We start from the raw sequence: 72089 nt of genomic DNA on the forward strand, positions 1-72089 counted from the left end.
AGAAACTTTTTTATATAGTATAACTGTAACAACCCAAAAATCTATACGCAAAAAAATACCAGCTACAAAATTTTTCTCAAGAATCCCATGTGATGATGAGTGCCATGTATAGAAACTCAACCTAAGAGATGCATTAGGTTTAACCTAACCTCAGTCAACATATAAGCATGGCATGTCATTAGATATCTGTGTTTATTAATTTCCAACAAATATAATGTTGCATACATTGTTAAATTCAAAATGTGATTTGAATTTCCATTTGAGTTATGATTGCTAAACAACTTCAATAAAATAATAAACCATAAAGTTATTATTAAAAACAAAATTCCCTAAACTCCAATGAACAAGTCACCTCAGTTGTGAAATCAAATTTCAAACCAAATTTGAATTCAAACAAATGGAAAAGAAATGAAAAATGGAAAAGGAAGAAGAGAAGAAGGCCTCCCAGCCAGCTGATCGGCCCAACCCGCACGACCAGTGACCGGCCCAGCCAGCCACCGGCCAGCCCCGCCAACGCGCTGCAGCCAGCCCGCCGCTCGGCTCGCGCGGCCCAGCTTGCAGCCCAGTGTCGCCCGCGCGCCCGTCAGCCTCGCTCGCGGTCGCTGCCACCTTGGCCCCACGTGACAGCCGCACGTTGCCCATGCCCGTGCGTCTCCCCGTCTCTGCTTGCAGCCGCTGCCTGCTCGACCCCGCACGCCAGCGCTACTGTGCTTCTTCCCCACGCCGCGCTCGAACCACCGCGCGACAGAGCTCCGACAGAAATGGCAGGGTGGGCCAGGGGTCATGCCCGGGGCATGGTCCTGTCTCCCCCTTGCGCCGCGCCCACGCAACCCCGCGCACACCGTTGGATGCAAGCTCACGCCCCGATCACCCTTGAATTCCCAACCGCCGATCACCGGGCTCGCCGACCCCCGCTCGGCTATAAGAGCCTCGGCCGAGAGCCCTAGCGCTCGTCCCGTCGCCCGCCGCCACCTCGGTGGCCAACCTCAGCACACCCGAACTAAGAGAGAAGAGGGAGAAGGGGAAGAAGGGGGAAGGGAAGCGCCGAAGCCGCTGCCGGGGAAGAACCGGGAGCACGCCGAAGTTCAGAGCACCGCCACGGGTCAGCACTGCACGGCTTCCGGAGCTACACGGCCGCAACTCGTCACGGCGCCGCTATCCTCTCTTCCACAGCACCCACGGTGAGCCCTCCTTCCGAACCCTCAGCAAAGATTTTGTGGTCTATTGCGATGCATCTCGTCAAGGACTCGGTTGTGTATTGATGCAAGATGGAAGAGTGATAGCTTATGCTTCTCGACAGTTGAAAGAACATAAGAATCGTTACTCAACCCATGATCTAGAGTTAGCAGCAGTTGTGCATGCCTTGAAGATATGGAGGCACTACTTGATAGGCAACAAGTGTGACATCTACACCGATCACAAGAGCTTGAAGTACTTTTTCACTCAAGAAGATTTGAATATGAGGCAACACCGATGGCTTGAGTTGATCAAGGACTATGACCTAGAAATTCACTATCATCCGGGAAAAGCTAATGTAGTCGTAGATGCTCTTAGTCGCAAGAGTTACTGTCACACCTTAATCACTGAATCAGTACCACCTGAGCTCAAGGGAGAGATTGATGATTTCCAACTAGAGATACTACCGCATGGCTTGCTGAATGAGCTCCGCATACAGTATGATCTCACAGATCGCATCCGTCAAGCTCAGAAAAGTTGTAAAGAGATTGAGTATCTCCGTGGTCTGATGAAACTAGGGTACAAGACCAACCACCAAGAAGATGAACAAGGAACCATCTAGTTCAAGAACAGAATCTGCGTTCCATCTGACCTAGTACTACGAGGGGAAATTCTGTCGGAAGCTCACAATTCTGAATACTGTATTCACCCTGGAGGGTCAAAGATGTATCAAGACTTGAAGAAACACTTTTGGTGGAAAGGCATGAAGACAAACATTGCAGGACACGTGGCACGTTGTGACACCTGCAATAGAGTCAAGGCTGAACATCAAAGGCCTGCAGGATTGCTAAAGCCTCTTGACATTCCCAAGTGGAAATGGGAAAATATATCCATGGATTTCATAGTTGGATTGCCCCGTTCACAGAAAGGCAATGATTCCATCTGGGTGATTGTTGATCGCTTGACCAAGATTGCTCACTTTGTACCAGTAAAGACCAAGACCAACACCGAGAAATTAGCGGATCTATACATTAAACATATTCTCAGATTGCATGGAGCTCCCTCTAGTATTGTATCTGATCGTGGTCCTCAGTTTGTGTCCCGATTCTAGGAAGCTCTGCACAAGTCTATTGGAACTAAGCTTGATTTCAGTACCGCTTACCACCCGCAGACGGATGGACAGATAAAACGAGTAAATTAGATCTTAGAAGACATGCTTCGTGCTAGTGTACTGAACTATGGCTCTGATTGGGAGAAGTGCTTACCCTATGCAGAGTTCTCTTACAACAATAGCTACCAAGCCAGTATCAAGATATCGTCGTTTGAAGCTCTATATGGCAGACCTTGTAAGACACCTCTGATGTGGTCTCAACCAGGAGAAAGATCGTTCTTTGACTCTGCTAAGATTCAAGATGCCGAAGAAGGAGTTGCTCGAGTAAGAGAGAATTTGAAAATTGCTCGAAGTCGATACAAGACCTATGCTGACCAAAGAAGGAGAGAACTGGAGTTCAATGTGGGGGACTTCATCTATCTCAAGGTATCCCCGCTACGTGGAATGGCCAGATTCCATGTGAAAGGCAAGCTTGCCCCTAGATTTGTTAGCCCATACAAGATTTGCAAGAGAATTGGAAAGCTCACCTACAAACTTGAGTTAACTAAGGAATTAACGGGTGTACATCCCGTATTTCATGTATCCTAGCTACGCAAATGTTTAAGAGTGCCCGATGAAGTGATCCTGACTAATACACTTGACATTCAAGATACGCTTGAGTATAGAGAACATCCTATCAGAATTCTGGGTAGAGATACCAAAGAAACCCGAAGCAAAACTATTCCTATGTGCAAGATCCAATGGAGTAATCACACTGAGAGAGAAGTAACATGGGAGAAAGAGTCTGACCTCTGGCTACGATATCCTTACCTCTTTGAAGAGTACGTTACGCTTTAATCTCGGGGACGAGATTCTGTTAAGGGGGTAGGACTGTAACAACCTAAAAATCTATACACCAAAAAATACCAGCTACAAAATTTTTCTCAAGAATCCCATATGATGATGAGTGCCATGTATAGAAACCCAACCTAAGAGATGCATTAGGTTTAACCTAACCTCAGTCAACATATAAGCATGGCATGCCATTAGATATCTGTGTTTATTAATTTCCAACAAATATAATGTTGCATACATTGTTAAATTCAAAATGTGATTTGAATTTCCATTTGAGTTATGATTGCTAAACAACTCCAATAAAATAATAAACCATAAAGTTATTATTAAAAACAAAATTCCCTAAACTCCAATGAACAAGTCACCTCAGTTGTGAAATCAAATTTCAAACCAAATTTGAATTCAAACAAATGGAAAAGAAATGAAAAATGGAAAAGGAAGAAGAGAAGAAGGCCTCCCAGCCAGCTGATCGGCCCAACCCGCATGACCTAGCGACCGGCCCTAGCCAGCCACCGGCCAGCCCCGCCAACGCGCATGCAGCCAGCCCGCCGCTTGGCTCGCGCGGCCCAGCTTGCGGCCCAGCGTCGCTCGCGCGCCCATCAGCCTCGCTCGCGGTCGCTGCCACCTTGGCCCCACATGACAAGCCGCACGTTGCCCATGCCCGCGCGTCTCCCCGTCTCCGCTTGCAGTCCGCTGCCTGCTGGACCCCGCACGTCAGCGCTACTGTGCTTCTTCCCCACGCCAGCGTTCGAACCACCGCGCGATAGAGCTCCGACAGAAATGGCAGGGTGGGCCAGGGGTCATGCTCGGGGCATGGTCCTGTCTCCCCCTTGCGCCATGCCCACGCAACCCCGCGCACACCATTGGATGCAAGCTCACGCCCCGATCACCCTTGAATTCCCAACCGCCGATCACTGGGCTCGCCGACCCCCGCTCGGCTATAAGAGCCTCGGTCGAGAGCCCTAGCGCTCGTCCCAGTCGCCCGCTGCCACCTCGGTGGCCAACCTCAGCACACTCGAACCAAGAGAGAAGAGGGAGAAGGGGAAGAAGGGGGAAGGGAAGCGCCGAAGCTGCTGCCGGGGAAGAACCGGGAGCATGCCGGAGTTCAGAGCACCGCCACGGGTCGGCACTACACGACTTCTGGAGCTACACGGCCGCAACTCGTCATGGCGCCGCTATCCTCTCTTCCATAGCACCCACAGTGAGCCCTCCTTCCGAACCCTCAGCTTGCCGCCGGACTCTGTCACACCAGCCATGGCGCTCCACACCAGGAGCGTGTAGGCCAAGGCCGTTGTTGGCCGCTGAGAACACCTGCACCCACGCACACATCTGTGACCATGCCATGACCACCCCGCTGGAGCCCCGTTGATCACCCGCGCGCCTCGCCGTCGTCTCCATGGTGCCATGGCCGCTGGGAAATCCCTGCCGGCCACATGGGAACGCCGAAGCCCCGCCTTGAGCCCTGGACACTTCACCATGCCCCATGGACTCATAGTAGCCTCTACCCGCTCAAGCTGAGCCACACGGAAGGCCGCACACGCGACTTCACCGTCGGCAAGCACTGCCGAGCCACCGCTCGCTGTGGCCAAGCACATTAGAAAGCTCTAGCCGCCACCTTGACCCCTCAGACACAGTCGCCATGGCCCGAGGAAGCTTTTCCCCTCCCCAATCGGAAACCAGAGCCACCGTGGGGGCTCACCGCGAGCTCGTCGCCGGTAGGAGCACCGTCGCGGTAAGAAACAAGGGAACACCCCTCACCGGCCACCCGTGCGTAGACTCGGTGCACGTGAGCCGAGCTAAGGAGTAGAGACGGGTGGACTCGGTCCATCGTAGACCAGTCTGTGGTCCATGGACCAGCAGCAATTGGTCCAGCATAGACCGTAGCCATGGACCACCGCCCAATACGAGCCCACGGCCGTGATGTGGCCGCGTCACAGCGTGCCACGTGTTCGGCCCGCCCGGCCCAGACCGGCCCAACCTGAAGCCCAACCATCCCAGTTCGGACCCAACCTGTATTGACCGTTGACTGGTCAACGCTGATCGTTGACCTGGCCCACCTATCAGTGACATGGACACCCTGGACCCACACGTCAGATGCTGACGTCATGATGACGTCACGTGGAACACACATGTCAGAAGCCAGCATAGCCGAGGTGATGTCATGCTGACGTCACGATGACATCAGCTGCTGACGTCAGCAGACCAGGCCCACAAGTCAGTGACCATGACTGTTGACCATTGACTGTTGACCGTTGACTGACGTTGACTGGCGTTGCCTTTGACCTGGGCCACCTGTCAGTGACCCAATAGACTTTGGCCCCACCTGTCGGTGTGGACGACGTTGATGACGTCAGCTAGGACCCACCCATCAGCTCAGAACCGTGATGCTAACGTCAGCAAGCCACGTGGCCCAATCACAGCATGACACGTGTCAGCCCAGGATTAATTCAGCCTTTTCCATTTTCAGAAATAGATTTAAACTTCGGAAATTCATAACTAATTCATATGACCTCACAAAAATACGAAACTAGGACCAAAATTCATTTAAAATCAAGCTCTACGTAATGAACCCATGTTTGAGTGCATTTGGCACTTTTGAATTTTCATTGCTTCTTTGTGCTATTCTATAGACGTCGCTAACGCGACTGTATTACGATCGTTTGCAGACTCGGAGGAGAAACTAGACAGACGAGGATCGTGAGTACCGTGAAGAGTACGGAGACGACTACACTGAAGGTGCCACATCCCACCCAATCTCGTAGCACCTATTACGCATGGCTAATATAGAAATGCTAGCGCTTACTTTATTGTCATGATCACATTATGGTAGGACTTGCATGGTAGTCTGCTTTCTTGATGGCCTTTACCTTGACGCAACCTTACCCCTGCTCACCCTACTGTTAGGATAGTCACACGCTTGCTAATATATTTCAATGTTTACTACTTCTACTACGCTTGCACTATATGGAGGCGCGGTGGAAACTGGTGATATCTGGACCATGGGAAGAGTGCTGCGTGTGTGACTTGGGTGCGTGGAGGGTGAGGGTTGTGTCGATCAAGTTGGAGTATACGACGAGCCTGGGGCAAGTCTTGCCATGGGGTGCTACCTAGGCACCCCTAGAATGGATACCTATGGTGGGTAAATGTTATATAAGGTGGCCCTGGGTGTGAACCTGTGATGGGAGGAGCCTAGGGTGGAGGTGCTGTGGTGGCACGGTAAATGGAAACCCTGATGAAGACATTCTGGCTTAGTCATCCCTAAGGACTTACTAGTACTTAGATTCACCGGGAAGCCTTACGTACCACTCGCCCTATATGGTGTGGGACTGGCCGGACTACTTGGTAGGATATTGCCACTACTGCTAGGTTGTTAGCGGATAGTGTAAGGAGGTACGAGGTGCGGTGGATTTCCCCCACACCCTTCCGAGACTTCATGGAGACCTTGTGGACCCGGCTCATGACTCACAGTTTCAGCCACCCTAGACTGGACTTGGGGTGTACCAGGGCTGAATGGTAGAGTGGCATTATCCTAGGCTAGCAAGCGGCCGGAATCAGCCCAGTTGACGATGGTCAGCGAGGAAGGCGGATCTTGTGGTTATGTAAAACCTCTGCAGAGTGTATGGTTGATCGATCGATACATGTGCCGACTTGTCGGCTATAGACCTTTCCTGGGTTTCGCTTAAACTAGATAGTGAGATGAGTCCTTCTCTTTCTCCCCTGGGAGTGAGTGTTCGGACATAGCCAGGGGCTACGAGCCATGAGACAGTGCCGAGAGGGAGTTGGCCTGTCGACTGAGCGATAGTACGGGTGTGGTATGGTGATGGTGTGGATATGGTGGTATATCGATCCCAGGATCGAAACCCGGCTCAGGAGTGGGAAAGAGGGTGAAATGTGTGTGAATGGTGTTAAAACTTGACCCACTATTATTATGAACTTGATATACTAACTACATAGGAAACCCTAGGCCTATTAGGTTCCTTTGAATATATCCAACTTGCATCCAATTACCATAAAGCAATGCTCATAGGGTTGGGAGTGGCCAGTACAAATCGTACTGATAAATTTTGGCATACAGGTTCTGCTGAGGAGTATAGCTCCGAGGAGTTTGACGATTGAGGGAATTCGTGCCTATGCTCGAGTTTGGTGATCTTATCTTCGAGTTGTTCTGAATGAATGCTACTTTTGATTCCGCCAATGCGGCGATGTAATAATTTATATAATTCCGCACTATTTATACTCTAATATCATCGTTGTATGGATGTGATATTCGACTGGAATTTGGGTAATATGATCTACCACGGATCTTATTACACTTCAACTCTGGGGATTTCCCATTGCGGAAATCAAGGTTGTTTTCAGTTGGTATCAGAGCCATACTTGACCTTAGGACAAAACCCTTAGAAATGGACGATAGAATAGGACGTAAACAACCATTCTTTCGGTTATATACCGACCCTGCATTTACTTTTATGCAAGGCTTATCTATTATTAACCTGCTAACACCTGTCCCCTTGAAACATGTAGATGGCAACGAACATCGACTAGCCGCCACTAGGACCGCTACCTCTGGACCACGCCAAGCTTACCTTTGGCCTACGTGAGCTCGAGGGTTTTGCACAGACCCTCTGCCAAGTTCTCATCATGTTAGGTGTCCTCGATGAGCTTGTCAAGGTCACCTATACTAGGAAGCCAGCTAAGGAAAGAGGAATCGAAGGACCGATTGTCACCTCAGTGGAGTTCCCAGCTAGCACTACCTTACCTTCTGTCCCAGCTTTTACCGAGTTGACTATAGAGGACACAATTGAGGAAGGACTACGAGCTATCTCACACAAGGCACTTCGCAGAGTGATAAGGGGCCACTACGAGCACCTGAAGACGACAGAGTTCTGTCTACTCCCCCAGGCCCTCAACCTTAGCCTTACCCCTAGTGAGCAGAGTTTTGCAGTAGGTAGAGTTATCCTTATCGAGGAGGATAGATGCCTTCGTGTCTCAGCTATCCATCTACTGGAGCAGGACAGGTACGTGACCCAGCTAGAGCAAAGGAGGCGTCAGGACCTAGGCCCTCCAGGTGGGAGTACCTAGGAGCAAGACTCACAAGGGAGCATAGGAGCGAGCTAGTCTACTAGAGATAGTTGCCAAGCTGTAGGACGAGCTCAACCGTTGTGAGGAGGACCATAGAGCCAAGGTCGCTGACTTATAGGACAAAGCAGCCGACCTAGGCAATAGGAACTGCTACCTCGACAGCAAGGTTTTAGAGTTGCAGAGAGAGTTGGACGACAAGAAGGCCGAGTTCAACCAGTAGAGGAGACAGAGAGAGAACCAAGGGAATTGATATGCTGAAAATCTAGTCTCAGAACAAGACCATGACTCAAGAGCTAGAGGAGTTCAGGAAGAAGGCCGTTCGCAACCTAGGGTCACCTGATCGAGGCACTCAGGCAGACCGAGTACCTACAAGACAAGTGTGAGAGGACATGGCAGGCTTGGCAGAAGTCTAGCAGGAAGCGCCTCAGGGAGATGAAGGGTATGTGGGATCAGCTACCCAAGGAGGTTCACAACAAGATGAAGCCTAGGATAGAGGGGTTTGAGTTAGCCCTGACTCGCCTCAACCTAGATGCCTGCCCTACCCTACCTGGAGCCAAGCCTACTGAGGAGCTCACCGAGGCCTTGAAGTACGTATCTCGACTTCACAAGTCCGACGAGGAGATCGAGATCGAGAATAGTCGTATCCTCAGCTGCAGGTGTACGAGTTAGAGTAGATGACCCTGCTGTGGTCATGAGTCATGTCAGTAGCTTCCATGAGTTGTACCCCATGATGTACCCCTTATGAGATGTATTATGAGACACTATGCGTAGTACGATTCTCGCACGTCTTCAAGTGTAGCTACTGGAGATGATGCTATGTAATAAAACCCATGTAATGAATATTTCGGATCTTTATGAATTTTATTGCTTCTTTGTAATGAGTGTTGGATAGTATAAATGTTTTTCTTTAAATCATAAAAATCATGTAATCATATTGAATTATAAGCACATTCGGCACAAGCACTAAACCCTCTATGATCTGTGTTGCAGATGCCGAACCGTCGTTCTAATCAGCCTAATGAATCGAGGATGTGCGCCCACCCCTGAACCAGTTGAACCCAATGGGGGACGAGGTGGCAACAATCGTGGTCGTGGCATGGCCATGGATGTGGAGGGATACCCTTCCACCTGGAGAATACGCCTGCCGCCTGAGGAGAACATTCCACCACCACCACCACCGAACCTAGCAGAAGTGATGGCACAGCAGACCCAGCTTCTTGCAGCTCTTGTTGAAGGATGCAAACTATCGCCAGGGAGGTCAGTAGAATGACTTCCAAAGGAAGCTAGATGGATTCCTGAAGCTAAGGCCACCTACCTATGATGGCACCGATCCTGACCCGCTTGTAGCCGATGACTGGCTCAAGGAGATGGAGAAGAAGCTTGACCTCACCACTTTCACCGACTGATGAGTGTGTTGGAGCTGCCGCACACCAGCTCACAGGAGCAGCACACGCCTGGTGGGATAGTTTCAGTGATTCCCATGAGGACCCTGCCAATATCTCATGGGATGAGTTTGCTGAAGCATTCACTGAGTATCACATTTCCAAGGGTATCATGGAGGCCAAAGCCGAGGAGTTCCACAACATCAAGATGGGAAAGGACAGGGTGACTGAGTACACTACCCGTTTCACTAACCTTCTACGCTATGCACCTTCTTATGTTGTGAACTCTGAGAAGGAGAAGCTGTACTACTACCGCAAGGGACTTAACCCGCACATCAAGCTGAAGTTTGGTGGTATTGAGAGCAACACATTGCATGCTCTGGTGGATCGCTGCATCCAAATTGAGAAGGACCATGCTGAAGCTGGAGAAGAGTATAGGGATAGGAAGCATAAGCCTAAGGAGTCCTTCCGTGGCCGTGATCGCAAGAGGTTCCGTAGAGATGCACCATCCAGGGAACGCTCACGCCACAACAGGGATGACAACCCTAGATCAAGTAAGGGAAGTGGAGGCTACATCGCCAAATACTCTCGCCCTGCTCAGGATCATTACACCAGGGACCGTTATGCTTAGGACCGCAACACTCAGGATCAGTTTCAACCAATCCCACTCAGCGAATGAACAGTCCAGCACAGAACCGCTCCGCACCAGGCACTAGGAAACTAGAAGGCACCCTGCGCCAACCCCTACAGGCGGTGCTGCCTTTCACCCTGCTTCGCTTGTGGCCAACCAGGTCACAAAGCCACTGAATGTCCTCAGAACTCAGCTGCTCAGAAGTCTCAGTTCAAGGGATCTGCTAACCGTGGACGTCTCAACCATCTGGACGCTGAGGAAGCATAGACTGCCCCTGACATTGTGTATAGTATGTTTTTAGTTAATGGCTATGCTGCATCAGTTCTATTTGATTCTGGAGCAACTTGTTCATACATATCATCCAAGTTTGCATGAGAGCATGACCTACCTGTAACCCCATGTGAAAAGCCTATCATCACCAGCTCACCTTTAGGAGACCTAAAATATGCCCACATCTGTAAGGGAGTGAGTCTTACCATTGAGGGTCTTACCTTTAAAGCCGACCTAACCCTATTACCTTCCACAAACCTAGATGTCATCTTAGGCATGGATTAGGTTAACCATTCACCGAGGTATCATATCATGTTCACCTAGATATGTCCAAGCGACCCACCCATCAGGCCAAGTCGTTAGATGTGAACCCCAGTCTGGAAACCCCACCTCTATCCTATGTGCCCTTAAAGTAAGTTCAGAATCACAAAAAGAGGAGAAGACAGTTCATGATGTGCCAGTAGTTCAGAGACTATCCCAATGTATTCCCTGAAGAATTACCGGGTATGCCACCTAGACCATGATGTCGAGTTCATCATTGATCTGTTACCGGGAACAGGACCCATTGCCAAGAGACCCTATCGCATGTTAGTTGATGAACTAACTAAGCTCAAGAAACTAGCTTGATGAGCTCATCTCAAAGGGATATATCAGGCCCAGTGCTTCACCCTAGGGATCCCCCATTCTGTTTGTCAAGAAGAAGAATGGTCTAATAAGAATATGCATTGATTACCAGAACTTGAACACAGTCACTATCAAGAACAAGTACCCCCTACCAAGGATTGATGATCTGCTTGATCAGCTTCGAGGTGCAAAGTATTTCTCTAAGATTGATCTCAGATCAGGCTATCATCAGATGAAGATTCGAAGAAAGTGATATCCCGAAGACAGCTTTTATGACTAGGTATGGGCAGTTTGAGTTCACTGTGGTGTCCTTTGGACTCACGAATGCTCCCGCATACTTTATGAACATGATGAATAAGGTTTTCATGGATGAACTAGGATAAGTTCATGGTGGTATTCATTGATGACATCCTTGTCTATTCATCCACCGCTGAAGAACACGAACATCATCTGAGAATGGTGCTTGAGAAACTAGCCCAACATCAGCTATACGCAAAGTTCAGCAAATGTGAGTTTTGGCTACAGGAAGTTGCTTTCCTAGGCCATGTATTATCAGCTGAAGGTGTCACAGTTGATCTAGCCAAGATTGAAGCTGTGAAAGAATAGGGATCAACCCCATAATGTGACAGAAGTCAGAAGTTTCTTGGGATTGGCTGGATATTATCGCCGATTCATCGAAAACTTCTCCAAGATAGCCCGTCCAATGACCAATCTTCTGAAGAAGACCAAGGAGTTTGAATGGACTGCCCGAGTGCGAACAAAGCTTCCAGGAATTGAAACAGAGGCTTACCACAACTCCTGTGCTAGCATTGCCTGACATCAGCAAAGATTTTGTGGTCTATTGTGATGCATCTCGTCAAGGACTCGGTTGTGTATTGATGCAAGATGGAAGAGTGATAGCTTATGCTTCTCGACAGTTGAAAGAACACGAGAACCATTACTCAACCCATGATCTGGAGTTAGCAGCAGTTGTGCATGCCTTGAAGATCTAGAGGCACTACTTGATAGGCAACAAGTGTGACATCTACACCGATCACAAGAGCTTGAAGTACTTTTTCACTCAAGAAGATTTGAATATGAGGCAACACCGATGGCTTGAGTTGATCAAGGACTATGACCTGGAAATTCACTATCATTCGGGAAAAGCTAATAGTAGTCAGCAGATGCTCTTAGTCGCAAGAGTTACTGTCATACCTTGATCACTGAATTCAGTACCACCTGAGCTCAAGGGAGAGATTGATGATTTCCAACTAGAGATACTACCGCATGGCTTGCTGAATGAGCTCCGCATACAGTATGATCTCACTAGATCGCATCCATCAAGCTCAGAAAAGTTGTGAAGAGATTGAGTATCTTCGTGGTCTGATGAAACTAGGCTACAAGACCAACCACCAAGAAGATGAACAAGGAACCATCTAGTTCAAGAACAGAATCTACGTTCCATCTGACCCTAGTACTACGAGGGGAAATTCTATCGAAAGCTCACAATTCCGAATACTGTATTCACCCTGGAGGGTCAAAGATGTATCAAGACTTGAAGAAACACTTTTGGTGGAAAGGCATGAAGACAGACATTGCAGGACATGTGGCATGTTGTGACACCTGCAACAGAGTCAAGGCTGAACATCAAAGGCCTATAGGATTGCTAAAGCCTCTTGACTGTTCCCAAGTGGAAATGGGAAAACATATCCATGGATTTCATAGTTGGATTGCCCCTATTCACAGAAAGGCAATGATTCCATCTGGGTGATTGTTGATCGCTTGACCAAGATTGCTCACTTTGTACCTAGTAAAGACCAAGACCAACGACGAGAAATTAGCGGATCTATACATTGAACATATTCTCAGATTGCATGGAGCTCCCTCTAGTATTGTATCTGATCGTGGTCCTCAGTTTGTGTCCCGATTCTAGGAAGCTCTGCACAAGTCTATTGGAACTAAGCTTGATTTCAGTACCGCTTACCACCCATAGACGGATGGACAGACAGAACGAGTAAATCAGATCTTAGAAGACATGCTTCGCGCTAGTGTACTGAACTACGGCTCTGATTGGGAGAAGTGCTTACCCTATGCAGAGTTCTCTTACAACAATAGCTACCAAGCTAGTATCAAGATGTCACCATTTGAAGCTCTATATGGCAGACCTTGTAAGACACCTCTGATGTGGTCTCAACCGGGAGAAAGATCGTTCTTTGACTCTGCTAAGATTCAAGATGCCGAAGAAGGAGTTGCTCGAGTAAGAGAGAATTTGAAAATTGCTCGAAGTCGATACAAGAGCTATGCTAACCAAAGAAGGAGAGAACTGGAGTTCAATGTGGGGGACTTCGTCTATCTCAAGGTATCCCCGCTACATGGAACGGCCAGATTCCATGTGAAAGGCAAGCTTGCCCCTAGATTTGTTGGCCCATACAAGATTTGCAAGAGAATTGGAAAGCTTGCCTACAAACTTGAGTTAACTGAGGAATTGACTGGGTGTACATCCTGTATTTCATGTATCCCAGCTACGCAAATGTTTAAGAGTGCCCGATGAAGTGATCCTGAGATACACTTGACATTCAAGATACGCTTGAGTATAGAGAACATCCTATCAGAATTCTGGGCAGAGATACCAAAGAAACCCGAAGCAAGACTATTCCTATGTGCAAGATCCAATGGAGTAATCACACTGAGAGAGAAGCAACATGGGAGAAAGAGTCTGACCTCTGGCTACGATATCCTTACCTCTTTGAAGAGTACGTTACGCTTTAATCTCGGGGACGAGATTCTGTTAAGGGGGTAGGACTGTAACAACCCAAAAATCTATACACCAAAAAATACCAGCTATAAAATTTTTCTCAAGAATCCCATATGATGATGAGTGCCATGTATAGAAACCCAACCTAAGAGATGCATTAGGTTTAACCTAACCTCAGTCAACATATAAGCATGGCATGTCATTAGATATCTGTGTTTATTAATTTTCAACAAATATAATGTTGCATACATTGTTAAATTCAAAATGTGATTCGAATTTCCATTTGAGTTATGATTGCTAAACAACTCCAATAAAATAATAAACCATAAAGTTATTATTAAAAACAAAATTCCCTAAACTCCAATGAACAAGTCACCTCAGTTGTGAAATCAAATTTCAAACCAAATTTGAATTCAAACAAATGGAAAAGAAATGAAAAATGGAAAAGGAAGAAGAGAAGAAGGCCTCCCAGCCAGCTGATCAGCCCAACCCGCACGACCAGCGACCGGCCCAGCCAGCCACCGGCCAGCGCCGCTAATGCGCTGCAGCCAGTCCGCCGCTCGGCTCGTGCGGCCCAGCTTGCGGCCCAGCGTCGCCCGCGCGCCCGTCAGCCTCGCTCGTGGTCGCTGCCACCTTGGCCCCATGTGACAGCCGCACATTGCCCATGCCCGCGCGTCTCCCTGTCTCCGCTTGCAGCCGCTGCCTGCTGGACCCCGCACGTCAGCGCTACTGTGCTTCTTCTCCACGCCGTGCTCGAACCACCGCGCGACAGAGCTCCGATAGAAATGGCAGGGTGGGCCAGGGGTCATGCCCGGGGCATGGTCCTATCTCCCCCTTGCGCCGTGCCCACGCAACCCCACACACACCATTGGATGCAAGCTCATGCCCTGATCACCCTTGAATTCCCAACCGCCGATCACCAGGCTCGCCGACCCCCGCTCGGCTATAAGAGCCTCGGCCGAGAGCCCTAGCGCTCGTCCCGTCGCCCGCCGCCACCTCGGTGGCCAACCTCAGCACACCCGAACCAAGAGAGAAGAGGGAGAAGGGGAAGAAGGGGGAAGGCTAGCGCCGAAGCCACTGTCGAGGAAGAACTAGGAGCACGCCGGAGTTTGGAGCACCGCCACGGGTCGGCATTGCACAACTTCCGGAGCTACATGGCCGCAACTCATCACGGCGCCGCTATCCTCTCTTCCATAGCACCCATGGTGAGCCCTCCTTTCGAACCCTTAGCTTGCTGCCGGACTCTGTCACACCGGCCATGGCGCTCCAGACCAGGAGCATGTAGGCCAAGGCCATCGCCGGCCGCTGGGAACACCCGCACCCACGCACACGTCTATGACCACGCCGTGACCACCCCGCTGGAGCCCCGTTGATCACCCGCGCGCCTCACCGTCGTCTCCATGGCGCCGTGGCCACCGGGAAATCCCTGCCGGCCACATGGGAATGCCGAAGCCCCGCCTTGAGCCCTGGACACTTCACCATGCCCCACGGACTCGTAGTAGCCTCTACCCGCTCAAGCCGAGCCACTCGGAAGGACGCACACGCGACTTCACCATCGGCAAGCACTGCCTAGCCACCGCTCACCGTGGCTAGCACCTTGGAAAGCTCTAGCCGCCACCTTGACCCCTTAGACACAGTCGCCATGGCCCGGGGAAGCTTTTCCCCTCTCCAATCAGGACACTAGAGCCACCGCGAGGGCTCACCGCGAGCTCACCGCTGGTAGAAGCACCACCACGATAAGAAATAGGGGAACACCCCTCACCAGGCCACCCAGTGCATAGACTCGGTGCATGTGAGCCGAGCCAAGGAGTAGAGACGGGTGGACTCGGTCCACCGTAGACCAGTCTATGGTCCATGGACCAGCAGCAATTGGTCCACCATAGACCGTAGCCATGGACCACCGCCCAATATAAGCCCATGGCCGTGACTGTGGCCGCTGTCACAGTGTGCCACATGTTCGGCTCCGGCCCGGCCCAGACTGGCCCAACCCAAAGCCCAACCAGCCCAGTTCGGACCCAGCCTGTATTGACCGTTGACTGGTCAACGCTAATCGTTGACCTAGCCCACCTGTCAGTGACACAGACACCCTGGACCCACACGTCAGATGCTGACATCATGATGACGTCATGTGGGACCCACATGTCAGAAGCCAGCACAGACGAGGTGACGTCATGCTGACGTCACGATGACATCAGCTGCTGACGTCACGATGACATCAGCTACTGATGTCAGCAGACCAAGCCCACAAGTCAGTGACCATAACTGTTGACCATTGACCGTTGACCGTTGATTGATGTTGACTGGCGTTGCCTTTGACCTGGCCCACCTGTTAGTGACCCAATAGACTTTGGCCCCACCTGTCGGTGTGGACGACGTTGATGACATCATGCTGACGTCAGCTAGGACCCACCCATCAGCTCAGAACTGTGATGCTGACGTCAGCAAGCCACGTGGCCCAATCACAGCGTGACACGTGTCAGCCTAGAATTAATTCAGCCTTTTTTATTTTCAGAAATAGATTTAAACTTCGAAAATTCATAACTAATTCATATGACCTCAGAAAAATACAAAACTAGGACCAAAATTCATCTAAAATCAAGCTCTACGTAATGAACCCATGTTTGAGTGCATTTGGCATTTTTGAATTTTCATTGCTTCTTTGTGCTATTCTATAGACGTCGCTAACGCGACTGTATTACGATCGTTTACAGACTTAGAGGAGAAACTGACAAACGAGGATCGTGAGTACCGTGAAGAGTACAGAGATGACTACACTGAAGGTGCCACATCCCACCCAATCTCGTAGCACCTATTACGCATGGCTAATATAGAAATGCTAGCGCTTACTTTATTGTCATGATCACATTATGGTAGGACTTGCATGGTAGTATGCTTTCTTGATGGCCTTTACCTTGACACAACCTTACCCCTGCTCACCCTGCTGTTAGGATAGTCACACGCTTGCTAATATATTTCAATGTTTACTACTTCTACTATGCTTGCACTATATGGAGGCACGGTGGAAACTGGTGATATCTGGACCATGGGAAGAGTGCTGTGTGTGTGACTTGGGTGCATAGAGGGTGAGGGTTGTGTCGACCAAGTTGGAGTATATGACGAGCCTAGGGCAAGTCTTGCCGTGGGGTGCTACCTAGGCACCCCTGGAATGGATACCTGTGGTGGGTAAATGTTATATAAGGTGGCCCTAGGTGTGAACCTGTGATGGGAGGAGCCTAGGGTGGAGGTGCTGTGGTGGCACGGTAAATGGAAACCCTGATGAAGACATTCTGGCTTGGTCATCCCTAAGGACTTACTAGTACTCAGATTCACCGGGAAGCCTTATGTACCACTCATCCTATATGGTACGGGATGGCCGGACTACTTGATAGGATATTGCCACTACTGCTAGGTTGTTAGCGGACAGTGTAAGGAGGTACGAGGTGCGGTGGATTTCCCCCACACCCTTCCAAGACTTCATGGAGACCTTGTGGACCTAGCTCATGACTCACAGTTTCAGCCACCCCAGACTGGACTTGGGGTGTACCAGGGCTGAATGGTAGAGTGGCATTATCCTAGGCTAGCAAGTGGCCGGAATCAGCCCAGTTGACGACAGTCAGCGAGGAAGGCGGATCTTGTGGTTATGTAAAACCTCTGCAGAGTGTATGGTTGATCGATCAATACATGTGCTGACTTGTCGGCTGTGGACCTTTCCTAGGTTTCGGTTAAACTAGATCGTGAGATGAGTCCTTCTCTTTCTCCCCTGGGAGTGAGTGTTCGGACGTAGCTAGGGGCTACGAGCCATGAGACAGTGCCGAGAGGGAGTTGGCCTGTCGACTGAGCGATGGTACGGGTGTGGTATGGTGATGGTGTGGATATGGTGGTATATCGATCCCAGGATCAAAACCCGGCTCAAGAGTGGGAAAGAGGGTGAAATGTGTGTGAATGGTGTTAAAACTTGACCCACTATTATTATGAACTTGATATACTACTTTGAATATATCCGACTTGCATCCAATTACCATAAAGCAATGCTCATAGGGTTGGGAGTGGCCAGTACAAATCGTACTGATAAATTTTGGCATACAGGTTCTGCTGAGGAGTATAGCTTCGAGGAGTTTGACGATTGAGGGATTCGTGCCTATGCTCGAGTTTGGTGATCTTATCTTCAAGCTGTTCTAAATGAATGCTACTTTTGATTCCGCCAATGCGGCGATGTAATAATTTATATAATTCCGCACTATTTATACTCTATATCATCATTGTATGGATGTGATATTTGACTGGAATTTGGGTAATATGATCTACTACGGTCTTATTACACTTCAACTCTGGGGATTTCCCATCGCAGGAAATCGAGGTTGTTTCAATAACACTAGTTCAAACTTGTCGTGATGTTATTTCGTTCTCGTTGCAGCACACAGACATGATCCTAATAGATAAATGGAGCATGTCTATGTAGCTAAGCCTAAGTGCTAGTACAGTCTGCCAACCCACTCAGTTACACTGATCTCTCTAATTAAGCATCCAGTGTACTAAGATCAGATCAATGGGAATATGTGGGTAAATTTAATTAGTATATTTGCATATGCATACAAGAGGTAACCAGCATGCTGCAACTGCAAGCATCCGGCCATCTAGAATGTAATTATGTTCTACATTACAACTAGGATGCTGTGTGAGAAAATAGAAATGTATTCTTGGACACTGCATATGATCTTGTTTTGCGATGAATCTTAGTTTGCAGCTCTCCCTTCTGATCATACTTGAGGCCAAACAATGTGACATGGAGCACAGCGTTGAGATCATTATCACGAGGCATGACGTTCTCGATGAGGCAAAACCTGCTATCACCCATGTAGGTAAGGGTGGTATTCAAGCATTGTCGTTTCGGGTAGTCCTCCTTGCCGAAGATCTTCTCCTTGAGCTTGCTGCACTTGGGCGGCTGCATGGCGGCGGCGGCGGTGCTGCCAGAGGCGACTGGGCAGCAGCAAACATATCTGTCCTCTTTGTGGTGAAGCCCAACCCATGCATCCAACTCGGCGTCGAAGTAGGCTTGGCCTCGAAATGGCAGCACCCAGTCGCCGAGCTCCATCCACACGCCATTGCTGGTGTCGAAGCAGTGGGTATCATGGCCCATCGTCAACATGAAAATGGTGCGTCTGTCCGGGTGTAACGCATAGGCAACGATGTCGATCCCACTGAACCACGACATTGGCGCATAGCTCTAGGACCACTCCATGTGTGGATCCCATGCATCGAGGCCGCTCTGGTGGTCGGCGCCCACGACAAGGCCTGGAATGAAGGGCACTCGTGCAAAGTAATATGCTGCTCTCCTATCTCTCTACGTGCCGTAGGGGTAGATGTTTAAAGGGCTCCCTACTCTCCTATCGCATTGTAGCCACAGCAAAGATAGGTGTCAAAATTACCATACTATCACATCTAATCACTGTAGCAGCATGACAACCGGTGCATGTCTATGTACTATGATTAGATGGGTAGAGTTGTATATATAGCTTCTCACTGCAACTCAGTAAACTGAGCGAATTCAGTTTTGTCATCTCTTTTGCAGAGCTCCGGCCAACGCTGATGCTTGTGTTGTGTGAGTGCATTTTGTTCTCCCTCCCTTCTTCTATCTCTAGCCGTAGTGTGTGTGGTCATCAACGATGGTGAGCAGTTGGCTCACCCATGCTGGAGATCTTGGGACCAACAAGTGATATCAAAGCCGTACAAGTGCCATTGTTGGACTAACCGCTGGCGATGACGGACGGTTTCAAGATGGACGATAGCAGCAGCGCTACTGTGGCTGCCCAACCACGATAGGAGGTCATCGTGCGTATGGTGCGGGAGGTCAGCAACATGAGTTATCTGACACTAACTTGCACCAACTATGGTGAGTGGACGGTGACCATGATGAACAAGCTCAGAGCCCAACGGCTCTGGAATGCCTTTGACAAGGGCACCGACAACGAAGAAGATGATATATCAGCATTGGAGGCCATCCTCACTATTGCTCCAGTGGAGTACAGGGAGCCGTTGGGGGCAAAGAACTCTACTAAGGAGGCATGGGAGGCCATTGCAGCGATGCGCATCGGCTCCGACCACAAAAAGAAGGCGACAGCCTAGCTGCTAAAGCAGGAGTACGCCACCCTCAAGTTCAAGGATGGTTAGTCGGTGGAGGACTTCTCCCTCCACCTACAGTTGCTCATTAGCAAGCTGAGAAGCCACGACGTCACCATCGACGAAGAAGAGGCGGTCACCAAGTACCTCCACTTTGTGCTGGTGAAGGACATCCAGATCGCTCTCTCTATAGAGATGATGCTAGACTTGTCCACCCTCACCATTGAGGATGTGACAGGCCATCTGCGGGCGGTAGACGAGCGCATGGAGCAAGCCACAGCAACGACGGACAGCGGGAAGCTGCTGTTGATAGAGGAGGAGTGGGCTGCCTAGATGAAGAAGTTCGGGGAAGCCTCCACTAGCTACGATGGCGATGGCAAGCACCGTGGCAAGGCTTCTTTGGAGAAGAAGAAGGTCGACCCCAACGCCTGTCGGTGCTACGAGAAGACGGGCCATTGAGTAAAGGAGTGCCCAAATCGCAAGCAAGAGAAGAAGGTTGAGGCTCATTTAGCGTAGGCTGATGAGGATGATGAGGCCACTCTCCTGATGGTGACATTCTATGCACTGCACGACATTGAGGCGAAGGAGAAGGGAGAGGTGATGGCGGTGGAAGGGCACAATAAGGCTCCAAAGGCTGTCAACCTTGGTGAACCACGTGCCCAAGTCCACCTTGGACGTGTGGGCGACGAACAGGAGCAGTGGTAGTACCTAGACTCCGAAGCCACCAACCACATAACGGGCTTCAAGGAAGCCTTCTCCAAGCTCGATGGCAACATGACTGGCATGGTGAACTTCGGTGATGGCTCAAGGGTGGCGATCCGAGGGCGTGGCACCATCATCTTCAGGTGCTAGAACGGTGAGCACCGTGTGCTGATGGATGTGTTCTACATCTCGTAGCTGCATTCAAGCATCGTTAGCATCGGGCAGCTGGACAAGCACGAATGCGAGGTACTGATTGAGAGCAGGATCCTAAAGATTCGGGATTGGGAGCGGCATCTTCTCACTGAAGGTAAAACGCTCACGTAATCGATTGTTTCTGCTCGACTCGAAGGTGGAGCAGCCAGTGTGTCTGGCAGCACAGCACACCGAGAAACCGTGGCTATGGCATGCCTGGTTTGGCCATCTTAGCTTCGACATGCTCGGTCGGCTAGAGAAGATGGTCCAAGGACTGTTCCCACATCAAGCACGGAGACGAGCTATGTGACAGCTATCTGATCGAAAAGCAGAGAAGGCTAACGTTTCCAAAGGCGGCCAAGTATCGCGCGGTGGACGCTCTCGAGCTCATCTATGGCGATCTCTATGGATCAATCACGCCAGCCACAAATGGTGGTCGATGGTACTTTCTCCTGCTTGTGGATGATTACAGTTGCTATATATGGCTGCAACTCCTAACGAGCAAGGACGAGGCACCGAAGGCAATCAAGAAGTTCAAGGCACGTGCGGAGGCGGAGAGCGGCGGTGAATTCACTTCGGTGGAGTTCGCTCTATACTGCGTGGGTCAGGGTGTGGTGCGACACCACACCATGCCGTACTCACCATAGTAGAATGGCATGGTGGAGCAGTGGAACCAGACGGTGGTCGGCATGGCTCGATCCATGATGAAGGCTAAGAGCATGCCAGTAAGGTTCTAGGGTGAGGCGATGACCACAATGGTATTCATTCTCAACCGTGCGCCCACCAAAGCCTTGAAGGGCAAGACACCGTTAGAATCTTGTTATGGACATAAGTCGAGCGTGTCCATCCTCTAGACATTCAGCTGCATCGGCCATGTCAGGAAGACAAAGCCGGTCCTCACCAAGCTGGAGGACAGGAGTACACCGATGGTGCTCCTAGGCTACAAGGAAGGTACCAAGGCATACCGGCTCTATGACCCACGTGAAGGTAAGGTGGTTGTCTCGCACGACGTCATGTTTGATGAGAAGACGGTCTTGGACTAGGACAGTTCGGGCATGGGGGAAGCTGGCAGCTTCACCAGCACCTTTGTCGTCGAGCACTTGGTCATCTACGATGGTGCAGATGCTGGAGAGGAGGTGCCGACCACTCTAGCAACAGAGCCGAGCACTCCTGGGGCGGTGCCGAGCACGCCGGGAGGGGTGCCAAGCACGCCAAGAGAGGTGCCAAGCACTCCAGGAGTGGTGTCGAGCGGTCCTGTAGTGGTGCCAACCTCTCCAAGACAGGTGCTGAACGCTCCCGTAGCGGTGCCGAGAGGTTTTGTAGTGGTGCTGACTACTCCAAAACTGGTGCCGAGCACTCCTACAGTGTGCCAACCACTTTCAAGATTGGTGATGAGTGGTCCAGGAGTAGTGCCAAGCACTACAGCCGGGGTGCCAAGCACTTCGGCTGCTGTGCCAACCACTCTGGCGGAACAGGGGACTCCATCGACGCCGATCGGGTTCGCCTCACCTCTAAGCGACATCACAGAGTTCGTGGATGCTTTCCACGATGATGAGGAGGTGCGATTCCACAGGTTGGACAACATCATCGGCGATACAGGGTCCTCAGGCCTAGCGGATCGGCTACTCAATGACCTAGAGCTGCTTCTCATCAGTGCAGAGGAGCCATCCACATTCACGCTGGCCGAGCGCAATGCAAATTGGCGACGGACGATGCTGGAGGAGATGAAGGCGATTGAGGAAAATGAGACTTGGGAGCTTATCGATCCACCTCTAGGATGCCATCCGATTGGCCTGAAATGGGTGTACAAGGTCAAGCGGGACAAGCGCATCGTCATTGTCAAGCACAAGGTGTGCCTCGTCGCTTGAGGCTTTATCCAGCGTGAGGGTATCGACTTTGAGAAAGTCTTTATGTTGGCAGCGCACATGGAGTCTATCCGACTGCTGCTGGCTTTGGCAGCAGCGAAGGACTGCCGTATCCATCACCTAGACATAAAATCGACCTTCCTCAATGACGAGCTGACGGAGACGGTCTTTGTTAGGCAACCTTTGGATTTTGCTGTCAAGGAAGCGGAGCACAGGGTGCTCCGACTGCGCAAGGCGCTCTACGGGCTGCGATAGGCCCCGCGAGCGTTGAACGCCAACCTTGATGCCACGCTGGGTGAGCCTGGGTTCACTGGTGCGCAACCGAGCACGCGCTCTACACACGGCGATGGAGGAAGGAGGAGCTCGTCGTCAGCGTGTATATGGACGACTTGATTGTTACAAGCGTGCGTGCAGAGGACATTGACAACTTCAAGCGTGAGATAGCGGCTCCTTTTTGAATGAGCGATCTCGACGCTCCCTCCTACTACTACGGCATCAAGGTGAGACAAGGGAAGAAGATGCTCATGCTCGGTTAGAGTGCGTACGCCTCGAAGCTGTTGGAGCGGAGCGGCATAGCTGAGTGCAAGTCGTGCGTGACTTCGATGGAGGAGCGGCTGAAGCTGACGAAGGCTAGTACCACAGCGAGGGTAGATGCAACACTCTACTGGAGCATCGTCGACGGTCTGCGCTGCCTAGTCCACACGAGGGCGGACATTACGTTCACCGTGGGCTACGTCAGTTGCTTTATGAAGAATCTCTGAGAGGATCACTGGACCACGGTGAAGCAGCTGCTGCGCTACGTCAAGGGAACGATGGATCAGAGAATCATCTTTCCTAAGACCGTTGGAAGTGGGCTGTAGCTCACCGTGTTCAGCGATGTAGATATAGCGAGGGATATCGACGGATGGCGGAGCACCTCTGGCTTGCTCGTCTTCCTCGGGTCGGGCTCCAATATCATGGCTGTCGCTGAAACGGAAGGTGGTGGCATTGTCCATGTGCGAGGCAGAGTACTGGCGACGGCCACAGCGGCGTGCCAAGCTATGTGGCTGCGCGCGGCTGCTAGGCGAGCTGACCGGTGTGGAAGCACACCCACCAGTACTGATGGTGGACAACCAGCCCACCATCGCCTTCACGAAGAATCCGGTTCTCCATGACCATAGCAAGCACATCGACATCAAGTTCCACTTTCTCAGGGACTGTGTCGATGAAGGGCAGATCGTTATCGAGTTCATTAAAATTGGTCGACAACTTGTGGACGTCCTCACCAAGCCGCTCGGCTGTCTTCGGTTAACGGAGCTGAAAAGGATGATCGACGTGATGGAGGTTCTAGAGTTAGCAGCAGGATTAGGAGAAGAATTGTAAAGTAATCTGCTGTTCTTTCATCTTTGTACGCGCACTGTAGCCGCATCAGGGATAGGCGCCAAAAGGCTCCCCTACCATACTATAGCTACAGCATGGGCAGACACCAAATTCATCGTACTGTCATATCTAGTAACTATAGTAGCATGACAGCTTGTGCATGTCTGTGTACTAAAATTAGATGTGTAGAGTTGTATATATAGCTTTCCAGCCTGTTCGTTTGTTAGTTTCAGCCAGAGCTTATAAGCCATGGTATAATGTTTTTCTCTCATAATAAACCAGCACAAGTCGGGTTTATCAACCCAGAAACCAACCAGCGAACATGCTGTTCCACTGTAATTTAGTAAAGTGAGCGAGTTCAGTTTTACCATCTTCTATGTAGAGTTTCGATCAACACTAATGCTTATATTATATGTATGCTCTATTCTTCCTCACTTCTTTTACCTTCAGCTCCGTAGGCGACAACGACGATGAGCGGCCATCTCACCCGTGCTGGAGATGCTGGGTCCAACAACTCGTTGAGCTCCAAACAGACCGACGTTAAGGCGTACAGCCTTTCACCGGCAGCCATTGCGGCGCCGAAGTCGTACAGCTGGTCCTGGTCCGGAATGTGCGGGCCGCCGGAGAGGGCGCCTGTCTCCGTGTCGTAGACGAACAGTTTGGGGGGCGTGGTCGTCCTAGCGGCAGCGCGGGTTGGTGGCGACGAAGATGTTGGTGCCCATGGCGGCGAACGCCATTAGGCAACCGACGACTGGCGACGCTAACCGGAGGGCAGCAGGCTCCGAGAGCTTGTGCAGCAGCTCCCGGTCAGTTGCTGCAGCGGCGGTGGCTTCATCGTCGTCGTCGTCATCCATGATTTCATCGGCGTCAATCTTGTGGATACTGTACCCGCCCTCCCAGTCATCAGCGCCCTCCAGTCATCCAGCGCCAGGTACAGGTGCTGCTTCCGACAGCACGACGACGTATATCTTGCCATGGCGGCCGGCTCCGAAGTCCCCAACGAAGGAAGGAGCTCTGTCTGATCTAGCCATCTGGGATGTGTTCTGCGGATATGCGGGGCCTGGCCGGCTGGGGGGTTTGATTTTATAGATGGAGCTGCATTTAGAGTGCAGAATCGAAGTCGTAATCGGCGAAAGGAAAATCGATTCCGATGAAAGCAAGTCGGCAACTCGACACCAAGGTTGCTTTTGTGCAGCCGCGATTGGATTCGAATCGGAACCAACACGGAATCGATGTCAGCTGTTCTTTTTTTTGGAATAATCAAGTCAGCTGTCACTGTCAGCAGTTTTTCCTAGATTAAGAAATTTTATTTCAGACTCTAATATTTTTAAACTCACTCGTCATCCATTGTTTTAAAGTTTTGCTACATCTCAAAAAAACAATAAAAGCAACCCACAATTTCCCTCGCTCGTCACACAAAAGAAGGGATCTTTTATAAGTCTAAACACAACCGTACAAAAGTTCCTATGGTGCTTTGAAATATCAATATTGGAGATACAGATAACCCGAGTGGCACAGTGGCACTCAACTCATACATAATAAGAATGCCACTCTCAAGCATCAAATCATAACTGAAGTTAGGTGGTGCTTAGGTTCTGCACTATAATCTAGGATTTGAGAATTAGTTATGATGATTCCTGTTATTAGTGTGATCTTTAGAAAAAAAGAAGGTCTGCAGAAATTAGCAATACAGAATTGATCCCACATAATCTTGTATTTTATCTCTAGTTCAGTATTTCTACATTGGGTTATTATAAATGTAACAACACTACTAAAATCTTACCACCGCAGAAGACTCCAACCAAAGTCCACTAAGGCACTAACACTTAGATTAACACTCCGCTCATAGTTTTCATGCTGCTGCACCTGCACTAGCTATTTCTTCCCTAAAATGCACGGAATGGAAGAAGATACCATTGGCAGCCTACAAGATCCTACAGTATCATTTCGATGAACATGGCACTCTCAGAATCATCATAGTCCCTGCAGGTGCCTGTGTACAGGGTTTTTCTCCTGCTAGGCATTTTTTTTTCAGTATTCATTTTTCCTTAATTTCTCAATGATTTTTGTCAGCCTAGCCTATGTACGTATGTTTCAAACTCCTATATGAAATGGCAGAACACCTGCCACATCGCACCCAAAAAATCAGCATTCTTACAGTTTCTAGTGAAACTTGGTAGAAAAGGCATGAAGAGAACCAGGGGACCGTCGTCACTGAAGAGTGAACACGCTTTCATCATCTGTATCTGAGTAGTAGGTACATTCATCGTCGTCGTTATCTGAGTAGGCACGACCGCCGCAGACTTCCTGCCGTGTTTCGGAGATCATCGCTCGGTTGTACGCCCTGTCCGCGAGGTATTCCTCATCGACCTCGACATAGTGCTTCTCCTCGTACTGCTGGCGGACCTCGTCCTGGAACTTGAAGAAGCTCTCTTGCCCATCGTAGAAGATTCTGGCCACGTCGTAAAAGAGCTTGGTGGACTCGTCCATCTCCTCATCTGCCGGCGGCGTCAGGTCGGGGTTGCTGCGCCTCAGGGCCTCGAAGTCCCTCGGGGCGCGAAACTCCCGGCCGAGGATCCAGTCGACCTCCTCCTGCGGCAGCCTTGTCATCTTTTTCTCCAGAGCCTTTTCTTCTTTCTCATCCTTTTCTCCAGAGCTCTGGCCAGCTTCCGCAGCCTCAGCCGTCGCTGCCTCCACCTTCCTCTCGGGGTTGCACGGCTTCAGCAGATGATCCTCCGAAGCAGACACTTCTCCCTCCGCCGTCGTACCTCCGGTGATGCAACGCTTCAACGGACCCTCTTCGCCGGCCATCATGAACCGCACCTCGCCTCGCTTCACGACGTCGATCGCGAGAACAAGATGTCTACGACGGCGGATTGGAACCCTAGGTGAGCCCGCTGAGCCGATGCAGATGGGGAACGGAAGGCGGCGGCTTGTGACTTCTATAGAGGCAGGGGGGCAAACCCTAGCCTTGCCTCCGTCCAATCCAATTCCCAGTCCAACCCGGATGCTGCGACCGAGTCCGTCTCAGCTCTCGGCGGCCCGAACTCCAATCAAATCAACTTAGCCCAAAACGCGAAAATTGCAACGAAAGCCTAGCCCACCAAAAACATTGGAGTTTTGGGATGAAAGAAAATGAAAAAAATCTATTCGACCTCCAAAACCAAATAAAAAAACGCAAAAGTTATTGCGCGCGGAGTCGTGCTCGTAGGGGAGCGAGCGACCCTGCTGGCACGCGGCCTGACCTGCGCGCGATGCGGCTCTCCTACGCATGCGGCCTGGCCTGTGCGTGATGTGGCCCTCCTGCGCACACGGCCTATGTCTGTGCATGAACCGTCCCGGTCTGATGCTGGCGTGCTGCTCTCTCTGGTGGCTCTGGTGCTGCTGGGTCCGGCCTGGCTGCTACTGCCGGCATGTGCTTGTCCATTTTGGAGAGTGAGTGAGGTGCAGGTTCCTGTTTCCTGTTTGTTGACCTCTGAGGTTGCATTTTTAATTTTGAAATTTGATAACTTTTCTGTAAGAGCTCTAAATTAAGCAAATAATATATCCATCTAAATCATTGTGTCTGCTGTAGGTTTTCATTTTCTTTTATTCAATTTCTTTTTGTTGTGGTTGTCAATTTCAGTTTTATTTTTTTTGGTAATTTAAGTTTTAGAGTTGTCAGTTTCAGTTTTTTCCCGGTTATTTTAATTTGAATTTGCAATTTCAGTTTCTAATTTCAGTTTGCATTTTTATTTTCTAATTTTAGTTTAGCAATTTCAGTTTGCATTTTCATTTTATAATTTTAGTTTTTAATTTCAGTTTAGTAATCTCATTTTGTAATTTTAGTTTTCAATTCCATTTTGTAATTTCAGTTTTTCAATTTTAGTTTGTAATTTCAGTTTTTAGTTACCTGCAATTTCATTTTGTTATTTTAGTTTTTATGAGGTCTTTTAAGTATTTTTTATTTTCAGTTTTTTTTTCAAAAATTTTAGGTTCATTTTTCAGTCAAGTTTTTTTTATTTTCATATTTTAGTCACCCTTTTATGTTCGAATATCTTGCTAAATCCTGCATATAAGTTGCCTCATCTACCATGTATAAGTTATCACAAAAGAGTAGCCATTGCACACATAAGTTACCACAAAAGATTTTGCCCCTCAATTTCAGTTTTCAGTCAAGTTTTTTTTCATTTTTTTAGTTTTAGTTTTGAGTCATGTTTTTTAATGTTTTTCTTTGTTTCAGTTTTCAGTCACCCTTTTATGTTCGAATGCATTCCTAAGTCCTACATATTAGCCGTATAATAACTTATCCTCTAAGTTGGCATCTTATGCAATGCTTCTTCCAATATTTTGCCCCTTACGGTGCAGCTTGTCTTATTTTGGGTCACTACACTTATCTTTTTAATAAATGTCCCTTCCATTTCATGTTTCCCGGCTTATATAGTGGGTTTTATAATAACTTGCCTCTGTAGTTGACAGCTTATGCAATGTTTGTTCTAATAATTTGCCCCCGAGTTGCAGGTTATCCTATTTTGTATGGCTACCTCACTTTTTCTAATAAATGCCCCAGTTGACAGCAATTCATGTTTCTTGGATTTTTTGTAATTTGTTGTATAATAACTTGCCCCCTAATTGACAGCTTATGCAATGTTTATTTTAATAGTTTGCCTCTCCAGGTTGTAGCTTGTTTTTTGCCCCCATCCTAGCTTGTGCATACTATGTAACAAAATTATTATATTTTTGGAGTAGCAACTTTAATATTACATGGTAGTAACTCCTTTTGATATTTTATTATATTCCCATGATAACTACTGCATAACATTCACAAAATGAACAATGAACTTTGAAATGGAAAAGAAAGGAATAGGCTCATGATCATTAATAGAGCTAAAAATAAGGAATATTGCAACCACATCACGACCAATGTGTCCTTTCCCAACATCTCAATTGTTGGATACATACACCTTAGCACGCTTTAGTGTTCTTTTTCAAAATTCCACCATGAAGTTGACCATTCCACATGACTCTCACATGGCCTTCAGCATGGCTCCAGGATCAAAGTGCTATATGATGGATTGACAATCATTTAATTCCATAGATCACATTAGTTTTGATTTTAGGAGAACAAAACTAGAAATGAACGTGTCTAAATTCAGTAGCTACAGTGCCCTCTTTTTGAGATGGGGATGTTTTTTTTTAATGAAGGAGCATAACTTATTTATTAAACTTCTCAACGACTAAACAGAGTCGGTGTCAAATGACATAATTCTATTGAACAAAGCGGATTTGGCACAATTTGCCCAATTATACCAAATAGGAGAATCACGTCATCTGTTTTAGAGCCTGCTTAGTTGCTGATCATAAAATGCCACGCCACAATTATGGCCGCACCGTAAAAATCTTAGCTCTATGAATAGGTGTATGCAATCACAATTCACAACAAACATCAGTGATAACAAGCTAGATTCCCGTCACACTTTGCGGCAACGATTTTCTACACCTCAACGACACTGGCACCATACCTAGAGGTGCATGGTGGGGTAGTACAACTATATACTTCCTCTGTCCCAGAATAAATACATATCTCGTTTTTTTGAAGAGTCAACCAATTTCAAGTTTGACTAGATTTATAGAAAATATTATTAATATTTATATCACTAAATAATTTTACTATGAAAGTATATGGTGTGATTAATCTAATAATATTTATTTAATATCATAAACATTAGTAATCTTCTGTATATATTTGGTCAAACTTAGGATTTGTTGACTCCTCGAGATATGAAATGAGCGCCTGTTTTGGGACGGAGGGTGTAGTTTATAACATATTTTACTTAGAAAAAAGGAGAGAGGAAGATAAAAATCAACTAGTGTAAAGAGCTAAGCTCGCATATATTTTCTAATAATCCACATGATCATATTTACATGATCCTCTATACTCCCTCCGTCCCATATATTGAGTCGTTCTGGGAAGTGGCGCTTGTACCAAGGACATGAGTAAAGGACCTGCATACCCCTAGTATTCAGTGATTCCATCGGATAAAAGAAGTGTGCTAGTACAACCAACAGCAGATCAATTAAATGTGCATACATTCTCCACCACCACACGAACTCTTGAAAATCCACTGCCTACAATGCATAAGGCCATCCACTATAGAATATTTATCATAAAAATAAACCAACTCATGAAAACATCTCATTCACTCGTCTGGAAAACATATTACCGCCAAATCATAGCGCCAAAACAAAAGGCGCTCCTTTTTTACACACACAAGGCAAAACCAAAAGTTTAAACCAGTAGGCGCCATTTTCACTTCTCTGGATATAAATCCACTGCCCAGGGCATCCCTTTCAACCAGTCCACATTCCACTTGAACCATTATATCTCTATGGCCATAGACTTGAATGCAACACCAGAGGAGGAAGGATAACAGGTGCCAGATCTGAACAAGGCACCAGGCGAACAAGATGTCCATGATTCCTTCCAAGGAGCAGTTCAGGCAGATGAACATCATGAAGCTCAAACTTTACCTCGTGTCTCCCTTGAAGGTACAAGTCTGGCCGATGAACAAGTTGGAGGGGCCAACCATGGAGGGCACCACTTCGATTTCAATCATGGTCAAACTGAGGAACAACAAAACGATGTTCAAGGTAAGCACATCTGGTTCTCTCCCAAATTAAGTTTGCACTTGTTCTAATTTTCTCTCTGATTCCTCTACTAAAATGAGTGTGCTTCGATTTTTTTCCTCATTTCTCTATCTCCTAAATTGAGTGCAGCAAGGTAATTTTATGACTTGTTGGATTAGAATTGTGTGTAGCAAAGGTTTCATGCTATTGAAAAAGGTGAAAAAAAAAGTTTAATCTGGTATGACTATGAACCGTTCTCGTGTCCTAATTTGAGGCACTTAAAAGAAACATTAAGGTTGCACTTCAAAAAATTATATTGATGAGCATGGCAGCAAAGGCAGCAAATAAAAGTAATTTTTTGTACCATGTCAACAAATATTGCACTACTAAATCGATTCATGTCCATTATTAGTCCATGTGAATCTCATTAATAATATTCCTTTCTCTATCATAATTCAAGTAGGGGTCATGATTTTTTACTTTTTACTCACCTGAAACCAGCAGACATGTCAATATTTTTTATTTGTACAGTCCAATTCATAGGGGATGATAACTCACAGGTGCACTTCAAATTGATAATAGTAGGTGACAATGTTGGCTATGCATTTGATTTAAATGATACGCACGAAGGGGCACAAGACAACCTGTATGCGAGTGAGTATTTTCATCAGTACCAAGGCATGTCAAAATGTATCAAAATCTATGTATTGATAATACGCACACTTGATCAAATTTTTTTGGTAGGCGATGATGACATTCACTTACCGGATGAACAAGACACCATGGAGTTTGGTGTGTACACAGATGGTTTTGAGGTCACATTTGATGAAGAGGAGTTGCCCGACTCAGATGATGAACAAAATCAGAAAACCCTAGCAAGAAGCAGCATCAAATACGACAAAGAATTTGATACAAAAATAAAGGCAAGACATATATGAAGATTTGCTTCGGCATAGCAGTAATGGAAAATTAAAAAGAAGCAGCACAACACTTATTGCTACAAAGTATGGTGTCCATGTGCATACAGTACAACGGTGAAAGCATCTAGGCCTCTAGTTGAGTTTCGGTGATTAATGACAATACGAGATTACTATGACTAACATGTGTTTTGCACAAGCAATTAAGTTAGGTCATGGTAATGGCAATTGATTGGGCAATCATGGTTGTCATGCCCCTACGATGGATATCGTTTCGGTTTTCAAAGAATGGACGACAAGGTTAAGGATAAACTAGTTTTAAGTGTCGTTTGGTGTTGAAGAGACACTTATAGTAGTTTAGGACTTTGTTTTTCCTTTGGCCATACTATTAAGGGGGTATGGACTAGTAGCTTGACCTAGATAAGTCTAGTGGATTAGGTGTGGTGCACACTTGTCAAATCTAGCACTAGGTAGCTCAGGAGTAGCCCTAAGATCAATTGGAGCAAACTTCATTCACATATGATTTCGAGTTGTAAGTGAATGGAGGGTCAAATGACTGATCGGACACTGGTCTGGTTATGACCGGACGCTAAAGGGTGAGTCCGGTCAGTTCATTTGATCAACTAGAGCCGTCTGGTTGTGATCGGACGCTGGGTGCCAGAGTTCGGTCAACTCCAGAGAGGTCCCAGAGAGGGAATTTTCTGATCGGATGCGTCCGGTCAGTGCTAACCAGACGCTGGTCAGGATCCGGTTACTGACCAGACGTTGAACAGCGAAGTGACCGAACTTTGGGCGCCAGCGTTCAGTCAACATAAGTAAGGTTTTAGAGAGCAGTTTTCGTGACCGAACGCGTCCGGTCAGTGCTGATCGGACGCAGGTCAGAGTCCGGTCACAACTTAATGGCTCTATGGAGGGTTTAACTGATCAGAGCGTCCGGTCACCTTGACTGGAGCGTCCGGTCACCCCACAGAGTGCTGACGTAACCTCCTAATGGTTCGTTTTGAATGAGGGGGTATAAATACTTTCTCTATTCATCCAAGGGTGGTCTCTTGCCCATTTGTTCAGCTAAAAACACCCTTAAGAGTGCTAAGGAGAGCAAGAGCCTAGTGAGGTGATTGATATTTGAGAATCTAAGATTAAGGACTCATTAGTGCAAGGAGAGTAGCAAGTGTGCATCCACCCTTATCGTTAGGCTTGTTGTGGTCAGGTGAGAGTTCATGCTTGTTACTCTTGGTGATCGCCATCACCTAGATGGCTTGGTGGTGATCGGGAGTTTGATGATCATCCGACGGAGCTTGTGGATGACCCAACTCAAGTTGTGAGCGATTGTGGGCGATTCACCGTGATAGAGTGTCAAAGAATCAGTCCGTAGAGAGCACTTGATCCTTGCATGGATCAAGGGGGAGCTACACCCTTGCGCGGGTGCTCCAATAAGGACTAGTGGGGAGTGGCGACTCTTCGATACCTGGGCAAAACATCACCGCGTTCCTTCTCCTCTCTTTACTTTAAACATTTACATTTGAACAATTCAATTCTTGTCTTTACATTCTTAGAATTGCCATGTTAGAGTAGGATTGGAACCTAGGGTGCAAAATCTTTGTGCGGTAGATCAATAGGAACACATTCTAGGCACAAGGGGTGAAGTGGGCTAAGTGTAGGTTTAATTATTGCAAAGAATTTTAGAATTAGCCCAATTCACCCCCCTCTTGGGCATCTTGATCCTTTCAAATGGGTATGGCAGAGAGCTAAAAAATGCAAGGCACAAGGCGTACCAATAGATGTCGAATCAAAGAAACCTAAGAATGGTGGTCATTAAAAATTGAAGTGGATCTCTTAAGGGTCGTTGATATTCCCTTAAACAAAAGGGATACTATAAGGTCACTAGCCAATGCCCTTGATGTCAACAAAAGCACTTTACACAGGTGGTTCAAAGCTGGAATGCTACGACGACACAATAGCTCACTAAAGCCATATTTAAAGGAAGAAAACAAGAAGGCAAGGCTGCAGTGGTGTCTCTCTATGCTAGATAAAAGTACTCTGCCACATGATCCAAAGTTCATTGAAATGGAAGATATTATCCACTCAAATGAGAAGTGGTTCAATGGGACCAAGAAGAATAAGACTATGTGCATGCACCCAGATGAAGATGACCCGCACATGATAGTGCAAAACAAGAATGCCATTCACAAAGTTATGTTTTATTCAAGTGTTGCAAAGCCTAGGTTTGATGATGAAGGTAGATGCTATTTTGATGGCAAGCTAGGCATTTGGCCTTTTGTTCGAGAGGTACAAATCTTTGTCAAATTTTTACTTTGGGCATGTAAAATAATTTTTATGTTGAATTAATTGTCATCTAAATTTTAGGAACCTGCACAAAGAAGTGGCAACAGGCCAAGGGGCACTCCAATCACAAAGACAATGAAGGTAGACAGACGCACAATGAGATCTTACATGATCACCTACCTGCTACCAGCTATAAAAAGCCCATTGGCCTCGAGAAGATAGGCACAAGACAATATGGATTCAACAGGACAACACACCTTCACATGTACCAGCAGATGATGCGGAAATTGCTGTTGCATTCGCCAATACAGACCTTGATATATGCCTTTTGATCCAGCCTGCTAATTCACCTGATTTGAATTGCCTCGACCTTGGTTTCTTCAGTTCTCTCCAGTCATTAACAGATAGAATCTCATCTAGAAATATGGATGACCTCATCCAAAATGTGACCACAGAATATGAAAACTACAACCTAGTCATTCTAAATTAGGTGTTCCTAACACTCCAAAGCTGCATGATTGAAGTTATGAAAAACAATAGAGGGAACAAGTACAAGATCCCTCACATGAATAAGGAGAGGCTAGAGAAACAAGGCATGCTTCCTAAAGCTCTTAGTTGTGATTGGTAGCTAGTTGAAAGGGCTTTAGAATTGTTGAGCAATTAATGGGGGCTTTCATACAAAGTAGCAGCAAGGATGCTTTTGTGCTGGTCAACAAGTAATGCTGATGCAAACTAGCAGCAATGATGCTTTTGTGTTGGTCAACAAGTGTAAGGGACCATGATGCCTAAGAGGAGGGGGGTGAATCAGGCAACTTAAACTTCTACTTTTAACTAAGGCCTCTAATTTCACCTAGTCAAAACCTATACAAAAGATAAACTATCTAAATATGCAACTATAGTTTTGCTAGTGTGTTGCTATCTCTACCGCAAAAAGGAGTTATGCAACCTAGGTTCTAAAGCTATCAACTAGCATGTCACTAAGCTAGGAAAGTAAAGCACAAACTAAGATTGCAAGGAAAATACGGAAGCTAAAGAGTAAGGTAGAGATATGCAAACTCCCATTGATGACTCTAGTATTTTTACTGAGGTATCGAGAAGCCCACAAGCTTCCCCCTAGTCCTCGTTGGAGCCCCTCATAAGGAATCCCACGCAAGGGCCAAGCTCCTGGTTAGGTAACTCCATGGATAGCCCTAGGCCTTCCCCACGCGCAAGTGGGTCTCTGATGTGCCTTTTGGCAAGCCTCTCTCGGACCGCTCCCCGCCGTCTTCACTATCAAGCTTCTGGCCGAACCACCGCGGGCCTTGTTCCCTTCGGTACACGGTGGCGGCCACACCATAAACGTGTTTGGTATGGTCTCGCAAGACTACAAGCCCTGACAAGTACAACAATGGTGTGCGCAAGCACCAAGTGATAAGAGGTGTGCAAACCTCACTAAACACTAGGCCTAAATCTAGAGCAAACGCATAAGCGGTGGTCTAATCAACCTAAGCATTTTATAAAGCACCTACGCTAATCACCTAATTAATCACTAAGCACTATACAAGTGGAGATCACTAAAATAGTGTATCAACACCCTTGGTATATTTCCTCAGCTCTCCTCTCCTCAAATGGCCAGTTGGGGGGTCTATTTATAGCCCCACAAGTGAGAACTAGCCATTGGACTCGAGACTCAACTTTCTGCTAGTGACCGGACGCTAATCACGTCTCAATCGGATACGTCTGGTCCTACCGACAGTTGAAGTGCACGTGTTGATCGGACTCTAGGCTGAGTTCGGTCGCGCTAGCACCGCTCTGGAACCTTTCTGGACATGATCGGACACTACTTCTTGGTGCGTTTAGTCGTCCTACCATCGCATCCGGTCACACTGAGAACGTTGCCGTTGATGATGAACAGTGAAGTTTGTGTGTCCAGTCACTACCTTGCTCAATGTCCGGTCACTGCTGCTGACGCCTGCTGTTGCCAAGCAACTGATCGGCCGCGTCTGGTCCTCATAGGGCCATGTCCGGTCACCTCTATGGAGCTCATTTCTTCACGATCTTGCGTCCGGCTTGGTTCCCATCTTTGTGCTTGGACTTTGCTTCATATCTTGGGTCTTGTCTTATGCTTCTAGGGTCTTGCTTATGGTGTTGATCGTGGGATTATCATGTCACCTTCGTCCAAGTCACGTCTTACACCCTATTGAACTACAAAATAATTACTTGCAAATTCATTAGTCTAATTTGGTTGTGTTAGTCATCAAACACCAAAATCCAAAGTAAATGGGCCTATGGTCCATTTTCCTTACAATCTCCTTCTTTTTGGTGATTGATGACAACACGACCAAAGCAAGCAAATAATAAACATTTTGGAACTTAAAAACTATTTACTTGCTAGGATGCAATGCAAATGGCAAGGTTATATGATGCTAAAAGATACCATATGTAAACATCTTTAGAAACTTAACTTGCCCTTGCAAATATCCCCATGTGGCATTATGGATTTAAGCCTCCTCCTAACTTCATAATCCACTATCCTTCCTTTTTCAGACCATTATCACTTATAAATTATTATGATTGTGCTTGCTTTTGGTCCTACAAATTCTCCCCTTTGGAATCAAACACCAAAAAGAAAGACATTAGTAGCACAAGGGAGGATCAAACTTGTGATCCTTTGTATGTGGAGTGGAATAGGTCACAAAATTTGACTCTTACATTACATAGACTAAGCTCCCCCTAAATATATGCATACATATGATGAAGAATGTAGTTTATGCATAATTGACAAATTAATGCTCAAGGGAGTTTAATCTATATAATGCATGGAGAAAGCATATAAATACCAAAGTGAAATCAATATGATGATATCAGTTTAGAAATACAACATGTGGAAACCAATTTGATTTATACCACTTGCAACAGGTGGTGGATATTTGAAGTATGATGCTTAACTCCGTGGACTCTATTTTCCTTACAACGAGACTACTACACACATGATAAGCTTGAAAATACGTTAGTCTCAAAGCATCCAACTTGTAGAGTAATCTCCCTCTAAATTTGTGCACACAAGTATGGAATACTTGTAGGAGACATGCACATTGATTTTTAGAATAAAAAATACCAATTGAAAGATGACATCACATGAATGTGAGAATCATTTTTGAAAGTGATATTCGGGAGAAATTATCTAAAATTTTGACTTTGGCACATATTAGATGAACAAATGTAAAACAAGCTATGTGTCGTGCTCCTAAACAATTTAAACCATGTAGGTTTGCTCTAAGGGTTAAGAGTGAAACCGAGCAAGCCTACCATATGATATACCTAGTGTATGCAAGATAAAAGATTAAACATGCAAATGCAAACCTAGGCATAAAAAGGAACTAGATGCTAATTAAAATTGCAAGAAATTAAATCTAGTTACATAACATGGGAAGAGGAATTTGGGTCCATAGTATTCACTAACCCACTTGGCGAATACCTTGTCCATTATGATGCACCCCATGAAATGCACCCATACTTTGCCAAGTCTCCAAATTCCCCAAAGTCCATCGGACTTCTCACTTCCCTTTCGGGATCTAAACCTTCTTGGTGCTCTTCATGTTGGAAATGATCTTTTTTGTCACCCAAATGCGTTTGGCCCCATTGTTGGCTTGCTTGTTCACCTTGATGACCACCACCTTGTCATTTTTCTTATTCTTCAAGAGATAAGGTGTGGAGGCCTTTTTGTCCACCTTGTTGGTGTAGGTGTTAGAGAGCTTGCTTGTTTCCTTTTTGTTTTTCTCTTTCTTCTTAGCTCCTCCCCCATTCTTCACCTTGCACTCATAGGACATGTGGCCTTCCTTGTGACATATGTAGCAAACTACTATTTGTCCTTCACCAAGCTTCTTCACTCCCTTAATGGTGTTATCTTGATGATGTTGGGCTTGCTTCGTTTTGCCTTTTACTTGAGTCAAGTCCTTAGTAAGGCAAGCCACTTCTTGCTTGAGTTGCTCATTCTCCATTGTGACCTCTTGTGTGCATGTATCTACAACAACTTTCTCAACACAAACTTGGTTGCACAAAGGTGAGTCTAAATATAAATCATTGCAAGAAGTAGAAGCATCCTTTTTAGGCATGTTAAAGATAGAACTTTTCTTTTTAGGTGCCTCGGTGAGGGTTGTATCGACGGCTTCAAGATTAGCAACTTTATTAGTTAGCTCATCATAATGTTTGCACATGGTTTCCATTTTAGCAAGCAAACTTTTATAAGCATCTTGTGAGCTAGCTAACTTTTCTTTTAATTTTTAATTTTTCTTTACAAGTTGCTCATCATTGATTGTGCATGCATTTATTATTGCACTAGCCTTAAGTTACTCAATTTTAGTAGATAGTTCTATATTGAGATTAGCAAATGTCTCATATTGTTCAAACAAGATTTTATATGCTTCTTGTGAACTATCTAGCTTTTCTTGCAATATTTTTAGCTTCTTTTGTTGGCTAGTGTAAGCCTTAGCATATTTAAGATTTTCTTGTATAAGTTCATTAAGAGAAGATATTTCATCATCACTATCACTCTCACTAGAGGATGAGCTTTCATTACCTCATGTCATAAGGCACACATGAGAAGAGCTTGATGATGAGTGCTTGCGGCCTCATCTCTTATGATGGTCTTCTACTTCACTTGAAGAATCATCCCATGACCATATTGATGTGAGGGCTTTGTCCTTGCACGCCTTCTTCTTTGTCTTGGGTGTGGGCTTGTTTGGATAAACTTTCACAAAGTGCCCTAACTCGCCGCATCCATAGCATCCTTTCTTTCTTTGCTCATTTCTTTGATTGGTGAAGATGAAATCTTGAATTTGGATGGGCACACCCTTGACATTGAGCCTTTAGATAATCTTCTCTACCTTATTTATAAGTTTGATTGATTCTTCATCAAAGTCGGAGGTGGAGGAGGAAAATTGATCATCATCACTTGAATCTTCATCATCATCATCATCATCATCATCATCGACTTCTTCATCATCTTCACTTAAGGAGCTTGAGCTTGAGCTTGTCTCAACTTGCTTGCCCTTTATCTTCTTTTTCTCATTACATGCGAGAGCTTTACCTTTGCTTGATGATGAGGCTTCTTCTTGAACCATCTTCCATGATATTTCAAATGCCACTATCTTGCCAATGACTATGGCCGGGGTCATGGTTCTCAAGTCCGCCATGTTGTGAAGGATGGTGATGATGCTTGCATATTTCTTTTATGGTAGCATGGGGATGATCTTCCTCACGATGTCCGCATCATCTAGGTTCCTTAATCCTATTGAATGGAGTTCATTGATAATTAGATTCAAACGAGAATACATATCATGAATAAGCTTATCATCATTCATTTTAAAGGAATCATAATTTTGTTTAGCTAGACAATATTTTTGCTCATAGACATTAGTTGTGCCATCATGGAGCTCTTGGAGTTTTAACCAAATTTCATGTGCCGTATTTAAAGTGAACACTTGATTAAACACATTCATGCTAAAAGACTCAAACAAGCAATTTTTAGCTCTAGCATTGAAATGAATTTCTTTTTCTTCACTCTTTATGGGTTTATCGGGATTCTTAATATGTTTCATCCCATCATAAGTGACTCGCTAAATACTCAAATCTACCACCTCAAGGTGACAAGCCGTTCTAGCTTTATAGTAGGGGAAGTTAGTGTCGTTAAAGTGCGGAGGTCTAGAGGTATCCATCCCAACCACTCTAAATAGCGTCGGCCCAATGGCAGTAAAGCCAAAGGTCCAAATTGAGCCAACCGACTCCGATACCACTTGTAAGGGACCATGATGTCTAAGAGGGGGGGGGGGTGAATTAGACAACTTAAAATTCTACTTCTAACTTAGGCCTCTCATTTCACCTAGTCTAAACCTATGTAAAAGATAAACTATCTAAATATGCAACTACGATTTTGCTAGTGTATTGCTATCTCTACCACAAAAAAGAGTTATGCAACCTAGGTTCTAAACCTATCAACTAGCATATCACTAAGCTAGGAAAGTAAAGCACAAATCAAGATTGCAATGAAAATGCGAAAGCTAAAGAGTAAGGTAGAGATATGCAAACTCCTGTCGACGACTCCGTATTTTTACCGAGGTATCAAGAAGCACGCAAGCTTCCCTCTAATCCTCGTTGGAGCCCCTCGCAAGGAATCCCACGCAAGGGCTAAGCTCTCAATCGGGTAACTCTATGGATAGCTCCGAGCCTTCCCCACGCGCAAGTGGGTCTACGGTGTGCATTCTGGTAAGCCTCTCCTGGTCCGCTCTCGACCTTCTTCACTATCAAGCTTCTGGCCGAACCACCACGGGCCTTGTTTCCTTCGGTACACGGTGGCGGCCACACCACAAATGCGGTTGGTGTGGTCTTGTAAGACTACAAGCCCTGCTGAGTACAACAATGGTGCGCGCAAACATCGAGTGATAAAAGGTGTGCAAACCTCACTAAACACTAGGCCTAAACCTAGAGCAAGCGTATAAGCGGTGGTCTAATCAACCTAAGCATTTCGCAAAGCACCTACGCTAATCATCTAATGAATCACTAAGCACTATGCAAGTGGAGATCACTAAAATAGTGTATCAACACACTTGGTATGTTTCTCAGCTCTCCTCTCCTCAAATGGCCAGTTGGGGGGGGTCTATTTATAGCCCCACTAAGTGAGAACTAGCAGTTGGACCTGAGACCCAACTTTCTGCTAGTGACCAGACGCTGATCATGTCCCGATCGGACGTGTCCAGTCCTGTCGACCATTGGAGTGCGCGCGTTGATCAGACTCTAGGCCGAGTCCAGTCTCACTCGATCGAACACATCTGGTCACGCTGGCATAGCTCTAGAACCTTTCTAGATATGATTGTACGCTACTTCTTGGTGTGTCCGGTCGTCCTACCATCGCATCCGGTCACGCTGAGAACGTTGTCGTTGATGATGAACAGTGAAGTCCGTGCATCCGGTCACTACCTTGCTCAGCGTCTGGTCACTGCTGTTGACGCCTGCTGTTGTCAAGCAACTGATCGGACATGTTCGATCCTCATAGGGCCATGTCCAGTCACCTCTGTGGAGCTCATTTCTTTGTGATCTTGCGTCCTGCTTAGTTCCTATCTTCGTGCTTGGACTTTGCTTCATATCTTGGGTCTTCTCCTATGCTTCTAGGGTCTTGCTTACGGTGTTGATCGTGGGATCATCATGTCGCCTTCATCCAAGTCACGTCTTGCACCTTATTAAACTACAAAATAATTACTTGTAAATTCATTAGTCCAATTTGGTTGTGTTGGTCATCAAACACCAAAATCCAAAGTAAATAGGCCTAGGGTCCATTTTCCTTATAGCAAGTAATGATGTTGTATAGATGCTTTTGTGTTGTTCAACAACTAAAGCTGTTGTATATGTAACCATGGTTTACTTTGTGTTTGTTCATATTCGATGGATTTGTCATTGTGCTATCCATTTCACATTGCAAGCACGACAAACACAATAAAATAAGGCACTACACATAAACCATTACTCCTCCAGAGTACAAGCAACCAAAAGAGCATTAGTACGCTCTACATATTGCTGCAATCATGCCTAAACAATAGCAACAAAACACTACTAGGGCCTATGTACAATCAAAAGACCATGTGGGAGACAACTTATGTACAACATCCATCACAAGCAAAAGGCCTCCACTACGTTCTTCATAATTTACGCCTGGTGGTAATAATTTTTGCCACAAAATGTCTATTAACGTACACTTGAAGCTTGTTTCCTTCGGTACACGGTGGCGGCCACACCACAAATACGGTTGGTGTGGTCTTGTAAGACTACAAGCCCTGCTGAGTACAACAATGGTGCGCGCAAACATCAAGTGATAAGAGGTGTGCAAACCTCACTAAACACTAGGCCTAAACCTAGAGCAAGCGCATAAGCGGTGGTCTAATCAACCTAAGCATTTCGCAAAGCACCTACGCTAATCATCTAATGAATCACTAAGCACTATGCAAGTGGAGATCACTAAAATAGTGTCTCAACACACTTGGTATGTTTCTCAGCTCTCCTCTCCTCAAATGGCCAGTTGGGGGGGTCTATTTATAGCCCCACTAAGTGAGAACTAGCAGTTGGACCTGAGACCCAACTTTCTGCTAGTGACCAGACGCTGATCATGTCCCGATCGGACGTGTCCAGTCCTGTCGACCATTGGAGTGCGCGCGTTGATTAGACTCTAGGCCGAGTCCAGTCTCACTCGATCGAACACATCTGGTCACGCTGGCATAGCTCTAGAACCTTTCTAGATATGATTGTACGCTACTTCTTGGTGTGTCCGGTCGTCCTACCATCGCATCCGGTCACGCTGAGAATGTTGTCGTTGATGATGAACAGTGAAGTCCGTGCATCCGGTCACTACCTTGCTCAGCGTCTGGTCACTGCTGTTGACGCCTGCTGTTGTCAAGCAACTGATCGGACATGTTCGATCCTCATAGGGCCATGTCCAGTCACCTCTGTGGAGCTCATTTCTTTGTGATCTTGCGTCCTGCTTAGTTCCCATCTTCGTGCTTGGACTTTGCTTCATATCTTGGGTCTTCTCCTGTGCTTCTAGGGTCTTGCTTACGGTGTTGATCGTGGGATCATCATGTCGCCTTCATCCAAGTCACGTCTTGCACCTTATTAAACTACAAAATAATTACTTGTAAATTTATTAGTCCAATTTGGTTGTGTTGGTCATCAAACACCAAAATCCAAAGTAAATAGGCCTAGGGTCCATTTTCCTTATAGCAAGTAATGATGTTGTATAGATGCTTTTGTGTTGTTCAACAACTAAAGCTGTTGTATATGTAACCATGGTTTACTTTGTGTTTGTTCATATTCGATGGATTTGTCATTGTGCTATCCATTTCACATTGCAAGCACGACAAACACAATAAAATAAGGCACTACACATAAACCATTACTCCTCCAGAGTACAAGCAACCAAAAGAGCATTAGTACGCTCTACATATTGCTGCAATCATGCCTAAACAATAGCAACAAAACACTACTAGGGCCTATGTACAATCAAAAGACCATGTGGGAGACAACTTATGTACAACATCCATCACAAGCAAAAGGCCTCCACTATGTTCTTCATAATTTACGCCTGGTGGTAATAATGTTTGCCACAAAATGTCTATTAACGTACACTTGAAGCAAGTGATCAGGTGTGTTACCTATTCTTCATAGTCAGTCACTTTTCACCTGCGAATGGCCATGCAAATCCACGCCATCATGCACCCAGCTTGCCTCATCGTTCGTTGACATATCAGAGACGCTGGCCTTTTGGTCTCCAAGTTCGTCCTTGGGGCTAAGGTTCTGCTCCTTGTCCTCCTTGCCGCTATTGTTCTCCAACATCTGCTTAGAGGTGTCCTGCTTCTCCTTCTCCTCCTTGGACCATGTCTTAGGATCCTTCTCTTCCTTGGTAACAATTTGCCTTGCATGTTCTTGCTCCTACTCTTGGGATAAAATAAGCTGACGCCATTCATGAAGCATGTGCCTGCACACAGTATGTATAGATGGTCATTAGGCAGCCATCCTGAAGCCTGAAGGCTAGCTGATTACGCAACAATGATATAAGACTTCATGGTCTCCTACTAAGTGACGTCCAGTTAGCAGGTTTACTTAGAGGTCATTGTCATTAGCTTAATTAGATTACTAATTAGTAGTTTAGAATTCTATACTTCTTGCTGACCAAAGAAAATAATTCCATACACTGCTTTTTCCTCACCTCCTACTTTCAGAAAGAATGTTTTATATTGCTTTATTAATTATTCAACATTCGTAATAGATTGCTGCAGGAATTATAGCTTGCTCGATGGTATTTAGATGCTTTTCTCTTATGTCTCATACATCTTTTTTCTATCAAGATTCAAGAGATAAATACTTTTAATTGAAGATGTTTTGTTATGTTCCTCATTAGTGAAGATGGATCATCGTCTTCCATGATTGGAGATTTCAAGACAAAATCAGGAAGATCCATTACTTACTGAAGACGCCACTACAAATTATCAGCGCACCAACTTAAGTATTTTAGTGCTAGTAGCGTAAACATTCATAGTTTGCAAATAATTAGTGCTGGCAGCATAAAATGGCTTACCCCAAACCACGGCGACCTTGGCTAAAGCACGGCCCAGCAATGGTGCTCACAACAATAAGGTCCTGTGGCTCTGTCTCGGGCACAAATTCATCGTCGCTGGTAAGTAAAGATGAACTCTTATCACCTCCTTCAGGCAAATTAGGGATCAACTCGAACTGATCAGCTTCGCCTTCCTGGGTATCTTGAGCAAAATCTTGACCTTCAATGGCGATGCGGTTCCACTTCCGGTCCCACCAAGTTCTAGGACGACGATCTCGGCCATGCATGCGAGTTGTAGGCCGCATCCCTCGGGTTGATTGGATCCCCAAGGCGCGCCTCATCCGCAGGCGACGGAGGAATCCACCGGTCCCGTGCGGCCCCTTGCAACCTGCCATCCGACGAACGCCTTGGTTGCACGTCGTGGCCCGTACGTCGGCAAACTAGGCAGGCCCACGCCACCACTGTCGGACACGACGTGAATCCGAATGGAGGGGGCCGCCTCCTGGCTCCCGGCTGCCGTGGCACGGCAGAGGACGTGGCCGGAGGAAGCCAGGGCGGAGGAGAAGACGAAGATGGCTCAGATCCGTCGGCGCAGCTCCGGCTGAGGAAGAGAGAGAGGGGCGGAGCGGGGCGAGACAGAGGATGGTGTCGGTCGTGTGCCGACGGAGGTGCCGGCGGACGGCAGGCCCCAGCCGTGTCGGCAGAGGTGGTGGTGGACGGCAGACCCGGCGGTGCTGTGGTGGAGGTGGCATTGGTCGTTGGAGGAAGTCTGCGCTTTTTTTATTGTGGGCCGCGACGTCTAGACGTGAAGTGGACGGCACAAGCGAAGGGATAAGGCTGGGGCGCTGGGTGAGTGGATGTGGACACGGACAGCTGTCGGTACGGTACCTATTTTTAGACATGTAAACATACCTCAGCAACATTGATTTTAGGACAAAATTTAAATCTTAAAATGACTCTTTTCCTAGGACCGAGGGAGTACTGACGATGTTCTTTCTTTTATTATCTTTTCATTTTATCGGGCTAAAAAGACCTACTCATGTCACTATTGAAGATGCCCTAGACTATCCGTGGCAGCGTGAGTGAAAAGTGAAAACCACGCTACTGTATAATTTGGAAAGAATGCACCCATGGCCCACACGCAGGGTCGGCAGTCACCACCGGTCATCGTCGCTGAACAGCCACACCCTCCCGCTCCCACAGTCCCACCTCGCCGCGGCCCGTCCCTTTCCCCCTTCCGCGTCGCCGTCGCCGCGATCTGGCCGAAGCAAGTTCCCACGCACTCGTTCCTATCCCCTCGCGCCGGCGTGGGTCGCGCAGGGAGCGGAGCTGAGCCACCGGTATCAGATATCCAGGCCACGATGATTTACGGGTCGCACTCTCACCAACCACCCTTCTCGTCGCCTCGTAGGCTACCAGATCCGCAGCCCGCACCTTTGACTGTTTATTTATTGGGGAGGCCGGATGCGGAGGCGTGGGTTGGTGAGGGACTCGGATCAGCAGCAGCTGATCAGGAGGCCGGTCGGCCATGGAGGAGGGAGGCGAGCACACGAGTCTTCTGGTCAAGGTACGGCGAACCTGCTGTCGATTGGCCTCCGCCGAATCGGAGCTAGCTCTTAATTGCTTGCCGCGGAATGGTTTATTTCCTGGGTTAGGGGATCACGCTCGCCAGGAGGCAGGAGCGAAATGCGGTGCTAGAACCGCGTGCCTTTGTATCCCAAAAGCGGCGGTTTGGATATCCAAGTTTCATTTTGAGTTTCACAAAGGGGTTAGGCAAAATATTCAGTGCAAACCACATCTTCTGTGCAATCCATGAAAACCCCATTAAAACCATACTTAGGAGCAAAATTTGAGATTCAAACTCGTTCTGCAAAAATCCATATGAAAATAACAAATTTCATTGGCATATGCACTAGAGGGAAATTTGTTATTTTTATATGGATTTTTGTAGAACGAGGTTGAATCTCAAATTTTATGACAATGCACATCTACAGATGCACTATTGGTGTGCATAGTCTCAAATTTTTTGAAAACTCCTAAGTATGGTTTTGCAAAGGGTTTTCAAGATTGCACTGAAGATGTGGTTTGCACTGAATATTTTGCCAAGGGGTTATGAGTCTAGAACTGTTGAACAGGCTGACGGGCATCTGATCGTGACATGCATGCATAGTGAATTGCTCGTGAATATCAAATATGTGTTACTCCGTTGTGGGAAAAACGTTCAATTCTGTAGATCATGCAGTATGCACAGATGTGTAGTACATGGAAGTCGTTGCATGTAAGTTTGGGATCTGAAAATGAGGGGAAATGATTGCAAAATTTCTTGCGTACATTGACTGCACAACTTAGATGATTGGATTTCATTACAGAAAGTTTTCAGATAAACTGTCGAAAATTTGTTTACTGTGAGAAACATTATGGTCTCATATGTTAATACCTGGCCTTCCTTCAGGATGATGCATCATGTCATGGCGAGGAAGCACAAAGTCTATTGGAAGCAAATCTAGGGCCACAGCTGAAAAGTAAATGCTCTGACTGGAGAGCACCAGCACTCATCCTGGGTGAGTCAAGCGGTGCCAAGTCTAGCTTTTGTTCTGTGCAGTGTCAGTATGTTCTTTGAAGCTGTCTGATAGCCAACTCATGTATAGAGCACCTATCACTCTTTTACATGCTTTAGTGTGATTTCTTATGAGATGCTTGTTTTTTTTCTGGCTACTGGTATACAAAAGAGTGATAGGTGCTCTACACGCGAGTTGATATTCTTCTATGGTTAGCTGATCCATGGTTAGGGTATCAATTCTAGCCACATTCCTATAATTAGCCTATTTATGTTTAACTGATCAATTCTCTGGGTGATATTCTTCTTGATTCTGTGACTAAGAGACTGCATTCCTTGATCGGGAGGATGTTAATCAGTTCAAATCCTGCAGGATTGGAATGCTTGGAGAGCATGGCTTTTAATGGCATTGCCACAAACCTAGTCGTGTATCTCCGTTCAGTCCTCCATGGTGGTATTGCTTCCAGTGCATCAACAGTATCTCTTTGGTACGGGACAAGCTTCTTTGTGCCAATGCTTGGAGCCGCTATAGCAGATACTTGCTTGGGAAATTATAAGACCATCTTGATCTCCCTTATCATGTACCTATTTGTAAGATATTTTTTTCCTGCTCAGCTGCTTGTTCTTATTCAGCTCTTTTCATTTCGACTTTGGTAGACTATATATAAATAAAATGCCAATGCTGATTGCAGGGAATGGTACTAATTACAGTTGCAACATTTCTGCCTTCTGCTTCAATCTTATGCGACGTCAACGCATGCTTGTCATCAAATGGAACTCAAACCGTGATTTTCTTTGCTGGTTTGTATCTCACTGCTGTTGGATGTGGAGGAGTAAGATCTGCATTGCTTCCATTTGGTGCAAACCAGTTCAACAATGAGAACGGTCTAGTAGACATAAAAAAGAGAAGAAATTTCTTCAGTTCGTTCTATATATGTGTCATCTTTGGTGTGATTACTTCTGGGACAATTATAGTTTGGGTTCAGGAAAATGTGAGCTGGGCTATAGGATATGGAGTTGCCACTACATGCATAGGTCTTGCTTTGTTAGGATTTGTGGTCGGAACACCAATATTCCAACACGATGAGCCTTGTGGTTCTCCAGTGAAGAGTATTTTCCAGGTTATTGTTGCCTCTTTTAGGAACATGAGCTTGGAAGTACCTGCTGATAACTCTCTTCTGTATGAGGTCAGGAGCAACCACATACAAAGGACAATACTTGCTCACTCTGATGATTTTAGGTACTTTTTTTCCGTTACTTACCATGAGACACTTGTATATATGGTGTTTTCTTTCTTGTTTCTCCTCCTCATTTTTTTTAAATCTTCTTAAAGCAATCACGCCAGTGGTGGTCAATTGTTAATTTCTTAATGATTTCTGGAGAATACCCATCATATATATACTAATTCAGGATGTTCAATCTACAAAATGTATATCTCTATCTCATGTATCCCATGATTTGAACCTAGTAATAAATAACTGTTCCTGAAACATGAAAGCCAATGAAAATTACCTTTTCATTTGGTTGATGTTCCCTTGCTATCCTGCACTTATTTAACTATCTGTCTGTTTCCATCATTTTGTCTCAGGTTCTTAGATAAGGCAGCAGTTATTTCTGATCCAAGCTTGGTGTATGGAGGCTGTCGAAGCTCATGGAGTTTGTGTACGGTTACTGAAGTTGAGGAACTGAAAATACTTATCCGCTTACTCCCAATATGGGTGACTGGAATATTCTTTGGTGCTGCAATCTCTCAAATGCACACCACTTTCATTCAGCAGGGAACTGTGATGAACACCAAGATTGGTTCCCTGTCCATTCCACCAGCATCCTTGTACTCATTTGAAGTGATATGTGTCACGCTCTGGGTACTTGCTGTGAACAAAGTACTTGTGCCGGCAACCCGAACGTATTTTGCAAATGGAGCCGAGCTCACACAGTTACAGAGGATTGGGATCGGTCGTTTCCTGATGATCTTTGCCATGGCAATGGCCGCACTTCTAGAAACCAAGAGGCTGCAGAGTGTTCAGGAGGGGGAACTGCTAAGCATTGTATGGCAGCTTCCACAGTACTTCGTCATTGCTGGGGCTGAGTGCTTTGCTATCATCACTCAGCTGGAGTTCTTCCATGGCCAGGCGCCAGACTCCATGAAGAGCATATTAACAGCATTTGCGTTGCTCACCACTGCCCTTGGGAATTACTTGAGCTCAGCTATCATCACCCTCATTGCAGGGGTGACCAGGGTATGGCATAGCCCTGGATGGATACCAGATGATCTGAACAAGGGACACCTTGATTACTACTACTGGTGTCTTACAGCCCTCTCGTTGGTGAATTTTGTTGTATATCTGTATTTTGCTAGTAAATACAAATTGAAGAAAGTTGTTATCTGCTAATACTACTAGTGAAATATCACCAAGTGTAACATGTGAATGTTTATTTTTATTCTTTATATGTATAGCAGTATAGGGCCATGGAAGGACCTTATTTCCCCAAAATATCGTCCCTTGTTCTTCTCATAGGTCATAGCGATGTGTAAATGCTAGGAGAAAGATGCATATTGTCTGTAGTAACTATTCATTCTCTGTTCTTATGCTGGAGGGATCTGTTGATTGTTTCAGTTATATACGAATGTAATACTGATTTGCTGGTGAAAGAAGTTTGGTGTAAACATGATAGTATGACCTGTTGGTGGAACAAAATCACTATACAATTGAACTATGATAGTATGACCTGTTGGTGGGACGGTGCTGGTTGTTGATCTTTAAGTTCCCCCCTTTTTTTTTGTTAATGAAGATGGAATTGGAGTTCCCTCTCGACAGGGAAGAATGCACTACATGGGAATCTAGTTGATTACTATAATGACATTTTATACCAAGTTTATGACCTTTTTAGCCATTTACTATTTTCTACGTTTCGAAATATAGGTTATTTTAGTTTAGTCATAAATTAAACCTTTTCAACTTTAACTAAGTTTTTGGAAAAAATACAACAACATTCACAACATTGAATTAGTTTTATTAAATCGAAGCTAAGTATTTTACCCTCGCAAAAACGTTAAAAAGTACTGTATGTTTGTAGTACATAGTACATTAACTTGTTGGTAAGTCATTGCCTATTTGTTATTGTAAACCCACATTTTAGAATAGTAGCAAAACTTCATCACAAACCATAGTATTCACCAAGAAGCCATCCTGACCGTCCGATCTCAGATCGGCCCTTGACATTTATACCTCGGCAGCAGAGACTGCAGAACCGAACATCCCAACGTTCCGAACCCTCCCCACTCCCCCGATCTCCGCCGCTCCAAAATGTGGCGCCGCCAGCTGCTCCTCCGCCTATTCCCATCTCCGGCCACCGGGGCCACCACCGCGCCCCCTTCGCCTTTCCTGCGACACCTCTCTACCTCAAGCACCCCGACCCCGACCCCGACCCCGACCCCGACCCCGACCCCGGCCACTTCCCTCGCTTCCTCCCTCGCGTCGGCGCTCACCGCGCTCTCCACGACCCCGCCGCCCGCCACCACCCCGGACGCCTACTTCTCCCTCCACTTCTCCGACGTGCGCCCCACCAACGCGCTCCTCGCCGAGGCGCTCGCGCTCTCCCCTCCCGCCACCTCCCGCGCCGCTGCCGATCTCTTCCGCTTCCTCGTCCGCCGCCGCTCGCTCCACCCCTCCGACGGCGCGCTCGCACCCGTCGTTCGCCACCTCGCTCGCCGCCGGGACTTCCCCGCCGTGCGCGCTCTCATCCAGGAGTTCCCCACCGCTCTCGGGCCCGCCACACTCGATGCCTATCTCCAGCAGCTCGCCCGAGCCGGGCGACCGACGGACGCTGTCAAGGTGTTCGACGAATTGCCGGAGCAGCTCCGTAACCGCGAGGTTCTAACTTTGCTGGTCTCCGCCCTTTCTGCCGAGGGCTTCCCCTCGCACGCGGAGCGTGCTGCCAAGAAGGTCGCCAATGAGATCTTCCCGGACGACAATATCTGTACTTTACTGGTATCTGGCTATGCCAATGCTAGTAAGCTCGACCATGCGCTCAGGTTGATTGGTGAGACACGTAGGGGTGGGTTCCAGCCAGGATTGGATGCATACAATGCTGTTCTTGATTGTGTGTGCCGGCTCTGTCGCAAGAAGGACTCGCTGAGGATGCCTATGGAAGCGGAGAAATTCTTAGCTGACATGGAAGCCAATGGCATTCCCCGTGATGCAGGGACATTTCGGGTTCTGATCACAAATTTTTGCAAGATCCGCAAGACAGAGGATGCCATGAATCTGTTCCAGCGTATGGGTGAGTGGGGCTGCTCACCAGATGCTGGCACGTACTTGGTGCTCATCAGGAGCTTGTACCAAGCTGCCCGGACTTCAGAGGGTGATGAGATGATGACGTGGATGCGGTCTGCAGGATTTGGAGATAAACTTGATAGGAAGGCGTACTATGGATTCATCAAGATTTTATGTGGGATTGAGAGGGTTGAGCATGCTGTCAAGGTATTCCGTATGATGAAAGGTTATGGGCATGCTCCTGGAGTAAAATCATATAGCTTGCTCATTGAGAAGCTGGCTAGGCACAATTTAGGGGATCGTTCCAATGCACTGTTCAGGGAGGCAGTTGCACGTGGTGTTCCTGTGGCACAAGGAGATTATACTATTGACAAAAGGTATGTCAAAGCAAAGAAGGAAAAGAAGGTGAAGAAGAGGCTGACTTTGCCGGAGAAGATGAGATTGAAGAGCAAGAGGTTATACAAGCTCAGAATGAGCTTTGTCAAGAAGCCCAAGCGTCGAATGCTCCGGGATTAAGCATAATTTTGGGTATTCTCATAATCATGCTGATTTCATTACTCGTTTATAATACTATCTTTGCTTCAGCATTTGCCATGTTGATGGTGATATTTTCTGAGAACCAGTTCGTCATTCTTTGTTAATCATTTTGTCCTGCACTGCTGCCACTATATCTTACTTCATCTCACTTGAATTATAGAAGCACAATGAAATCTTTTCCCCCCAAAGGTTCCAGTACGCAGATTCAAAACTCTGTTTAGAATATATTCTTTGACACCATTATAGTTAGATGCTTATCAAAAGCCTAGTTTCTCCATGAATGTGTATAAGACAAGTTATAAGGAAAAACGTACCAGTAGATGTATCATTGTGATGCTGAATATGCTGTAAAGTCAAGAAAATCTAGGAAGAAAGTTTGTTTGTTTGTTTGTTTGTTTTGGAATGAGGGAAGTTAGCATGTATTTGTCTAAAGTGGGTAGTTTCACTTGAATTATATTGCTCAGCTCGTATGATCGTATCAATTTTTTCTGTTCCAGTAACCACTAACCAGTAAATCATCCATGAATGCATTACAACATTTAAATGAGTGTAGTTTCTTAGGAATTTTTAGGTGCCCCCAACATTGCTTTCTCACGTTTTTTTTTTGTCAAACTGGCTATTTTGTTGTTTGTTTAATCTTCTGAAGCAGTTGCATAGATAATAGATATTAAATATTGGCACATTCAAAACGGTTTGCGGTTGTGTGTGTGTGGGGCCGGTTCGTTGTACTTTAAGTTCTCGTCTTCTTAATGCAATGATATGTAGCTTTCCTGCGTATTTGAGAAGAAAAAACCAATTTGTGGTCAAATGCAAATACTTGGTAAAATAAATACTAGAAATTTCATGAAAACCAAGACTCACTACTTACAAACACTCAAATTCCTGGATCACTCCTTTGTTAGGACTGGATGATGATAGAATGTGTATATATATCATATATACAAAGCCTATACATCAATATCAAAAGCTTCTGCTTTCATGTTCTCTGTCCAATGTTACCTGGCTCTCTGCCTCCATAAAGCTAGTAGAAATTGGAATTTCTTATCCCTCTTCATTTTGTGCAATCCATTCTGCTGCAGAATAATTCATGTGAACACTGCAGCTACATTTTTTTTAGAAAATCTTTTTTCTTTTACTTTATGGACCTTTCACTATGAAAGTAAAGTTGCTGTGCTCACTGCTCAGGTTCTCACACCAGTCTGAAATACGAGTTCCAAATAACTTCCTGTTATGTGTTCCTAAGGTTGCACTGATGCATAGTCTCTTACTATCATGCTGATGTTTTGATACATATACGCATGACCAGAGCATACTCCATATTGTAGGAGCGTTGGCTTGTATCCATTTTTAAGCTCCCGTATGGCACCAGAGCATATTCGGCATAGCATATTAGAATTTACTGAGCCCCACCACTACAAGTCTACATGTAGCCTTTTCCAACTTTTTGTACTGTATCATATCATGAGCTTGGCTTACAAATTTGGCTTCTTAGTTCTTACCATCCATTGTTGAACATATGGAATACGATGTGGTCATGCAGCATCTTCCTTGCTCTTAAGTTTGAGCATCCTTTATGGAATTGTTTAGTGTCAGAACATTTACCATGTTTGTGAAGTTGCGAGCCATCAACGCGTGTGTAACTGTTTGGTAGAGGCAACACTACTATGGGCCCACTGGTGGCTGTAAATTACAACATAAATGGAAATCATATAATATGCTAGAGGCCACTATCATTATCAGTGATTTTCCCAATCATCTCATTTGTTAGATTCCAGTTTAACCCAATTTTGTGCACACAACATGATTCCTCACTGAGAAATCAAGGATTTAAAAGTTTGTGCTTTTTGCTGAAAATGTTTTCTTTTGTAAACTGCCTGCACGTCTTTCTGCAACTGTGGTACTAATGGTTTGGTTTGTAATCATGTATCAGTTTGGTCGGAGCGGATGATCATGGGAATGGACACCACCAGATCCAGTTATAACCCGGAAGATCAGAAAATTGTTGCCCACACCGGAAGATCAGAAAATTGTTGTCTCTGAATTGTGGCTGTCCTTTTGAGTGGCCATGCAACATCATTTTTCGAAGGGGAGAGCTCAGTACGGTTTCATTTCTTTTGGGGCAGGGTTTGTGGCCTGGTGACTCCGGTGATGTTTGGTGCAACACCTTGCATTCCATTATAGCACAAATAATGTACCATTTCACTTAATTTAATTTACAATTCTGGTGATGTTCTGTACACCCTAGTTTTTCATAGAAAGCATTGGAAGTCTGCCACAACTCGTCCAAAACTAACTGGACCACCTCTTGCTGAAGACGTTGGCTGTTTCCCTGTTTCCCACACTTCTATGAGCGAAGACGTAATTTTTCAGCATGTTCGGTTGGCTGGTTCGTAAAGAACTATTGCTGGCTGGTTTGTGTGAGAGAAAAATACTGTTCCGGCTGAAAATTTACGATCGTTTACGATAAGGCACAGCCAAACGAACAGGCTGAATGTTCTCGAGTGCATGAGACTTCTACATGAGCATCAATTTTCACTCACTGAGAAATGACAATCGATAGTCTACACCTGCTTATTCAAAGTACGAGAGCCCAAGCCGCACGTGCGGGGCAGCTCGACAGATGGGCGCAACCGAAAGCACAAGGATAAAGCTACATTTGCAGTAGCAGAATGGAACTGTGGAAGACTAAAGGCTTCATAGGCGTACAGGAAGAGGGCGAAGGGGGAACGAGCCGTAGTTCGAGTGGCAACGCTGCAGGTGGTGCAGCGGCCGGTCGTGGGTTCGACCCACGAGATGGTTGCACCGAGAGGCGGAAAAAAAAAGAAGGGAGAAGGAGGCTGGAATTGGATTTCTTCTTAATGAAGAAGAGAGCAGGAGAAGCCCGCACACAACACAATCCGCAGCAGAGAAGTGCAGAGAATTTAGATCAAACCCAAGGTGTCGTCGCCTTCGTCCTCTCCCTCCCCCATCTCAAGTCCTGATGTCGACGTCCAGTCATCCAGCCTCTCCTCGATTTCCCTTTTCGGTATTTTAAATATAAATCGCCATCAATTCTGTACGCAATACGTTGAGTGGAAAGATCGTACGCATATATGTGCGTGCGCCTGCGCTTTCTTGCTTCACCTGCTCTCCTACGTAGTATGTGACAGCGATGCATCACGGCGTCCGGCTTTGAGATTGGAGCGTCACGGGCCGAGGCCGTATTCCTGAGCTGCGTATCCAGTCGCTAGAGATTGCGAGCTCGGCCCCTGTGAGCAAGAGGGTTGGTACTTGGTCTCATCTATGTTTTCTCCCTCTCCTCGGAGTCGCACGCTTGCGGCGGGATACATCGGCAGAGCCACGCCATGCTACAGCTCCTGCTCACGGGCTTCTGTCCCATCGTCGTTGACCCAGAGGGTCCTCGACGTCGACGATGATCCCTCCCTCAAGTCGCGATTCGTGGCGGGGCCGCGCCGTCCCTCACCTCTGGATACGCCACAAGCCCGTCTTCGGTGACCGTAAATGCCACCTGGAAAGCGGCCTGGCTGCCGGTGCGGCCCGTCACACTGGCTAGTACTTGGGAAAGGGCTTCGTTGGTGGCAGCTCTGTCTGGTCGTCTTCCCGGTGGACAAAGCCGCGTTTTTCCACGGGCCACCGTCCCCAACATTCGTCGATTCCAACCCCGCCTTGCCACCTCTCCGTGTTTTCAATGGTCAAAACCCACGCAGGCCGCAGTCGTCTTTTCCTCCCCGACCCGCGTTTCTTTATATCTCCCCCCCAAATTCCACCGCCACCAACCTCCCTCTTCCGTCCTCCTCTCCCACCACCGCCCCCCGCCGTCGCCTGCTGTTCCATGAAGGACTAATCCATCCATCGGCCCGCTGCTCAGCTATGGCGCAGCTCGCGGTGCGGTGGCTGCTGCTGTCCTTGCTCCTGGTGGTCTCGCCACCTGTGTCGGCTTCAGCTGGTATCGTGAAGCTCAACTCGTCGTCGCCCCTCTTTGGCATCGAGTTACCGGCGTTGAACACCGCCGTCGCCGTCACCGGCTGCGACAGCAAGCTGGCTGCAGCCGAGGAGGCGGTGGATAAGCAGAAGCCGCCGTCGCTGAAGCTGCACATGAACCGCCGCGCCGCCGCGGCGGAGGGGGGCAGGAACTCGGAAAGAGTCGCTCTTAGATTTGGCCAACAAGGACGCCGTCCGCATCGAGACGATGCACCGGAGAGCGGTGCGCTCCGGCGGGGACCGGAGGCCGGGGTCTTCGTCTCCGCGGCGGGCGCTATCGGAGCGGATGGTGGCGACGGTGGAGTCCGGCGTGGCGGTCGGGTCCGGCGAGTACCTGATGGACGTCTACGTCGGCACGCCGCCGCGGCGTTTCCGGATGATCATGGACACCGGCAGCGACCTCAACTGGCTGCAGTGCGCGCCGTGCCTGGACTGCTTCGAGCAGCTTGGCCCCGTGTTCGACCCGGCCGCGTCCTCCTCCTACCGCAACGTCACCTGCGGCGACCAGCGCTGCGGCCTCGTGCCGCCGCCCGAGCCGCCGAGGGCGTGCCGCCGCCCCGGGGAGGACTCCTGCCCCTACTACTACTGGTACGGGGACCAGTCCAACACCACCGGCGACCTGGCCCTGGAGTCCTTCACGGTCAACCTCACGGCCCCCGGCGCGTCCCGCCGCGTGGAGGGCGTCGTGTTCGGGTGCGGGCACTGGAACCGCGGCCTCTTCCACGGCGCCGCGGGGTTGCTGGGCCTCGGCCGTGGCCCGCTGTCGTTCGCGTCCCAGCTCCGCGCCGTGTACGGGCACACCTTCTCCTACTGCCTGGTGGACCACGGCAGCGACGTCGCCAGCAAGGTGGTGTTCGGGGAGGACGACGCCCTGTCTCTGGCGGCGCATCCGCAGCTCAACTACACGGCTTTCGCGCCCGCGTCGTCGCCGGCGGACACGTTCTACTACGTGAAGCTCAAGGGCGTCCTGGTGGGCGGCGAGCTGCTCAACATCAGCTCGGACACGTGGGGTGTGGGCGAGGGCGGATCCGGCGGCACCATCATCGACTCCGGCACCACGCTGGGCTACTTCGTGGAGCCGGCGTACCGGGTGATCCGGCAAGCGTTCATCGATCGCATGAGCAGGTTGTACCCTCTCATCCCGGACTTCCCGGTGCTGAGCCCGTGCTACAACGTGTCTGGCGTGGAGCGGCCGGAGGTGCCGGAGCTGTCGCTGGTGTTCGCCGACGGTGCCGTGTGGGACTTCCCCGCGGAGAACTACTTCATCCGGCTGGAGGACGGCATCATGTGCCTGGCGGTCCTGGGCACCCCGCGGACCGGCATGTCTATCATCGGCAACTTCCAGCAGCAGAACTTCCACGTCGTCTACGACCTGCAGAACAACCGGCTGGGCTTCGCGCCGCGGTGGTGCGCCGAGGTGTAGCCGCCGGCGAGGCCTGCCTGAGAGGACCAATAATTCGAGCTCAGTCCTCGGCTTCATTGATTGGATTGGGAGGCAAATTGGGTGTAGAAATTTTCGGACGTTGGCACGTACGCAAGCTCTAGCACAAAGGATTTTTTTTTTTAATTTTGCACTTATATTATCTCCAAGGAGAGGAGGTTAGGAATATTGTAGTACTAGGATCGTACCCGTGTGTTGTAACGGAAAAATGTTAATCCTAGCTCCGTGTCCAATGCCGATCACTCAAATTCTAGAAAATGTAAGTTGTAAGTTGTAGATCAAGAATGTATACTGCACACAAACTTCTTTTTTCCAAGTAATTGCTCATGAACATGTGATGTACAACAACAGAATAGATTTGATCTTTAAAAGGAGCATGCACAGATTGTTCTTCTGCAACGAGCAGGATGAAACTCCAGAGCACGTCATCGGCGGCTGTTCCATCGGGATGCAATTCTGGGTGAAGCTTGGGATGAACGAAATGACGGGAACATCCGTGGACAACATCCACAGACTCAATCCTCCAGCAGGAGTTCCAAAGGAGGAGTTTCCAGCGCTCATCGCCTTGGCTTGCTGGCAACTTTGGAAAACAAGAAATGCGGCAATCTTCAGAAATGAGCAGCATGTTCGACTGGTATTAAAGTCGGCTGAAGTTGTTTTAGTCGTGAGAGAAAAATACTGTAGATTCTAACTGCTAAGCCGGCTAATAAGTTGAATCGAACATGTCCAAAGCATCACACAAGTTCTGGCAGCCTGCAAAGCAACAGCAGAGCAATGGCGCTGCAGGTTTCCTAGGAAGAAGCGGCACGTCGTCGACCAATGGTGCCAGTTTTTTGAAACAGCAAGACAAGGATGAACAATCTATTTTCACTTGATTACCTACATCTGACATCACCATCTGGGTGATGCTTGGCCCTTGTACAAAATGTTTTGTAACACTAACATTACATAATGGGCCGTTTTAGGCCCATATATGATATCAGGTGAGGAACGCCTCCTCCCTGTTGACCTTTAAAAAAACATATGGAAAAAGATATTTCAAAACTATCTACGCAGTCCAAAGAACTTGATAAATAAATCCTCAGCCTGTGTAATTTTTTTCTTCCAATTGGTGCAGTTGATAAATAAATCCTTCCATAGCCTGAGCAATTTTCTTCTTTCATTTGGTGCAATTAGTGTTAAAAAATAAATCCTATCACTATTAGGGTCGTACAAGGTTTCCTTCAAAGACCAGGCAACTCCTTCAACCGTAGAAATTTCATCAACATCCTTGAGGTAGTTCACACAAGGGAAAAGGGATGTGAGTCATCTCTATGAGATTGCTCACAAGAGACTCAAACTTATATCTGATCAAGGTCATGTTCAAGTGCTTTCAGCAATAATAAAAATGACGTTGATTTCAGTCTGCATAGCGGAGGAAAACTAAACCTTAGCCTTCTCAGGCCCTGTTTGGATTGGAGGAAAAATAAACCTTAAGTTTATTCGGTAGACATTCTCTGTGCCCGACCATTTCTCACGTTAAAAACCTAGAGGCAAGGTTTGTGGAAACAAATGCTGAGTAAAGCTGATCAGGACCGCAAGAAACCTACGCCCCAGCGGCTACGGCGTTTTTGCTCACCTACGTGATCAGAGTTTGTTGCCCGCACCCCGAGCTTTAGCCTCCGCCTTCCCAGGAAGGGTTTGGAGGGGCCCACCGACGAAATCTCCATCGAGGAGAGGCCAGCAGGTCACCCAAGTCGATCAGATGGCTCGGGCCACTGTCAAGAGATGGGTAAGGAGCAGCAGGATGCCCCATGCGGGTTAGGCAGACTCCGTCACGAACGATGGACCCAGATTCCACTCGAACATATCCGGTAAGAGCTCTCCGAATCAGTCACTCGAGCCATAGAGGTAACTTTACCAACCCCCACTTTACTTTCCCAGTGCATGAGTATTCATTCATCCATTCTCATGCATCCAAGCATCGCATATGCAATTGTTGCATCACAACGCTTCGCGTCGCGTCACGAAGCGGTAGTTGTCTCATTCGATATGAGCGGTGACCGACCGAGGTTCGAAGGCCGGCCCACGGAGGGCTCGAGGCCGCCTCGCGTCAAACAAAGCTAGGGGAGAAAACACAGATGAGCCCCAGCAGCCTTCGCCGACCTGCTCAGAAGCGGACAGGGTCATCTCAACCTTCTTGTTCGATCCTAACCTCGAGCCATGCTCACAGAATCTCCATCGAGGGGAGGCCAACGGGCCACTTGAGTCGGTCTCTGGAACGACTCGGGTATCTACTGGGAGGTGGGTTAAGGAGCAGTGGAATGCCACATGAGGGCTATGCCGACCCTGTCACAAACGATGGACCCTAAATTCACTCGGACATGCTCGTTAGCGAGCTCGCCGAGCACGACACTTGAGCCATCGAGGCAAGTGTCGTTAGCTCAACACCTCCGGTTGCGGAAACCATGGACGGGGTGACGCATAAAACTCGATCGACCCCTACCGAGTCCAACGGGGCTCGGGGGTTCGAGCCACCCGGCCCCGACTCAGGAATCCGACCGACCGAGGTTCGAAGGCCGACCCACGAAGAGCTCGAGGCCACCTCGCGTCGAACAGAGCTAGGGGAGAAAATGCAGATGAGCCCCAGCGCCCTTTGCCCGACCCGCTAAGAAGCGGACAGGGTCATCTCGACCTTCTCGTTCGATCCTAACCTCGAGCCAAGCCCACAGAATCTCCATCGAGGGGAGGCCAGCGGGCCACCTGAGTCGGTCTCCGAAATGACTCAGGCATCTGCTGGGAGGTGGGTTAAGGAGCAGTGGAATGCCACATGAGGGCTATGCCGACCCCGTTACGAACGATGGACCCGGATTCCACTCGAACATGCCCGTTAGTGAGCTCACCGAACGCGACACTCGAGCCATCGAGGCAAGTGACGTTAGCTCAACCCCTCCGGTTGCAAAAACCACGGACGGGGTGACGATCACAAAGACGAGTCGGCCCTCGATCGGACCCCCGCTACGCGTGGGGGCTCAAGGAAAGATGGACTCGCAAGGAGACCGAACACGCGGTCGTAGAACGACAGACCCCAGTAGGGGTCGAAATCAGGAAAGACCTTTTCCGACCCACCAAATCTTATGGCTATACCTCTGAGGGGTCCAATCACGACGAAAGGGGACCGTTATCCCTAGGACACGCCATGGCGACAAAAGAAGGCCAAGGCCCTCAGAGTTCTCCCGTTTGGAAAAGCCTCCGAAGGAGTATTCTACTCCTCCGTAGGCTCGGGGGCTACTGTCGGGGACCAATACTAGGGTACCCAAAGAGGAGCTAATGGTCATCAACATTGATTCATCCGAGCAGTCAAGAGCGTGACTATAGCTCCAACTGACCCCAGGTGCACAGGCTCCTCCTCGCCCAACCTTTGGGGTGGGCTCCACCTCGCCCAACCCTTGGGTTTGTGCTCCATCTCGCCCGACCCCGAGGCCGCAGGCTTTGCCTCGTTCGACCCTTGGTTTTGTGCTCTGTCTCACCCGACCCCTCGGGTGCGGGCTCCGTCTCGTCCGACAAAGACCCATACCGCCGCCAACCACTCTAGGTCTAATCGTTTGGGCCTGGGTCAAAACTCTGACACCAAGGAAGAGACCGGCACGTATCGATATAACCCGTGGCCACGACGGGCCATACCTGAGGATTCACATCAAGAATAGCATCGGGCGTGCCGGTGCTGTTGTTCCTAACCCTCGTACGAACGCTGACAGGCGCGTCAGTTCACCACAACGCCCGCCGGGATGGAATGGGACGCCATGACCGACAAATGACGCCTACGCATGGCGCCAGTGACGAACAGGGCCACGACGTGGAGCCGTCCCTATTGACATCTACAGGGCGGTGGGACCTACATGAAAGGAGAATAAGGACCCGGTGATCCTGGAAGCCTTCCTCTCTCTGGTTCTTCTCCTTTTCCTTCGCTGTAACCCGCGCTTTCCCTTGGCCTATAAAAGGGAAAGCAGGGCACCCCATGAGAAAAGGAGGGCCAGATCTGCACAAGACCCAGACCACGAGATAGAAAACAGAAGAGCACGACATGAACACACGGCTGAGCAGCGCTCGAGCTCTCAGCACCCGTCCACTCCTTTCACCAGAGACTTGGGATCCTTTCCCTTTCTCGCCCGTTTGTAACCCCTACTGCAAACCAAGTGCCGGTAACACGAGCAGCAGCAAACTGGACGTAGAGACGTTTGTCCGAACCAGTATAAACCCTTGTATCCTCCGAGCACACCATCCAAGCCAGACACGCAAATACAAATTTACTCGTCGGTGGTTCGAAAACACCGACACGGGGATTCGTGCGCGGGGGACTCACCAGTGGAGTTGTGCCGTGGGGAGTCGTAGGGCCATCGGGGGTGCCACCGGTGGAGTCACGCTACCGGGGATTCACGCGCGGGGGACTCACCAGTGGAGTTGTGCCACAGGGAGTCGTAGGGCGAGCTGGAGAAGACGGGCATAGAAACGGATTGAAACCGTCGTTTCGGGTCATGGCCTAGAGCCCTAGGAACGAGGGCCAGTGGGAAGATTTGGATAACCATATAAATTTGAGTTTTAGTAGAGACCATGTTGGACCTCTGTGTTTTGACCTGTGCATCCAAAATTAGCTATGAGACTAAGTAGAGGCCTGCTCAAGTGGTTCTAAGTATTAGCAACAAGAAAATGTATTTAGTAAAATATTTTAGCCATTATAGAATTTTAAAATTGTAGGAGTATCTTGTGCACTGTTAGGGAGTGTTTGGGACTGCTCCATAAACTCCACCGTGGAGCAGCTCTATAAAAAAACTGGAGTTTGTGGAGCATCTCTTTAGGTGCTCTCACAACTTCATCCTTTTTCCTCGAACAGAGTGCATGGAGCTTAAACCGTTTGGCTAAAAAACGTAGAGCGGATCTATAAACATGGAGTGGAAGAGTCCTAAACACCCCCCTCTTCTTAGCCTTTTCTCCCTCATATTTACCATTATAGAAACAATATCTAAGGGAACTACAAAGCATCACAAAATGAATATATTTATTATATTTGCATATGACTCCGTCAAAAAAGAATGACGTTATGAGATTCATGCTAGACAATTTTTCTTAATTTTGACCAGATTTATAGAAAATATTAATAATATTTATATCTATAATAATTTTATTATAAAAATATATTTAGTGATTCATTAATGATGCTAATTATGTATCATTAATATTAAATTTTTTACAGTGGTTCGGTAGAACCAGATAAAGAGGAGCATCTCCTTTTTTTTAGTCTGGGCTTATGCCCCGGCGAACCTCTCTGGTTTCTCTCCTGCACAATGTTTAGTTTCACCAGAATCTAAACTTTGGCACTATGTAAAAAGAAGATTCTCTATCACATTAAACTTGCGGTACATACATAGAGTACTAAATGTTGACAAAATTAAAAACTAATTACACAATTTGGTTTTACTTTACGAGATGAACATTTTGAATTATTATCAAATACAAATGAAATGCTACATCAGTGACCTACTTTTCCGGCGGCGCCAACTTCGACCAGCAACTAAACGCGGCCCTGGTTAAATTGGGCTCTCACCAAATTGCACTTTCTGCTGCTTTCGCGTGCCACTTCCCGCGCCGCTGCCGACCTCTTCCGCTTCCTCGTCGGCCGCCGCTCGCTCCACCACTCCGACGGCGCGCTCGCGCCCGTCGTTCGCCACCTCGCGCCGTCGCGACTTAACCGCCGTGCACGCGCTCATTCAGGAGTTTCCCACCGCTCTCGGGCCCGTCACGCTCGACGCCTATCTCCAGCAGCTCGTCAGAGCCGGGCACCCAACGGACGCTGTCAAGGTGTTCGACAAATTGCCGGAGCAGGTCCGTAATCATGAGGCTCTCACTTTGCTGGTCTCCTCGCTTTCTGCCGGGGGCTTCCCCTCGCACGCAGAGCGTGCGGCCAAGAAGGTTGCAAACGAGATCTTCCCGGATGACAATATCTGCACTTTGCTGGTATCTGGCTATGCCAATATGCTGGTAAGCTCGACCATGCGCTAAGGTTGGTTGGTGAGACACGTAGAGCGGTAGAGGTGGGTTCCAGCCAGGATTGGATTCATACAATGCTGTTCTTGATTGTGTCTGCCGGCTCTGTCACAAGGACCCACTGAGAGGATGCCTATGGAAGCGGAGAAGTTTTTAGTTGACATGGAAGCCAATGGCATTATTCCCAGTGAGACGTGATGCAGGGACATTTCGGGTTCTGATCACAAATTTTCTCAAGATCCACAAGACAGAGGATGGCATGAATCTGTTCCGGCATATGGGTGAGTGGGGCTGCTCAGAGGATGCTGACACGTACAGATGTACTTGGTGCTCATCAGCAGCTTGTACCAAGCTGCCCAGACTGCAGAGGGCGATGACATGATGACATCGATGCAGTCTGCAGGATTTGGAGATAAACTTGATAGGAAGGCATATTATGGATTCATCAAGATTTTATGCGGGATTGAGTGGGTTGAGCATGCTGTCAAGCCGTCAAGGTATTCCGGGCATGCTCCTGGAGTAAAATCATATAGCTTGTTCATTGAGAAGCTGGCTAGGCACAATTTAGGGGATCATTCCAATGCACTGTTCAGGGAGGCAGTTGCACGTGGTGTACATGTGGCACAAGGAGAGTATAATATTGACAAAAGGTATGTCAAGGTAAAGAAGGGGAGTAAGGTGAAGAAGAGGCTGACTTTGCCAGAGAAGATGAGATTGAAGAGCAAGAGGTTATACAAGCACACAATGAGCTTTGTCAAGAAGCCCAAGCGTCGAATGCTCTGGGCTTAAGCATAATTTTGGGTATTCTCATAGTCATTCTGATTTCATTACTTGTTCATAATACTATCTTTGCTTTAGCATTTGCCATATCGATGGTGATCTCTTCTGAGGACCAGTTCGTCATTTTTTGTCAATCATTTTGTCCTGCGCTACTGTCACTATATCTTACTTCATCGCACTTGAATATAGAAGTACAGTAAAATCCTTTTCCCCCAAAGGTTCTAGTATGTAGATTCAAAACTCTGTTTAGACTATATTCTTTTACACCATTATAGTTAGATGCTTATCAAAAGCCTAGTTTCAACATCAATGTGTATAAGACAAAACTCTGTTTAGACTATATTCTTTTACACCATTATAGTTAGATGCTTATGAAAAGCCTAGTTTCAATATCAATGTGTATAAGACAAGCTATAAGGAAAAACATACCAGTATGATGCTGAATATGCTGTAAAGTCAAGAAAATCTAGGAAGAAAGTTTTTTTTTGGGATGAGGGAAGTTAGCATGTATTAGTCTAAAGTGGGTAGTTTCACTTGAATTTTGTTGCTCAGCTCGTCAATTTTTTTCTGATCCAGTAACCACTAACCAGTAGATCATCGTTATAGCATTAAATGAGTGTAGTTTCTTAGGAAATTTTAGGTGCCCCAAACATTGCTTTGTCATGTTATTTTTGTCAAACTGGCTATTTTGTTGTTTGTTTAATCCTCTGTAGCAGTTTCATAGATAATAGATATTAAATATTGGCACATTCAAAACGATTTGTGGTAATCTGTGCATCTTTGTATGTGTGGGTGTGTTCTACTTTAAGTTCTCTTCTTCTTAATGCAATGATATGCAGCTCTCCTGCGTTTTCGAGAAAAGATAAGATTTGTTGTCAAATGCAGATCTTAGTAAAATGAATACTAGAAATTTAATGAAAACCAAGATGCATTACATACAATCACCAAAATTCCTGGATTACTCCTTTGTTAGGACTGGATGATGATATAGAATGCGTATATATATCATATATGCTTGCCTATACTTCAATATCAAAAGCTTAACTTGGTTTCATGTTCCTTGTCCAATGTTACCTGACTCTCTGCCTCCACAAAGCTAGTAGAAATTGGAATTTCTTATTCATCTTCATTTAGTGCAGTCCAGTCTGCTGCAGAATAACTTCATGGGAACACTGCAGCTACATTTATTTTTAGAAAATCATTTTTTTTACTTTATGGGACCTTTCACTATGAAAGTAAAGCTGCTTTGCTCAGGTTCTCACACTGGCCTGTGAAATACGAGTTCCAAATAACTTTCTGTTATGTGTTGCTAAGGTTGCACTGATACAAAGTTTCTTACTATCATGCTAGCGTTTTGTTTTGCTACATATACGCATGACCAGTGCATTCTCCATATTATAGGAGTGTTGGCTTGTATCCATTTTTAAGCTCCCCTATGGCACCAGCGCATATACGGCATAGCAGATTATAATGTACTTAGCCCCACCACTACAAGTCTACATGTAGGCTCCTCCAACTTTCTGTATTGTATCATATCATGAGCTTGACTTACAAATTTGGCTTCTTACCATCCAGTGTTGAACATATGGAATATGCTCTGGCCATGCAACATCTTCCTTGCTCTTAAGTTTGAGCATCCTTTTAGTGTTGAACATAATTATCATGTTTGTCAAGTTGCAAGCGCTCAACACATATGTGTGACTGTTTTGGCTGAAGTTAGAAGATAAATGGATAATGTACTAGATGCCACTATCATTATCAGTGATTTTCCCAATCATCTCATCTGTTAGATTCCAGTTTGACCTAATTTTGTGCCCACAACATGATGCCTCGCACCGAGAAATTAAGGATTTAAAAGTTTATGCTTTTTGCCCAAAATGTTTTCTTTTGTAAACTGCCTGCACACCTTTCTGCAACTGTGGTACTAATGATTTGTAACCAACCATGTATCAGTTTGGTTGGAGCGGACGATCATGGGACCGGACACACCACCAGATCCAGTTATAAATCAAGATCAGAAAATGGTTGTCCCTGAATTGTGGATTTGTGGCTGTCCTTGTGAGTGGCTATGCAACATCATTTTTCCAATGCGAGGGCTTCGCCGTATGGTTTCACTTTTGGGTTGATGGCCTGGTGACTCCGGTGATGTTTGGTGCAACACCTTGCATTCCATTACAGCACAAATAATGTACCATCTCACTTCATTTAATTTACACTTCTGGTGATCGTCTGTACACCCTAGTTTCTCATAGAAAGCCTTGGAATTCTGGCACAACTCGTCCAAAACTAACGGGACCACCTCTTGCTGAAGTTTGTTGTTTCCTGGTTTCCCACACTTTTATGAGCGAAAATGTATTTTTCAATGTTCTCGAGTACATGAGACATTTGTGAGACTATAATACATGAACATCAATTTTCACTCGCTGACAAAGTGACAATCGATGGGTATGTTTCTCCACACCTGCTTGATTCCTGCGCGTCACATCACGGTGCATTCTGCACTCATGCAGAGAGACCCGTTCCTTTCCCAGATTTCGATCAGGTAGGTTACGTATGACCCTCTTTTTTAATATATGCGACTTTATTATTTATACACCGTACCTGGTTTGCGTGCACTGGCTCCTCTTTTTGTGAGCTCATTTCATAAACCAAATCTCGGATCAAGCTGCTATCGTGTACGGCTCTGATCGGCTGATACAAATAGGCCGGCTGAATGTGCCACCGGCTGATTCTGCTACGGTTAATAAATTCAGCCAAACCAGCCGGATCAGTCAGGCAACCATTCAATTCGAAAAAAATGGCGCCAATTGCAACACCAGCCATCATGCATGGGCAGCCCTTAAAAAAAGGGCGTACCCAGTGCAGAGAGCTCCCGTTCTGTGTGGGGTTTGGAGAAGGGTGTCAGTGGCAAGCCTTACCCTCGCCTGTGCAATGTGAGGAGACCGCGACTCGAACCCGGGACCTTCCGGTCACAGGCGGTAAGACTCTACCGCTTGCACTAGGCCCGCTCTTCCATGGGCAGCCCTTACATCATTCAAATTCAAATCAAACACCAGGCACCAAAAACCAGCCATGGCCAACCCTTACATCAGTTCCTTATTCATGTCTCATGCCAACAGCTCAATAAAACAATTCATTACAACACCACTCACATACAATTAGAGTAAAGTCCTAACTCTACAAATAGTTTCCCGTCCATACATCATTGAAATGGCATTATTGGGCACTTGTACAAATTACTGTCCAATTCAACATTCCAGCCAACAACTTCATACAACATAGCACTACCTACATATTGGACTATGCCAAGGTTATACAATTACGCATACAAGCAACATTTACAAACATGTAGCCTTCACGAAACCACAAAGCAAAATGCACGGACAACTCTTCGGCTCGACAAGACCACATGCAACCTGCAACTGAACATAAACCAGCGCCTGCATGCACCACCAAGTATCAGACATAACTAATGCAAACCAAAGCCCATCTAACTTGAAATCACCTACTTCCCGTCCGAAGGTACGTCACCTCTGCACATCATTGTCCCCACAGCCCCAAAGATATGAACTCCCTCATTGCTGTCATACTGTTACTAGCATTGAGCTGAACCCAGGGAGACGGTGGGTAGGTTGGGGATCCAAATCCATGCTCCCTAATGAATAAATAATTGTGGAGTGCAAAGCAAGACATTATAATCATCTTTTGCTTGGTCCTATGGCAGTACGGTACCCCATCAAGAATCTGTCACCGGCCTTTAAGAACCCCAAATGTCCGTTCGATAACATTGCGTAGCCTAGAATGAGTCAAGTTAAATTTCTCCTGTCGAGACATAGTCTCTACAGGTATACCCCTAAAATCATACAGATGGTACCTTGTATTTTTTAAAGGACCCATGTATCCAGACTCCAGTGCGTAACTAGCGTCCACCAGATAGTAGCGGCCTGCAACATATGGACCAATTGCACAATTAGGTTTTATGTTCTGCACAAGCAACTAAAACAATGTAGGTCACATAATTGCTTGGCAGTCGTCACTCACCAGTTGGTGGATGCGGGAAGTTTGGTTCCTCTCAACATTCTTTGAGAACCAACATGTCATGCACCGAACCCGCCATCCCCACACCGACATATGTGAAGCGCCCATCCATGTCCACAATGGCACAAACATTCATAGTTACATCTCCTTTCTATTTATATGGTCAATTTTGGCCTCCTTATTCACCTTAACTTTGACGTGTGTGCCATCCAAAGCCTCGATGCATCCATCGAAAGAATGGTGCATATGTGCCAAGTTGCCATTTCACTCTAGCATAACTGCAATCAGCTAGAACAAGAACATAGTGTGCCCACCTACACATAACCTCGGCGACATGACTCATCTTTCTACTAACTGTATCCAAAGACCGTTTGAATCTATCCCTGCTCCTTCTAGTTGCCTGGTTGTGCGCACAAGTCCACACATAAATACCTAAACATTCTAGGGATCCTGTCTGTCGTGTACCCTTTAGGCCAAACCCAAGTAAAATGTTATGCAAATGCAGCAAGTTATCAGGAGACATACGCAAATTGTCCAAGCAATTCCATTCGTTTCGCAGATTGACTTCCATCCACTGTCGCTCCGGTCATCTTCTGGAAGGGGAGGTCCGGGTTCACCACAGGAGCCTCATTGGCTACTGCTGCTTTGTACTTTGCAAGCAGGACAGCAGCAGCCGCCAAGTTCAAAATGGGTGGTCCGTCGCTTGAGCTGTCGCTGTTAGCGGAATCCTCAGTGCTGCTCATCTGCAAAACCAAGATTTAGTCCTAAATTATGAAGCAGTGAATATTACTGCAACTTGAAACTAGAAAGCTCAGGTTACATCACAATTTTTACTTTCCAGCTATATTATATGTCCACTCTGATATATTATCACTTCATATGTTGAACACTTGTAGGTTCTTCAGTAATCAGTAACTTTGTTTTTAATCACTCAGTCCAGCTCAATGAAACAGAAATACTTGAATTGTCTACATAAGTTACCTGATTAGTGAACCCTGAGATCAAGTCCCAGTACAATGCTCTTAATTAGCAGCATGGGAACATTGCTGCCTGCAGCACCATACACTGAGGACAGCGATGATTTGTAATTGTAGATGAACCTACACGACCAATTAAGTGCAAGTTAGGAAGCGAGGAACATATGCTGCATATGTGTAAACAAATGTAGAGAAGGATTCGTACCTTAGGGACTCCATGATGGCTGCAACAGCTACCTCGTCCTGAACATGAAAAACCGAAATGTCTGTTGGACAAAGCAATTTACAACACAGAAACTAATTTATTTGGGTACTTGGAAAAAAAACAGCACACAATGTTCAGGCCACAGGCCACATTACAACGATGGAACTTCAACAAATGTTCTCAGCGACACAATACAACTCAACATCAACGTAGTAGGAAGTGAAACAACATAGACTGCCGCAGTAGGAGGGCTTGTTCGGATAACATCTACTTGGATCTGGTCCTCCTATCCTCCCATCACATCTGCACAAAGTTGATGCGGCCTTGTTTTGTTTCCATGCTGAGGAAGTTCCTACGGTGCAGTGTGTTCGTGCAAATAATTAAAGCATGAGCATAAACAGCATCACTCTTCCAAACCATCTTCTTTCATAATCTTCACCACTTTGTCCATCTCCTCTTCTTGCTTGCTCGTACGGGCCTTCTAGGAGCTTATGGTCTTTAATGATGTCGATCAGGTCGTTAAGGCACTCATCAATGGAAGCACTCTTCTTACTGCACGGACTGTTGATAGAGAAATCCCTAGTGGATCTCTTGGAGGACTGACCAACACTCTGGACACCTACGGGGTCCGGTGATATCTCATGTGGACTACCACGGCTGGCATTACTGGGTGTCGTCTCGTGATGATGGCCACCAGAAGATAGCAACGAACCCCTATCGCGGGGAGTGTGTCCCCACAGAGTTATCAGTAGGTCAAGGCATTTAGGCATTTTGGTACGTTCCGCAGCAGATTGGCTATTTTCCTACACGTGTGCCATGGATCCAAGGGTTAGAATAAATAGAATGGGAACATCCCTAACACTGGTTAGGGGGGGGGTTAGAAAGGAATTAGGTGGAAGTTAGTACCCCGTTGCCACCTTCAAAGAACGAGGGGTCAACTGTGACGCCTCGTGTAGTCGGGTCTCGACCTAAGCCAGTGTGGGTTTGCAGGTCACGCCAAAGAAAATATGACCACTTCATTTCGTTGAACTTGTTCTACAGCTGTTTCTTGTCATACGACAACCCCATTGCCTTTACAAATGCTGGATACACATTTGCCCAGCCCAGCGGTTGTGAGGCCTCGTTGGTTCCAATACAATAGTTTTTTTGTTCTATCACTAGTTCCAGAAAGGTCCTCACGGTGGCGTGATCCCAGTTAGCACGATCCATGGACATCTGTTGCCATGTTTAAAATGTAGGGTATGATAAACGCAGTATAGACACAAAAAAATAGCTCTTAGCGTGACAAACAAGAGAGTTAGGGCAAAAGAAATGCGAACGTGCCTTAGCAGAACGCTTGGCGCGTTTTGAACGAAGGTTGTAGTGCCTAGCTTTAGGTGAAGAGCACTGATGAAGTGGAGGACGTTGCTAGTGTGGGCAGCGTTGAGAAGCACTTGCGAGCGGTGCACTGAAAGAAACAAACAAAAAACACCTTGTCAATGAAAATATATGTGCACAATGGGGAATCATAGATACAAAAGCAGGCCTAAAAATTGGCAACCCATTTCTTGTTTCGACATAACTAATTGTCATATCAAATTTGCATCTGAGACCATAGACACAAAAGCAGCAACAAAAAATAAGTAGTAGTTGCTCTCATCGTTGAAATGATGTGAAGTGGTGGTGACAAGGTGAAGTAGTACGAAATAGCAAAAAGCAGCTCATAAGATTTTAAGGTTGACAAATCATAATTTGAATAGACAAATATGAAGGTTTTCATCACTGCAGAAAGTAATCAGAGTATGTAATGATGACATGCACCATTGCTAGCAATTAGCAAGTATTGCGCCGCATAGGGATGCCCACTCAGCCATATCAATTTTGCAGTAAAACTGACTAAAGTATCATGACTAAACTTTAAGAGGGGTGCACCGAACAGGCCCTTAAGCATTGAATGGTGTATAATCATCAGTAATAATCATAATAATATCAAATGATCAACTTAAGCAAGATGCACTGCTTCTGTTCTTTTCACCTTTTTCAAAGAAACATGAGTATTTTGTTTGGCTTTGAAGGGTATATAATCATCACTAATATCAAAGGATCAACTAAAGCAAGGTGCACTCCCCATCAATTGATCCATTACAGTAGCAAATGGCAAGTGCCAGGCAATTCAAGATTACATAGGCACTGCTCATACTACCACAACCAAATTAGGAAATGGTACACTTAAAGAAAAGGGTCCACCATGAGTCTATGCATGTCGCTCCAGGGAGGTGAGACGAACATGGGAGCTCGGATCCCCCGCAGTACCCTTCCCCCCACCATAGACAAACCCTAGAAAATAAAATGAAACCTAAACTACAATTGAACCTACAACCTGAACATGAGTTACAAATTTGAGATGGCAAAACCACATTCAGATCAAACCAAAAGTAGACCACCACACAAAACAAACAATGAATAAGAACAAAAGGGGTGCCGAGAGAACATAGGTCGACAAAACCTATGAACCAATGGACGGCTAGGGGTTAGAATCCTAGGAGGCGGCGACGGAGGGGAAGGACGAAAGGGGCATGGGGAAAGTGGTGGCGAGGCACAGTATGGAGGCAATGAGTAGGGAGAGTGTGAGTGCAATCAAGCCCTATTATGGGTTTTGGCATTGATGACCACCAAATTAGAGAACTAATGAGGTTTATCGAGATGGCAAGCAGTGAATCAAAGAATGAGGATGATGTACAGGTTACAAGTGTCCTAATTACGAAAGGTGGCTGGACCCAGCTCAAAAGAGGTTTAAATTCGTTTATGTTTTGAATTTGAGTTTAAGGAAAGTCGTACTATTAAGAGGGATTTTAGGATAGTTGGTCAACTGTTGAACCAGATGCTCAAATTCACAGATCCACATTATCTCACCTAGTCAAAATAGCCAACCAAATTTCAGATCATGTTACCTGTTTTGGCTAGGGCGGCAGTGCCACCCTGTTAAGAGCGGCAGTGCCGCCCTTAACTGACCGTTAGACTCGAGAGGTATTTATACCCCTCAGGCCTGGCCCACAACGGTTATCTTCTCCACTAAGTCACTCTGCTCGAAAACAGACAGAACCAAAGCTCATCCCTCTCCTCCATTGTTGCTCCTCCATCCCTCAAGCAAATCCTTAATTCCAACCATCAAAACTTAAGAGAAAAGGCAGCAAAACTCGATTGGAGAGTAGATCCACTGATTCCCAAAGTCTAAGAGCATTTGGTTCACATTTGGCCGGTGGTTCTAGGGTTTGTTACTCTTGGAGCTTGCTCCTAGCTGGCTAGGCGTCGCCCTTATGCTTGCCAACTTGT

General features: G+C 46.9%; 3 protein-coding genes and 3 pseudogenes across 3 annotated transcripts; 4 read left to right on the forward strand and 2 right to left on the reverse strand.

Annotated features, from left to right (window-relative positions):
- Positions 1–18410: 18410 nt before the first annotated feature.
- LOC136549108 (uncharacterized) lies at positions 18411–25055 on the reverse strand (annotated as a pseudogene).
- An 847-nt stretch (positions 25056–25902) lies between these two features.
- Positions 25903–27056, reverse strand: LOC136552678 (uncharacterized). The gene has a single exon (XM_066544245.1). The coding sequence runs from the start codon at positions 26891–26893 to the stop codon at positions 26291–26293; it is 603 nt and encodes a 200-aa protein (XP_066400342.1). The 5' UTR covers positions 26894–27056; the 3' UTR covers positions 25903–26290.
- An 18139-nt stretch (positions 27057–45195) lies between these two features.
- On the forward strand, positions 45196–49176 carry LOC136552679 (protein NRT1/ PTR FAMILY 8.3-like). Its single transcript, XM_066544246.1, has 5 exons — positions 45196–45530; positions 46416–46524; positions 46894–47111; positions 47213–47760; positions 48109–49176. The coding sequence occupies exons 1-5, from the start codon at positions 45492–45494 to the stop codon at positions 48911–48913; spliced, it is 1719 nt and encodes a 572-aa protein (XP_066400343.1). The 5' UTR covers positions 45196–45491; the 3' UTR covers positions 48914–49176.
- Positions 49177–49795: 619 nt separating this feature from the next.
- LOC136552680 (small ribosomal subunit protein mL104 (rPPR9)-like) lies at positions 49796–53691 on the forward strand. The gene is made up of 2 exons (XM_066544247.1): positions 49796–51325; positions 53265–53691. Exon 1 carries the CDS (start codon positions 49829–49831, stop codon positions 51311–51313), a length of 1485 nt encoding a protein of 494 aa, XP_066400344.1. The 5' UTR covers positions 49796–49828; the 3' UTR covers positions 51314–51325; positions 53265–53691.
- Positions 53692–55050: 1359 nt separating this feature from the next.
- On the forward strand, positions 55051–57076 carry LOC136552682 (aspartic proteinase nepenthesin-2-like; annotated as a pseudogene).
- A 5295-nt stretch (positions 57077–62371) lies between these two features.
- LOC136552683 (small ribosomal subunit protein mL104 (rPPR9)-like) lies at positions 62372–65958 on the forward strand (annotated as a pseudogene).
- Positions 65959–72089: the final 6131 nt, after the last annotated feature.

The sequence above is a fragment of the Miscanthus floridulus genome, chromosome 4 (assembly GCF_019320115.1).
Source record: "Miscanthus floridulus cultivar M001 chromosome 4, ASM1932011v1, whole genome shotgun sequence".
Classification (NCBI taxonomy): Eukaryota; Viridiplantae; Streptophyta; class Magnoliopsida; order Poales; family Poaceae; genus Miscanthus; species Miscanthus floridulus.

Coding starts and splice junctions, on each gene's coding strand:
- LOC136552679 (XM_066544246.1), top strand. CDS start 45,492: ATGGAGGAGGGAGGCGAGCACACGAGTCTTCTGGTCAAG. Junction 45,531..46,415: donor ACACGAGTCTTCTGGTCAAG/GTACGGCGAACC, acceptor GCCTTCCTTCAG/GATGATGCATCATGTCATGG. Junction 47,761..48,108: donor GCTCACTCTGATGATTTTAG/GTACTTTTTTTC, acceptor ATTTTGTCTCAG/GTTCTTAGATAAGGCAGCAG.
- LOC136552680 (XM_066544247.1), top strand. CDS start 49,829: ATGTGGCGCCGCCAGCTGCTCCTCCGCCTATTCCCATCTCCGGCCACC.
- LOC136552678 (XM_066544245.1), bottom strand. CDS start 26,893: ATGATGGCCGGCGAAGAGGGTCCGTTGAAGCGTTGCATCACCGGAGGT.